The 72089-nt window shown below is 37.5% G+C and overlaps 1 long non-coding RNA gene across 1 annotated transcript; it reads right to left on the bottom strand.

Annotated features, from left to right (window-relative positions):
- Positions 1–743: 743 nt before the first annotated feature.
- Positions 744–53877, bottom strand: LOC141547784 (uncharacterized). The gene is made up of 4 exons (XR_012483623.1): positions 53773–53877; positions 43183–43231; positions 7881–8026; positions 744–1441 (listed from the first exon to the last, which is right to left on the bottom strand). It is a non-coding gene; the product is annotated as an uncharacterized LOC141547784 (long non-coding RNA).
- Positions 53878–72089: the final 18212 nt, after the last annotated feature.

Below are 72089 nucleotides of genomic sequence, written 5' to 3' on the forward strand. Positions count from 1 at the left end.
TGTCATAGTTCCAAATGGCTCTCTAGAATGGTTGAATCAGTTTACAACTCCACTAAAAATGCATGAGTATTCCAATTTTCCCACATCGCCAATATTTATCATTTTCCTTTTCCATTATATTAGCCAATCTGATAGGTATGATACAGTACCTCAGAGTTGTTTTAATTTGCATTTCTCTAATCAATAGTGATTTAGAGTATTTTTTTCATATGACTATAGATAGCTTTAGTTTCTTCATTAGAAAACTGCCTGTTCATATCTACTGACCATTTATCAATTGGGTAATAATTTGTATGCTTATAAAATTGATTCAGTTCCCTATTTATTTTAGAATTTGGAGGAACAGATCTTAATACTTTTTAGTCATGGCTCTGTTCTTAACCCTAATTAGCTTTCATTTTTTTTTCATCATTTAGTTTCATCAATTCCTTTGTTCATGACTTAATTTTTAAAATGTAATTTATTATTAATTTTTCAGATTTATTTAAAGGTTTTTTTTGAGTTCTGAATTCTCTTCCCACTTCTGCCCCTCTTCCACACATTGAGAAAGGCAAAATATGATATCAATTATACACGTGAAATCTTGCAAAACATTTTTCCATATTAGCCACGTTGCCAAAAAAAAAAAAAAAAAAAAAGCAAGAAAATGAAAGAAAGTGAAATAATTATGTTTCAAATTGCACTCAGACTTCCTTAGTTCTGTTCACAACTGATTAGATGAAATCTGGGTTTTTCCAAATATCAACTCCACCTCTTACATTTTCATAGATTTCTTTTAAAATGTACTATAAGCTCTAAGAGTAGTTATATAAGAGACATTCCAAAAGTAGATTGAGCAAGATTGAGCCTATTTATATGACCTCTTTATAGGGATAACACTCATTCAGATCTATAAACTCCAATATCTTTGTTAAAAAGAATCACATTTCTGATAGCCACATGTGCACTCATATAGACAGAACTATGTCACCAATGCCTGAGCACAGCAGCTGCTGAGCAATTCCAAAAGATGTGTTTTGTCCCTATGCTCTTTGGGAGAATCCCAAAATCTCTTCTCCGTGTGTTTTAAACTCTTCTTTTGGACTCTTCTTGACACATCTGTGTACAAAACTTACACATCCTAAGGCAGGTTGTAGACCAGATCCTCTGTGCATGGGTCCCAAGATAATTGACAAACCCTATCTCTGCCCTCTCCCCCTACTGATAAGAATTGCTCACGGGGCCATCTTTCTGAATTTTCTGGTTGTGCAGACATGTGTTTGCCTTCATGACAAATGCATGTTCCATTATTAATTTAGATTAAGAGAGGTGCTGCAGCTGTTGTTTATCACTTTGCAAGACCTCAAGAGCTTCCATTAGATACATGCCGCCACAGTGTAGGAATACTGCTGCACACCATCCAGGACTTCAATTCTCCTCAGTTGAGTTTCCTTCATGGGAACTGTAGAAATAGATGGAGAGATGGATAGTTAAGAAGTGTAGGTTATGTCAAAACTTTGGCCAGGAGATTTTAGACCAGAGGTTCTTTTTCTGGAGGTGGAGGATGGCTATAGTATATGGATAATTAGATGGGAAGAAAAATTACACCTTTAATTCAATATAATTGTTTTCCTTCATAATCTTATGTATTATATTTTATAAATTTAAAAACACTATTCTGGGAAGAGATTCTTAGATTTTGCCAGACTGGCAAAGGAGGTTATGACACAGAAAAAGAGTAGAATCTTGTTTTAGAACCCCCCCAATTGTGATTCTTTTTAAAATCATAGAATTTTGGAACTAGAAACTGCTTTATAGGTTATTTAGTCTAATTCACTCATTTTATGGGTAAGAAAACTCAAGTACTGAAAAGAGGAATAATTTTTCTAAGATCATACAACTAGTTGAAGGCAAAGCTGGACTAGAACACAGACATTTTAACTTTTAAACTAATGGACAGATAGGATACTACACCAAGTGAGGATTTGTTATGAGTCAAAATGACACTGTGGTATGATTTTATGGAAGATGTTAACTGAAAAATTCCTTTCATAATAGACATGGCTTAATTCTATAAACTCTGTCCTCAGTTCTGTCCATCCATCCATCCATCTATTCATCAAACATAGTCTAATGTTTTAACTGAATCCTGGATCTCTTTTAAAAACCATAGAAAGAATTTGCAATGTGCTTCCAATCCTGCCTAAAAAATACCAATTTAACCAATTAAATTCTAAATTGCCACTGACAATCCATCTCAGCCCTTTCTAGTTCCTGGATGTGGTGAGCCCTGGACACTCTCTTCCCAGGAGAGCAACAGGCATTAAATCACAGCTACTGGTCTGACATGTGGAAGATGTTACTGTTCCAAGTTGTTTAGAAATATGGGGATGGATTTAACTTCCAACCTAGTCAGCTTAAAAAGTATCATGTACTTAACTGCAGGCTCCAGGATGTCTAATCTCAAAAAGGTTAAGAAAAAAAGAATAAGGCATATGGGGGGGATGGCCAACAGCAAAATCAAAAGGAAACAGTGTATTTTCTAAAGCATCTCTTTCCCTTTCTCCTCTCTTTATGCTCTTTACAATAACTCTCTCCATTTTCCATCCAACAACTCCCCTTCACATGCACAAACACAACCCCTCCCCAATATGCACCTCACTCAGGCAAGAGTGTTCACACACTACTCTGACCTTCTTCTGCTCCAGGCAAAGTTTATAAGTTTTGATTTATCTTGATATCCCCCACAGCAGGTAGTCTATACTAAGTAATATGTAAATATTTGATTCAGATGACTCTTGTCCCACAGTCAAGCTGGAAAAGACCTTGTACTTCAGTATTTTAAACATCTATTAGTTCATCAGGGAGCCTTTCACCAAGGGTCCTTTGGAGGAGGATTTTCTGGCTTTCTGTGGTCAAAAAATTCATCACCCCCTGGCCAGTCTGTTAGGGAATCTCTTCAAACAGCAGCTAGGTTGGTCCTTAAATGATGGCACACCATCAGTTGGAGAATAAGTTATAGTATATGAATGTTATGGAATATTATTGTTCTATTAAAAATGACCAACAGGATGATCTCAGAGAGACCTGGGGAGAGTTACAGGAACTGATGCTGAATGAAATGAGCAGAACCAGGAGATCATTGTTCACAGTAACAAGAAGATTATATGATGATCAATTCTGATGGATGTGATTCTTTTCAAAAGAAAAATGATTCAGGCCTTGTGATGGAGAGAGCCAGAGAGAGGACCAAGGGGACTGAGTGTGAATCACAACATATATTTTCACTCTTTTTGTTATTGTCTGCTTGCATTTTGTTTTCTTTCTCATTTTTTCCCTTTTTGATCTAATTTTTCTTGTGCAGAAAGATATTAGTGAAAATATGTATAGAAGAATTACACATGTTTAACATATTGGATTACTTGCCATCTAGAGGAGGGGATGGGGAGAAGGAAGGGAGAAAAAAATATTGGAACACGAGATTTTGCAAAGATGAGTGTTGAAAATTATGCATATGTTTTGAAAATAAAAAGCTTTAATCAAAAAATAAAGAAATTTTGACTCCTACTAAAATAGATGATAAATAAATAATAAATGATGGGCTGAGTCTGGGCTTGAAGCATTTCCAGCTGAGTAGTACTTGTGTGCTCCTCTTGTGGCTTTCAATAACTCAAGGCCAAATTGTGCTGATTTGATATGCCTTAATTATATTTATTTGGAATGAATTAGTAGGTAAGGATAGAGAAGCAAAAGGAAAAAAAGAAATGAGCATTAATAAGACATTTTAAAAGGCAAAGATAAAGAATATTCAGAAAGAGACAATTGGTAATTTTGTTGTTACTTTGTTAAATTTAATAGTTTAAAAATGGTTCTTGACAGAAGTTCATAGGTTCCTATAAAGTCTTCTTTCTTGTTCTTTGTATATTGGAATGTTTGTGTTTATTGATGATTGTTAACTTCATAATAAAAAAGAAACTTAAAAAGGATTTATATATGTAAAGCACTTTGCAGCCATAAAGTGCTAGGTAAATGCTGGCTATCATTATTGTTATTACTATTCAAAAGAACATTTCAAGGCATGATGACATATCTGAGTAGGAAGGTACCTTAGAGGTCATTGGATCCAAGATAAGGAAACTGAGACCAAGAGATGTATCCAAAGTCAAACAACTAGTTTGTAAAGGAACTAGAGATAATTTCCTATTTCCCAGCCCAGGGCTTTTTGTTCAATAAACAAATGGAAGGACAAATTGTCCCTGGTTAGTGAATTAATGTTTTTCCTCCTTCTAGGATTATTTATCATATATTTTATTTATTGATGAATGTTTTCTTGGTACTTCTTGTTGGTACTTATTCATTTCTCAATAAATATCACCCTTTCTTAAAAAAAAAAAGCAACAAAAATCATAGCAAATCAGTAAAGGCCCAAGGTACATCCATTATCTATCTCCTCTCTTCCAAAAGGAAAGAAATGTATTTCATCGTCACTTTTCTGAACTATGAGTAGGCATTGTATAAAATCTAAATTGTTTTTATCTTTTAGTGATGGTTTTCTTTTTGTTATTAAAGACATGTTATATATGGTTTCTTGGTTCTGTGTTCTTTCTTTGGCACTGGCTTTTATAAGCTTTTCCATGTTTGTCTTAATCTGCATAGTTATTATTTTTTACAATGAAATATATTATTGCATTCTTTTACCATAATTTATTTCTACCATTATCCAGTAAGTGCATACCAAATTTATTGCTATTTTTTTCACTAATATAAAAAGTGTTATCGTGAACCCTTTGATCTATATCTTTTTATCTTTCATCTTGTGCCCAATGTCAGGATTCCTGAGGCAAAGGGATGAAATATTTTAGTACCTGTTCTCTCATAAATCTAAATTGATTTCTGGAATGTCAGGACCAATTCACAGTTCCAACAACACTATATTACTGTGACTATGTACCCAAAGTCCCTCCAACTTTGTCAATCGTTATTTAATTGGTAATTAGTAATGATATTATCGAGTTATTTTAATTTACATTTATTATTACTAACAAAGCATTTTTCACACTTATTGACATTTTGCATTTGGTCTGCATAGATAAGACTGAACCCTGAATTTCTAACTTTAATATGATTTTCTCTCTGTCTCTCCTCTCTCAATGTGTCTTCTCTGTCTCTGTCTTTTTCTCCTCTCTCCCTTTTTCTCTTTCTCCTCCCCCACCTCACTTTTTCTGTCTCTCTTCATCTCTCTGTTCCTGTCTCTGTCTTTCTGTCTCTGTCTCCCCCCTCCATGTCTCTCTCTGTATCTCTCACCTTTTCTATCTTTATATCCTTTCTCTGCCTATCTGTCTCTGTCTCTCTGTCCTTCTCTGTGTGTGTCTTTCTCTGTTTCTCTGTGTCTCTTCTTCTCTGTCTCTGTCCTCTCTCAGTCTTTCCTCAGTGTGTGTGTGTGTGTGTGTGTTTCTTTCTCAGCATGGTACACTGAAAAGTGCTCTAGGCCTGAGGGGGATGGGTTTGGATCCTAATTCTACCATTTATTACTTGTGTTACTTTAGGGAAAATCCTTCTTTCTGAACCCTGGCTTACTATTCTATAAAATTGAGACACTGAGGGGCAGCTAGTTGGTGCAGTGGACAGAGCTCCTTGAAGAATATGTTACAGTTGAATGGAGGAGACAACATTCAAACAACTATGTGCAAACAAGCTATGTACAGGATAAATTGGAAGTAATCCACAAAGGGAAGACGGGCTTGGGAAAGGTTTCCTGAACAATGTGGGAGGTGTGGAGAGGCAGCCTGGTACAGGGGCTAAAGTGCAGGATTTGGAATCAGGAAGCTTAGTTTGTATTTCTCCTCAGATACTTATGTGAGCCTGGACAAGTTATTTAATCTCTGGGAGCCTCAGGACCTCGTTTGTAAAATGAAAGGACTGGACCTGATGACCTCAGTTCTAAATCTATAATCTCCCATTAGAACTCACAGTTCCCCTTCAAATGACTGAACCAAACTGAAGGTTTACATCCGCCATGATGCTAGAGCCCAAAGCTGTGCTTTGTCCTTCCTTCTCAAAGGCGACCATGATATCAGGGAGATGTTGCCATGACATGCAAGTGAATTCTATTTCAGTGAGGGAGGGCTGGGCCACGTCAGCCTTTTCTCCTCTTGAGCCATCTGGGTCCAGTGTTCAGACATACATCAGGAGGACTGGAGATGGCTCTGGATGCAGTGGGAGACCCTGGCCTTTTTAAAGACCTAAGGTCTTTAACAGTTCAGGTTTGACTGAGGCGATGAACCTTCAGTGATTAAGGATAGGTAAGATATTGCCCTCTGTGAAGTAAAATAAAAAAGAATAGCTAAGATTTGTATCATGCTTCAAAGTTTGTAAAGTGCTTCACACTTGTTCATGGTTTGGCCCCCGACTGACTCAGAATGAATGTTAATAGCGCTCCTAGATTGCTTGATCCCAGTAAAGGGTCTATGAAAGGATCAGTGTATTTCTGCTCACTGTGCTGTTCTTTTACATCGAAGAGCCTCACTAGTGTTTACCTTTTGGGTGCCTTTAGCCAAGGGTGCTAACTCTGAACAGTGAAGGTTCCCTGCAGCTTCCTGAGGAATGAATATCCCAGAATATGACCCTGCAAATTACAAAGTTCTAGGAGAATGCATAGCAGAAGCCCAAGGTCCTCCCACAACCATCCTGTGCTTTAGGAAGGTTATTTTGCAGCTATATGGAGGCTGGCTTGGCGAAGGGAGAGATTGGAATCAAGGAGTCTGACTAGATTGCTACTTAAATAATTCAGGTAATTTTCCTTTATAACATACATCTTCAATATATTCAAAAGAGTGAAGAAAGTATCTTTTAACCTAAAATCAAATTAAATAATTGATGTGAAATTGAAGTGTGCAAAATACTCACGTTTTATACTATTAAAAAACCAGGGGCAGCTAGGTGGTGCAGTGAACAGAGCACCAGCCCTGAAGTCAAGGGGACCTGAGTTCAAATCTAGCCTTAGATATTTAACACTTCCTAGCTGTGTGACCCTGGGCAAATTATTTGACCCCAAATGCCTCAGCAAAATAAGAAAAAAAAACAGAGACTGGCCATGTGGATGGAGAGAAAGGGGCAGATGTGAGAGCATTAATAAGGCTTGGCAACTTATTGGATGGAGTGGGCAGAGAAGAACATGAACCTGGGTGACTGGTTGTCTGGTGGTAGCCTTAACTTTTGGTGAAGGAAAGTGTGAATAAGAGGTGGGTTTGGGGAAGGAGAAGGATGAGATAATGAGTTCTTTTTTGGACACATTGAGTTTAAATGCCTGTGGGACATCTAGGTGGAAATACCTAGCAGCATTATTTACTCTGACGTCATGAGGGTGACCTGAACATTTCACAGACTACCCTAGTAGAACTCAAGCTCTAGCCCAATGTATTTCCTCGCTGGGAACTAGGTGGTACAGTAGATTGAGTGCTGGCCCTTCAGCCAGGAAGACCTCAGAAGCTGCTTAACTGTGTGACCCTCAAAAAGGCATATAAGTTCTGCCCACTTTAGTTTCAACAGCCAAATGGAGATCACAACAGCAGCTACCTGCCTGGGTTGTTAAGATTAAATGGGACAATATTGATCAAGATCTTGGTACATGATAGGTGTCAAACCATGCTAGAGAATCTTGCAGTGTGGATCCAGGCAAGAATTATATGTATTGTTCAAGAGTTAACCAAGTCAAGTTCAGAGGGGCTCCTTTCCAGATTAGCTGCAGAGTGATTTATTTTTTCCTCCTTAACAGCTCCTGGAGAATATCTGTTACCTCACAGAGCAGTTGGGATCTGCATGGTCTGAAGGAAAATCCAAACCGATTGTTCATAAAAACATTGACTTGAAGTATTGTTTATTTGCTGAAATGTCCCTCTTACCTTCCAGTCTAGATGGAGCATCTCCTGCAGAGGCGTATCCCACTGGTGTGTGTGTAGGAAGTGCTCAATAAATATTAACAGATGGGTAGGTAGATAAAGATATCGGGAATTGCTCTGTTGACTTCAGGAAGGGAAGTAATCTTCCTCTGAGAAAAGACAGAGGGAAGATTTTTGTATACATTTGGTTTAAAAGCTAGGTAGTACAGTGCTTAGAAGGCTGAATTAGAGTCAAGAATATCTGTGTTCAAATCTAACGTCAGACACATATTAGCTATGTGAACCTGGGCAAGTCACAACATCTGTATTTCCCCATCTATAAAGTGGGGATAACTTTACACCTCCTTCTCAGGGTTGCTGTGAAGATCAAAGATATCATGTGTGAAGTATTTTACAAACTTCAAAGCACCATAGAAATCTTAACTATTGTTATTATTGTTTTAAAAAATTTAACTCCACAGAGGACCATCAAAACCATGTCTTAATTTCTGTATCTCCCCAAAATGGGGAACCTCAATTTTCTTATCTGTAAAATAGAGATGATAATTACATCTCCCTCACAGGGCCATTGTGAGCATAAAATTAGACAATGCTTAATAATGAGTTCTCCTTTGGACACATTAAATTTGAGATGTCTAACAGTATTATTTACTCTGATGGTATGAATTTTAGCAACATTAAAGTGTTTTAAAATTTTTGTAGGCATTTATTAAACAAATAATATCAAGTGCTGACTAAATACTTAGAAATATTCTACTTGACTGAGGTCCTTCCTCCCTAAAGGTTTATAATTCTACAGAAAGTCACCTTTTCACTACCATATGCTTTGTAGGAACTACCATCTCCATGAGGACACTCTCCAGGGATACAGCACCCAGACAACTGTGCCTTCTTTAAGGGATGGTCTTCCTTTCAATCTTTTCAATTCCATGGGCATCAGAGAAGTACTCTGATTTTCTGTTATCCTTTAGTCTTTGCACCTGATCAGTCTAATCCCACTTCTCTTCCTTTAAAGGAATCTTTTAGTTAATTAATACTAAAATATAAATTTATTTATTCAAACTTTTATTTTTTTAAATGCATTAAATGTTTAAATTTTATTTTAAAAAATAATTTATTTAAAATATTTTAAACTTTTATATTCATTTACCATCTGTCCCTCTCACTACTCCCATCCTTATTAAACAACAACAGCAAAAGAAAAATCCTTCCCAAACAAATCCCTCAATATAAGCATATTTAGCCCAACAAAACAAGTTTCTACATTGACTGTACTAGAAAATATAAGTTTCTGTCTGCATTTTAAGTTCTTCACTACATTGGAGAGAGAGGATGAGTCAGTCTACCCTTTTTCCGCATCAGACATTCCTCCAAATGGATAATGTCCCTTCTCCCACGTCTGCCCCAGCACATACCAAAGACAAAAGCCACTTACTTAGCAGTAAACTCAGATAGGACCCTAGGTCTTATAGAACTTCTAAAAATGTTAAACAAAGTGGTGATTTTTGACAGGTCAGGTGCTGACTAGAAGAGAATGTAAAGCAATTCATTATTTTTTCTTAATCATGAAAACCTAGTTTTGAGAAAACTCAGGTGTCTTGTACAGATAAAGTCCTGATAAAAAGGACCCAGAGGAGAATGGTTTAATATAGATATAGAAGGCTATTTCTTCTCTAAGGCAAAAATAGAGTCGATTTGGGCTGGGTGGTCTAGGTTCACCCTAAAATAAGCCCAACATCTATGAGATGAGTAGAAGTGGCTTCGAGTCTGGTATGTGCTGATGAAAACATGGTACAGGGTTCAGGGTACAGGAGGTGAATGTTTGGAGAATGAAAGATACTTTCTGGCCCCTCAGGGCTTTGCTGGGAGTGATATCCCTTAGATCAGTGACTGACCTATCTCTTCAGTGATTCTTTGGGTGTGGCATCTCTCAGGGATTCAGACTGTCCAGCTCAGGTCCGTGGTGGATAGTGTGGTCTTATGTGTAGGTGACAGGTGATTGCTAGTGTTACTTGGTATGAGATTGTTTGTGTGGTGGTTCATAGGGCTCTGATTAGGGCATATTTTTAGTTGGATGCTGATCTTGATCCAGATCAGGGGGAACCTAGAAGTTAGACTGGAAGGAGTTTTGAAGGTCATCTCACTTCATGGAGATTGCATGCTTTGCCCAAAGCCATATGGGGAGTAAGCTATCCAAATTTCCTAACAGGTTAAGTTAGGAGTGAATGATTATGTAGGAATAATGACAGAGAATATCTTTTCCATCTATTTTTTTCCAATTCAGTGCTTTTTGAGTGGCTTAAATAAAGCAAAGACCCTCAGATTTAGAGTATTTAGAAATCGATGATTTTCATATTCTATTTATGGTAACAACAGATCTCACATTCCTGCTCCCCCTCAAGGCCACCTAACTGGCTTCCCTGACTCAGGTCTCTTTCCTCTCCAGTCCATCCTTCACCCATCTACCAAAGTAATCTCCAACAGCATAGCATTGGCCACACGAGTGGTACCCACTCACTGTTTTGCTTAAGAATCTTCAAAGGTTCCCTAATGCCTAAAATAAAAAAAATGCTTCAGCTGGCATTCAAAGCACCATACAATTTAGTTCCCATCTGCGTACTAATTTGGGCTCCTTTACTCACTCTACGTTCCAGTCAAAAGGGCTTGGTGGTTGTTCTCCAAACTCCATCTTCCATTTTTCTGCACCTCTGCAGTTGCCTCTCCCTCCCCAGAAGCAGCTCCCTTCTCTTGTCTGCCTCCTAGAATCTTTGATTTCTTTCAAGGATCATTTTTCACAAGCCTGTCCTAGGTTGCTGGGGCAGTAATGAGCAGAATACTTTGTATACAGTAGGTACTTATTAAATATCCGTAGCATGGAATTATCAGAACCCTTCAGCACTATTTCCTGAGGTTAACACAGGACAGTTTTCAAGAAGTCTGTTTCTTATCTTCTGACAGCTTTTAGACCATGTCTTTTAACACACGAGTCGAGTAAATTAGCATTCTCTTGATAATCAGAGAAAGTCACATTTTAGTGCTGAATAACTCTTCATCCATCTTTAGTCCAAGCCCCTTGTCCAAGCCTTGACATTTAGACTCTCAAAATGCCTCGAAAGCCATCCTGGGTTGGGGGGGGGGGAGGAGAGAAACCACACCATTTATACTTGCATTTTAAAGACTTCCTTTCAGAAGGTGAACTTCTGGACTCTTTTGATTGGGACCTGCCTATAAATGCTTACAATCTTTCAGGTGAATGCAGAGAAAAAGAATAAAACCTAGACTTAATAAAGGAAGCTTTCAAAGATTGCCCTGGGCCAGAATTTTTTACCTATGGAATTTTGGTTTCCCTGTCTCCTCCTGTAAAATGTTATCTAGTTTCATCTCAAGTACAAAAAAAATTTTCTTTTCACTCACAATTAAGGATTAGATCCTTCTTTGGTGGTGTTTGGGAGAGTGACCCTAAAAAGTCCCCAACCAAACTGAAGCTATGAGAGAGATACCATCCCAGTTAGGATTGGAGATATAAATTCCATCGTTGTCTAAAATGCTAACTATTTACCCGCTTCCTCATTCCTGGTAGGCCAGGGTCTCCCCTTGCATCTGGAGCCATCTCCCCTCATCCTGACCTATGTCTTGCCCCCGGATCCAGATGGCTCTGGAAAGAATGACAATGACCTTGAGCAGTTCTGCCTCACTTAAATCCAATTCACTTTTGAGTCAAGTCCTCACCCTCCTGATGTCACATTCACAAGAATGAAGGGCCCACAACAACAACCAACCACTATAAGAATAGTTTTTTCCTTGTAGGGTTTCCTAAGGGTGTCAGTGAATGTTCTATTCTCTCCCTTGCCACTAACTCACAGGATCACCTTGCGTGGTTCATTCGCCTCCTCAGGGCCTCAGTTGCTTCCTGCAACTGGACAACATGGTCTTAGCTATAATCCCATCTGTGTTTGAAATTTGTTTATTCTGTGACTTGACTACAGACTTGCTCATCTCACTTCATGATAACTCTCTAAGGTCTTGATATAAACCACTGGGCAGGAAAAGCATCACTCCCTTCATCCTCAAAAAAAATCTCTATGGAGACTGAAGTCTAGATCTTCAGCCCCACAGGGCCCAGTTCAAGACTAGAGCTTCCAAAAGACTCCACAGAATCTGGGAGGTTAAATGCTTCCACATAGAACCTACACAAGAGAAAATAGAACCAAAGGAAACACTTTGAGAGATTTCTGAGTCACATCCTTGGGAGGAAAGTCCTACCAAAATATTAGCATAGCAAAAAGCAGAGCCCGATGCTTCTGAGCTGGATAAACTCACTGGAGAATTATGAAACAATTTGGCTGGGGAGAAAGGAAGTAGTGTTCACCAGATTGCCTTCCATGTGAAATGCAGGAAATTATCCATCAGGTGGGAGGGAATTACTGTGATTCCACCCAGATGAGACTCTCAGGAAGCTGCAGGGTTCTTGGTAAAATAAAATAAAATGAAGGTGGAAGGACATCTGAGAAACCTGTTCATTCCACAGGTTCCCAGATCTAGAAATATTTTTCATCTTTCCATCCTAGGACTCTGCACTTCATTTCTTAAATTCCTGGTGAATGAACACAGAGGGAAGAGAGGCAGGAGCAATCGATCTGGGTGAAAGGCACAATGTGTAATTGCCTGGATGACTTCAGTATGACCAGTGCTAGATAAACATAGAGCTTTATCAGTCAGAGATGAAAGCCACCTCACCAGCTCCGGGATTTCTCCCTGAAAAGCAGACAGATACAGACGCAGTATCTTATCAGGTGGTTTTAGAATTCAAAAAGGGGCATATAAAGTCTCAGACTAACAACAGCCTCAAGACATGATGTGCAAGTCCAGTTTGGTAAAACTGAACTCTTTTAAAGAAATAGGAATCAAGCAGAGAAGAGATGACATTAAAAGAAAGCAAAAGCTACTATTCCAGTTTCTAAAACAGAGCTGAACCTGGTCTCACCCTCTCGATTTAGCAGCAAAAATGCTGTTTCTTTTAAACTCACTAATTTTTCAGAGCTGTATTAGCTCTCCTCAAGCAAAAAGCAAAAGCAGGTACACATACACACACACACACACACACACACACACAATTAATTAGATAGAAGTCACATAGCCCTAAGGAAGCTGCAATGCTAGGTCATATTGATACTGCCATAAAAAATTTGTACTGAGTTCCAAGAATCAGGCATCAGAGTTAGGATGGAAAGATTCTCCTTTCCTCATGAAGGAAGAGAAGAAAAGGAAGGGAAAGACTTCCTTGCTTTTGTAAGATTAAAATAGATTCATTTTTTTTATCTTCATGGAGAAATATCATATGTCAAGAGTAAATGATATTTTTAAAAACCAAAAAGATAAATAAGATGCTTAGTGCAAATCTAGAAAAAGAGATTATTATTAGAAAAACCCAGCTTGATTTCATCATAAACAGGATAAAACTTTATTTCTTTTTTTGAATGGTTTGCTAAATTGGTATAAAGGGAGCGTAATAGATATTTTAGCAAAACATTTAGCAAAGTCTCATGTTAGCGTGATAAATGTGGAAATATGTTTAGAAGAACTGTATATATTTAACCTATGTAGGATTACTTGCTGTTTAGGAGAGAGAGGTTGGTGGGGAGAGAGGGAGAAAAATATGGAACACAAGGTTTTGCAAGGGTGAATGTTGAAAACTATCTTTTCATGTATTTTGAAAATGAAAAAGCTATTATTAAAAAAGCCACCAAAGTCTAATACTATAGAAAAGATAGGCACATAAGATAAACAAAGTAGCACAACAAAAGGAGAAATAAAATCATTGATCTTTGGAGATGATATGATGATTTACTTAGGAACTCTAGAAGTTAAATGAAAAATTAATTGAAAAAATTAATAACATTAGTATAGTAACAGTTGGTTTAAAACCCACAAAATCACCAACCATTTTATGTAATAGCAACAAGACCCAGCAAGAAGAGATATGAAAAGAAATTCTATTCAAAATAACTAAGTAATATATAAAATATTTGACAGTACACTTGCCAAGATATATAAAGAAATTATATCACTATAAAACATTCTTTATAGAAATAAGAGTTAAATGATTTAAAAGATTCTATTTATGGTTGGACCATGTTAATATAATAAAAATAGTAATAGTACCCAAATCAATTTACATTTTCTGTGCCAAATCAAACTACTAAGGAATTATTTTATTTAACTAGAAAAAATATTAACGAAGCTTATCTGGAAGAATAAAAGGTAAAGAGTTTCAAGGGAAATGCCAAAAAAAGAGGGAAGAAAGGGGACCAGGCATGATAATGATAGTATTACAAGGGAAATTTGAAAGATTTCAGTTTAAAGCAACAAAAAGCAAAGATTTAATCATAATGATTTAGCCAGTCTAATCGGACAAAAAAAAATTAAGCTTTACAAATATGGAGGAAGGCTAAGTGGGGTTGATTGAATCCTTGGGTAACTATTATTAAACCTAGTTGACTAGAAGTGGAAAATGCTACAATTTTTTTTATATCATTTTGTGCGATGGTATAGATAGCAGTGAATGAGGTTGTAGTATCAATAAATTTCAACAAATACCATTACAGGTTAAAAAATAGAAGTTGATCAATGAAAGAGATTAAGTACACAAGACTGGTAACTGAATATAGAGAACTAGTATTTGATAAACCCATGGTAAACACTCACTGGCAAAAACTGCTGGTTTCCTATCTTTTGGGGAAGACTTATATAAACTGATTCCAAGTAAAATGAACAAACCAAGGTGCACCATTTATGTTATTATTCAGTCCACTTCAGTCTTGTCCAACTCTTTGTGACCTCATATGGATTTTCTTCACAAAGACACTGGAGTGTTTTGCTAATTCCTTCTCCAGCTCATTTTACAGATGAGGAAACTGAGATTAATGAGTGATTTGCCCAAGGTTACATAGCTAGTTAATGTCTGAGGCCAGATTTGGACTCAGGAAGATGAATCTTCCTGATTCCAAACTCAATGCTCTATTTTCTGCATTACTTAGCTGTCTGTGAACAATTTACACAATGATTATAATAACCTAAAGGAAAAAATAGATCATTTAAAGGCTACATAAACACCATGACCAATTCTGATTGCAAAAAAATGAGTGATGAAACATGTTTCCCCTCTTTTGGCAGAAAGGAGATGAACAAGAAATAAAGAAGGAGGCAATGTTTTCAAACAGGGCCAATGGATAGATTTTTGCTTGATAATATTTATTAGAAGGGAAGGCTATTTTTACTTTGAGCTGTGTTGTGGAGGATAGTGGTTAGGTAGTGATAATAATGTAAAAATTTTTTGAAAGATTATCAATGAAACATTTTAAAACACACAGAAAAGAAGAGGAACAAAAGCAAAGGGGACAGAATATTTTGGTATAATCATGTTATATTTAACATAGACTTTTTAAAAAGCTGTAGGGCAATAGATATTCATGGTTTTACATGCATTCCTCTTTTTCAGTTCTTATTTATGATATAAATGCTCATAATTGTTAAATTTGTGATTTTAAGAAAAAGAAAATTTTTATTTTTTTATTTTAAAAGCTTTTAATTTTTACAACATATGCATAGTTTTCAATATTCACCCTTGTAAAACCTTGTGTTCCAAATTTCTCTCCCTCTCTTCACTCCACTCCCTCCCTTAGATGGTATATGTTAAACCTGCAGTTCTTCTATATATATTTCCACAAATATCATGCTGCACAAGAAATATCATATCAAAAAGGAAAAAAAATAAGAAAGAAAACAAAAAGCAAACAAACTATAACAAAACAAGTGAAACACTATTTTGTGATCCACACTCAGTTCCCACAGTCCTCTCTCTGGGTGTAGATAACTTTCTCCATCACAAAATCATTGAAACTAGACAACCACCTCACTGTAGAAAAGAGCCATCATAATTGATCATTATATAATCTTGTTGCTGTGTACAATGTTCTCTTCATCCTACTCACAAAGAAGATGTTACATATTTTTGTTTGTTGTGTTGGTGAGGCAAATGGGATTAAGTGACTTGCCCAGGGTCACACCGCTAGAAAGTGTTAAGTATCTGAGGATGGATTTAAACTCAGGTCCTCCTGATTCTAAGGTCAATGCTCTATCTGCTGCATCATCAAGCTAAGAAATTTTTTTTTCCTGAGACAATTGGGTTTAAGTGACTTGTCCAGGGTCACACAGCTAGGTAGTTTTAAGTGTCTGAAGCCAGATTTGAACTCTGGTCCTCCTGATTTCAGTGCTGGTGCTCTAACCACTGCACCAAGAAAAATTTTTAAAGAGTAGTTTTAAAGAGTATGATTGAATAGCCAAAACCAAAGAATAGTCTTTATTCAATGTGAAGTAAGTCTGCAGTGGAGTGTAGCCTGTGTTATTAACAATTTTTAGCACTTACTTGGATAAAGGTATGGATAGAATGTTTATCCAATTTTTAGGGATCATAAATCTGATAGAGCCAACACCCTGTATAATAGTGTTAGAATATATGAAAATCTTGATGGACTAAAAATCTTTTTTGGATTAAAGATACAGTTTAATAGGGAACAATCTAACATTTTATGTTTAACATTTATGTGTCCAAAAATTCAACTTCACAATTACAAAATAGGGAAGAGAAGTTAGAAATTTCTCTGAAAAAAATTCTGGGGGTCACAGTAGACTGTAAATTCAGAATCAAGAGCATGGCATGGTTTTCAGGATGGCTAATGCAATCTTAGTTTGCTTGAAGAGAATCATGGCCCAGGCAGGTAATATTCTAGCCTTGTCAGGTGAATATCTGGAGTGATGTAGGTGCCACATTTTAGGAAGGATGTTGACAGGTTGGAAACACTCCAGAGGAAGACCACCAGATTGCTGTTGGACCTTGATTTCCTGCCATATGAAGAATATTTGAAAGAATTAGAGAAGAGAAGACTAAATATCTCCAAACATGATGGACTTTCATTTGGACCAGGAATTAAATTTGTTTTTCTTGGTCTCAGAGGGCAGAACTTAGAACAATGTGTAGCATTTTAAAAGAGGCAGGGATTAGGTTTGGGAAAAATTTAGAGCCACTTCAAAGCAGAAGGGCCTGCCTCAGGTAAACTACCTCTCATTTAAGGACTTCCAGGAAAAGCTGAATATAGTCTTGTCTATTCAGGCTTGAGTTGTTTTAAGCAGGCCCTGAGATACCTTTTTTTTTTTTTTTTTCCCCTGAGATACCATTTTTTTCCTCCCTGAGATACCTTTCAAAGCTGAGATTCTATGCTCTCTTTTAAAAATTTTCTCAAGTAGAATGAAAGCAAAAAAGAACTAGAGAAGAACAGTATCTCACTGGAAGATTTAAAGTTGAAAGGGATTTTAGAAATCATTTCATCTAAGCCGGACTCATTTTTCAAGATGAGGAAACTGAGACCCAGATGTGAACAGCGACTCCCACAATCCCACCAAGATAGTACATAGTAAAATTAAGATATGAAAAGAATCTTCTGGTTCCAAATCCAGCTTGTTCTTTCTACCACCCCAAATGCCTCTGGAAAAACAATGCTTACAACTACGGAATGCTGGCAATCTGGGGTTGTTATTTTAGTAGAGGATATGAAGGTTCCCAAGGACTGAGGTCATCTCCTCACCCCCAGCCCTGCCTCCACACCACGACAATACTATCTATCTGCCTGCTCAAATATCCAAGTGTCTATGGGTAGGTCTGTTACCTGATAGACATTTATCTGGTTACTTCACAGCTCCTTCCTTTCACCAAGGCATCTGGCAACAGCACCACTATGGAGGCTTTGTTCCTTAAATTATTTGGACTGGATGTCTCTAAAGCTCTGAGCTGAAAAAAGAACTTTTTTTTTTTTTTTTCATGGAAAATTTCCCAGAGAATTAAATGGGATTGAGTGGTGTTTAAGCCATATGCCGAATGAATTCATTATCTCTTCTTCATTGAACTCATTATCTCTGTGCTGGTGGAAATTTCTAGAAACTGATTTCTATGAAGCCTGCTGGGAAAGACATGTGCTCTGCATATGGTGGAGAACAGAAAGGGTATCTCACTTACAGTGGAATACTCCTTCCAATATGCTAATCACCAACACAAAAACTTGACATTTATCCTTTTCAGGAAAGCTTATTAACTGTGTGACCTTGGGCAATCATTTAACCTTTTGGAATTACGTTTTTCTTGCTTTTATAAGTGAGGATGAATCGAAAGGACTTCTAAGCATCCTTCCAACTCTGAAATTGTGAGCTTACACAAATATAGATTTTGACAAATAAATATTCCATTATATCCATTTACCATAATTTGTTCAGCAATTCCCAGTTGATGGGCACCTATTTTCATAAATTTACAAACAGTTATACTATAATATAATTTTATACATAATAAAATTTATCATTAAATAATATATCTTTATCATATATAATATATTATTAAATTAATATATTATAAAGTATATCATAATATAAATATATATTAAATATTAAATATATATTACATGCATACATATAGTTAAAATACTGGCAAATATACTAAGTCAGTTTCAAATTCTGTCATCTACACAGCACTCAATTCAATGATGAGAGTAAATGATACTCAAGGATGGTTTTGACCATCAGTTGACCAAAAAAGGTTGAAAACAAAAACAAAATGGTGAAGATATGCTTTGGATAAAGCAAACATTGTTATAGTTTAAGAAATCCATTCCTGTGGATTTGGTGTGAGAATACCCCCCAGTGCTACCATGCATGCCATACATAACTCATAGCTTTAAAGAGCTTCCTAGAATACAGAGCTGTTAAGCAAAATGCCAAGGATCCTACAGACATATCTTCCTGCCCCTAGGGATGGCCATCCATTTATCACGCCTTGCTTCCACACTTATTCTGACAGTATTTCTGACTTTCACAATTTCTGGGGATGCTTCTGTGATTAATACCTGAATTAAGTAATATAATAATTAGTGTACAGCATAAGTCATTAAAAATTTGATTCAAAGAGTCTTTTATTCTTCTGATCCAAAATAGTAAACTAAGATTCTGTGATGTCCCAAAGGTGATGCTTTTCGTGTCCCTAGAATAAGGAGAAGGGAAGAGTTCTAAACAAGTAGATTAAAATGCCTCTATTTGAGTCAGATCACAGAGATCTCAAAGATAAAAGAACCTCATCTCATCTAAGCAGTTCATGAATAGGACTCCTCTCTACATTATCCCATTATCTCAATGATGGGGAATGTACCATCAACTGCAGTTGGCCATTCTGCTTTTGGATATGTCTTTCTATCAAGCCTAAGTTCTTACTACTGCTCCCGATTTTATCATCTGTAACTAAGAATATGTCTATTCATTTTCAGTCTTCAATCTTAAATCATCAGCCTATGACAGAAACAAAGCAGGTCAAGAATGGGGAGGGGACAGCCAGGATCCAAGGGTCTAAGTTACTTGTTATGGTCCAAGGATCTGAATTACCTGTTATAATCCAAGAGCCTAGATTATCTGCTATGCTGTTAAGAGCAGGAGAGTTCAGAGTATGTCTTAGATCAGGTAGGATATTGGACTCGGCGCACGTGGAGCTCATAACTGTCTTTCAGGAACTCCTGGAAGACCCTGATAAGCTTAGTTCTTTGAGGAGACTTTTCCATAATTACCATTGATGTAGGCCTTTAAGATTTGCAAAGAGTTTTTACACATCTCATTTCATGATTCTCACAAAAACCCAGATGAGAAGACTGAAGTTAAAAGAGCTTAATTGACTTGCCCAGAATCACACAACTAACATGTATTTGAGGCACAATTAGCAGTATTCCTACATCCAAGTCCAGTACCTTCTTCATTATATGCCCAGCTTCTCCCTAATATTTAAAGTTTTATACATTTCAAACACTTTGACCTAACCATATTCAACAGTGAATCCAAAGGCAACTAAAGGTGCTGGGCATAGAGTGAGGAAGAGCTGAAATCAAATCTGACTTTAGACAATTTTTAGCTCTATGACCTTGGACAAGCCATTTGAGCTTCGGTGGAAATAATGAGAGCAGTTGGGAAGAACAAATGATAAAACATTTGTTAAAATCATAGCACCTGGCATGTGGTAAACAGTGTATAAATATTAGCTATAATCGTCATCATTATTATTATTATAAAATTACATTTCAAAATCAGAAATAAATATGGATTGCTCACTATCTGGGAATTGGCTGTTCTTGTTTGTCTCTAGGTTCATGATCACAGGTGGCATAAATTAGGAGGTACAAAGCAAAATAAATGAAAGTTAGGAAGAAAGATACACTTGAGGAAAAAACTCTGCATGAATACCGACATCACTGGTGGTCTGAGAATTCCAAAGTGGCAATCATTAAGGATCTTCCAATGCAATCTCAGGAACTTGCTAGCTAGGAAAGCCTGGACTGAGCATAAACCTCTCTGAATTTCAATTTCCCAATATGTAAAAAGCATGAGACACTTGTTGCAAATATCTGACAGAGTCACTGTGAGGATCAATTGGTAAAATGTATATGAAATCTATTTTTAAATCTTTAAATGCTATAGAAAGGCCCATTTTTATCATAAGCAAACTTCCTTGAGAATTAGTCAAATATGCATATGTACTGTCAAAAAAAGTTATAATTATAAAATAAAATAAAAATTAAATTAAAAAATTTATTGAAAAAAAAAAAAGAGAATTAGTCAAATAATTGTTTTGCTTCCAAGAAAAGAGAACTGTTAAAGGCAAACTTTATCCATCACCATTTTTCTCTCTTTTAATAATGAAAGATTTATCTCCCAATTTAATCAACATCAGCCTTCTTCAGTCAGTTCAATGAAATACAATGGACCTGGACCTGATCTTGTAAGCATAATGGCTTCTCACCAGATGCTGATGGATATTTCAGTATCTTGAATTTCACCTTTAATGCACTCATTTTATCATCTAGAAAGCTTCCTTGTTGTTGCCAAGGAAAAATTGCAGCCTCTTCCTCTGCTTGGCTGAATGAAAAGTTATAAAAGAAAAATGACCTATCAACAAGACTAAAATATCTTTTTAACTTAAAAAAAAGCTTCTGAGTGCCTTGTTGGGTTGGATGTCTGAAAAAGGACAATACTTCTCCCAAGTGAAATGGAAATGCTGTCAAAGTAGAGATGTCAAAGACCACTTTTGAAGCTACTTTTTTACTAGGGGCTCAATAACAGTCACAGTCCTGGGTAGAATTGTGAAGGAAGGAGAATTTATCCTAGGCTTCCCCGTTTTGCTCTCTTTTGCCTTATTTGCCCCCCCCCTTTGCCTTATTTGAAGCCTTTCTTCTCCTGTCTCCTAACTAAATTCCCAAAGTCCTCTTGCTTCTTGTAGAGCCAAAATGTGATGTTCTGTTCTCTAAATTGTAATCGTTCTCTGGAAGCAGATCTCTTGGGGAGCTTCTGGAGGCAGCCTTAGTTTCAGTTCAGTTCAATAATCCCAAAATGCAGCCAGGAGTTAAAATCCAGATCCTTTATTGTCTCTTCCCAAATCTTATCTCTTTCACTTGGGGCTCGGCTAGTTTTCTGGAGGCCTTCCTTTCTGCTTGGTTCCCGAGAGCTCTTGTCTGAATGTCTCCAGCCAGCACAAAAGTTGAAGTGAGAATGAATCTTGACTCCTCTTCCCAGAGAGTGGGCTTGTGGATTTCTGACCTCTGACTTGTGAATCTCCAGGAAGTCAATCCTACTTGTGAATCTCCCATAGTCCTCTACAAAGTCCTCTACCTCTCTTCTAACTTCTTACAATTATTTCATTCACCCTAAGGTATAAATATCTGATAATATCCTAAAAAGTTTCCCCCTTTTATTTTGAACAAATATTGGATTAACTGAGATAAAGATCTCACCAATGAAATTCCAGGCATCAACCAATTGTTTGGGAAGCAGTTAAAAGTGGGGAATGGGTCTTCAAGCCCCTGAAATTATATACACCAAATCGGGGCCAACTCCATGGAGGGATAGCTCTGCTCTAAAACACTGTATTCTCAAAAACCAGGAGTTATTTATAGGATCCTGGATGCAGAAGCAGCGAGATGGCACAGTGGATAAAGAACTAGGCTTAGAATCAGAAAGACTCATCTTCCTGAATTCAAATTTGATCTGACACAAGCTGTGTGACACTGGATAGATCATTTAACCTTGTTTGCCTCAATTTCCTCATCTGTCAAATAAGCTAGAGAAGGAAATGGAGAACCACGCCAGTTTCTTTGCCAAGAAAAACCTCCAAAAGGGATCATGAAGAGTTGGACATGACCGAAAAAAAAAAAAAAAAACAAACAAACAATTAAACAACAACAAATGGATGCAGACAGAAGGGAGCTTTAGGGTTTTTTTCTTCCCCTACTCATCATTAAAACCATTTACAAATTAAAAATTAGATTTTCCCCCCATGGAACTGTCAGAACTGCATCAACACAAGAATTTTGCTTTCTACCACACAATGGTTCTCTAGTATGCTGATTTTCTTCTCCAACCTTTCCCTCCAACCTTGGCAGGGGGTGGGGAGGAGGAGGAATTGAGGGAGTAGCAGTGCAACAGCTTAGCTTAATGTTATTATGCAACCAGATAATACATCCCAGCACTTGAGGAAGTTTGACAAAATGGAATACGTGTTTAGATTTCTAAACCCTGAGACAACTCAGAGCAAAGAGGATCTGGCAAGAATTTTCCAGATGTACTACAAATGGTTTTACTCTTTGGGTACAGTAGGGATACAGCTGTTGCTGGACTAGTTATTTACAGAGCGAGTGAAAGAGATGTCAGGGGAATTAAAACACTTGGGGCCAAGTTCTCCCCCTCTTTCCTTCAGTGCAAGGAAAACAGACTACAGTGTTCTTGATGATGGTCAGCTTCAAGAAGTATCTAAGAAGAACACAGACCATAGGTCTCTGCTGAGACAATTCTGTGAGAGAGAACATGCAAGGGTATAGACTGGGGAGCATCAGAATATGGAGGGAAATGTGAGATAAGACAAAAGACTCCTACTAGTGTGGAGTGGAACCTAGCATTTCTGCCATATGGCAAGTCACATATTTTACACAGCAGTCCTTACTCAGTCAAGGGCCTCCCTGTTGTACCATACTTCTGGTCACACAGACATTTAGAGCTATATACTTCACTCTCCTATAAACCATGTCCAGGGAGGCAGAAAAACACGGTAATGTGGGTAATGGAGGGGGGAAGGGGAAGAGGGAATACTGGCCAATGAGAGCCCAGCCTTTATGAGCATATAAGGCATACTTGGCAGATTTTATCCTCACCTGGGCTCCAGAGAATGTGCAGGTATTCTGTGATTAGTCCACCACGTGGCGAAAGAATAGAATTTTTATTGGCTACTGAGCAAAAGGTTCTCTAATAGGGCCAAAGATAACTCTATTTTTTCCGGCTACCATAAATCCAGCTCATTAGTGTGAGTATGAAGCAGGATAAGGAACCCTCAAGGTTACTATGGCAACTGCTTTAAGTATAAGCCCCTTCTCCCCAGGGACTGAGATAGTATATGCCTTAATAGTACACCTTTACCCATATCATTGATAAAAAAAAAAAAAGAAAAGAAAAAGAAAAAAAAATTAAATGGCATAGGGCCAATCACAAATCTCTAGGGTATTCCATTGGATACCTGCTGCTATGTGGACATGAAATCTTTTTTTTATTATTATTAAAGCTTTTTATTTTCAAAATATACACATAGTTTTCAACATTCATCCCTGAAAAATCTTGTATCAAATTTTGTTCTCCCTCCTTTCTTTTTTGTTCTCATCCCTCCCCTAGACAATAAGTAATTTAATATATACCGAACTATGCAATTGTCCTATACATATTTCCATAATTATCTTGCTACATGAGAAAAATCAGATCAAAAAGAAAAAAAAAATGAGAAAGAAAACAAAAAACAAGTAAACAACCAAAAAGGGAACATACTCTGTTATAATCTACACTCAGTACCCAGAGTCCTCTCACTGGGTGCAGCTGGCTCTCTCCAACACCAGCCATTGGATCTGGCCTGAATCACCTTGCTGTTGAAAAGAGCCACAGGACATGACATCTTTAATGACTATTCTTTGGATCTGGACATCCAATCAGTTCTGAACCCATAATTAGGTACATTTAACCCCTGACCAAAAGCCCATCATTACTATTTCTTATACCACAGCCTAAAAAGAGAAGCCCTATTCTTTGATACCATCTCCTTCATCATTATATATTTATAACAGAGTACAATGCAGACTATTAGAGAGGACCTACCTCTCATGTTACTCCCAGATTCTACATTCATTGGCTTATTTGCTTACAAGAAATTCTTCATTTCTCTTTTATCCAACCATGTCAACAAAACACTTAGACTCCATTTACTAAAAACAAAGGCAATATGGTTAAAATAACAAATATGGTACAATAAATACACACACACATACACACAAACACAATAGCAGTGAATACTCTCCAAACCAGTGACATGTAACAACATGAGAACAAGAATCATAAGAGGCTATCGCTTTAAGATTTGTAAAGTGTTTTATATATGTTATCTCATTTGATCTTCACCAGAAGGCTAGACAGTGAGTACTATTTTGTTATTGTTCAGTTATTTCAGTCACGTCTGACTCTTCATGACCCCATTTGGGGTTTTCTTGGCAAGAATATCAGTGTGGTTTGCCATTTCCCTCTCCAGAGTAAATATTATTACTATCCCCATTTTCCAGATGAGGAAACTGAAGCTCGAGAGAGGTTAAGTCATTTGCCTTGGGTCACATAATTAATAGACATTTGCAGCAGGGTTCCTGTCTCCAAGCCTAACACTCTACCTACCACATCACTTAACTGCTAATTTGTAGTGACAGAGGGACCCATTATGAGTGATTGAACTTAACGGACTAAATAAGCCACCTTTCACCTCTCGAGTCCAATCCGTCCCAGCCCTGTGACCCAGAAGGGTCAATCAAGAGGAAATATAAATATGGGGATGGTAACTTGCCAGAGTCAGTCTTTATGATGGGGAAGCCACAGCTGTATGATTCAGGAACTTTGCTCTGGCGTGAAAGATGGGCTCCACCCAAGGGCTCTCTACAAGAGTCCAAACTGTTCTCAGGAGCAGCCTTTGAAGGAATTGATGGAAGGACTGGGGATTCACTCATCATTCGGAATTGAAATAAGACTGTCTGAGCTGTTCTGTGCCCCTCACTCACCAGACCAGTGGGCTCTTAGGACATGGCAGCCAGCATCTCTCTCTCCCCTTCAATCCTCAAGCAAAACAGAGTTCCTACTGAGGGCTGTGTCACTACTGGGGAGTGCCCCACTAAAACCGAGCCAGAAATCGTCGCTCCAAAATTCCAGCACTACTTCCAATAAGTGTGTCTTTTCCATGACTGTGACATCTTGTTCACTACTCTAGTGCTAATATTGAGCTTCTCGTGCCATTTTGTTACAGGTCCTTTCCTCTCCTTGTAGATGTGAAAGTCATTACAAGAAAAACACTCCTTACTTTAGGAAAAATGCACTGATGCCTTCTGTTTTTATAACATCACAATTTATGAATCTAGTCCTAGCATTGAACTCTCCCTTATAACAAAGAAAAACAGTTAAGCAAAAATAACTGATAAGGATACCTATATGATAGCAAATGCAACATTCTATCCTGTTATTACTTTCCCACCTTTGTGCCATGAGGAGGGAAATAGATGACATTATTTCTTTTCTGGGCTCCAGGTTGGTTATTATAATTACTCAGAGTTTGGCTTTTCCTTAGTGTTCTTTCCATAAGTCTTCCCATGTTTCCCCATACTTATTTTTGTAATCTCCCAGAGCATTGATGCATAGAGTTCACTCATAATAGAACTCTCTAAATATTTGCTAATTAGTAGATGAATTTTATAGCTACAAATGAGAAAGAACTCAGTTCCCTAGGACTGCATTTTCAGTGCATATGATTGCATATTCAGTGCAGCCATCGCATAACTCATTAATGTTACATTAAAACATTATCTTCTTATTATGTTTAACAATTAAAACATGAATGTTACAAAGTCAATGTAGCTCATCAAGTAAGTTACACAGTTATTACATGTTTTGATACTCGCCGGACAGGCTAGGACTTTTGCCAAGGTTGGGTTGCCCTGTCTAATCTCCCCTTCTTGTTCAATGTTTCTAAACAGTGCTCAGTGATCATCATCAGAAGTAATAGGTTCTTTGTTATAGGTCCTTTGTTCTGCACTTGAGTAGAACCCCTTAATTCATAGTGACAGAGGGACCCATTGTAAGTGATTGAATTTAATGGGCTAGTGAGCAAGCCAAAAAAAATAAGTGGCTCACCCAGGGATAATGCAGAAAATAACTGGTAAACTGGAAGTTACCCTGAAGGTAAATAAATACTTTGGTATGGGTCACTTTCACAGCCTTGCTACTCAGCTGGAAATGACAACTAGGTGGTAGCTTACCCAAGTTGCAATGGAATCAATCAATAAAAGGTAGAATATGAATTCCATTTCCACAGAATGGATCAGATGAGGGAGCAGGGAAGAGACAGCATTAAGTTACTTCTTGGGATAAAATTTAAGAATCCTAGACTATTCCAAACAAAATCACAGTCATCCTATACAAGGACACCGGATGGGTCTTAATAATACACCACTCTGATCCCATTTTCACCCACTCACTCATAAACCTTCAATGGCTCCCATCCCCTACTAAATAAAATGCAAATGCCTTGACCTGAAATTGAAGATTCTCCACAAGATGGCACTTTATAGCCTCCCATAAATTTCTAACACATTCTATGTACCCTAGCCAATTAGAACTACTTTCAATTTCCTAACTAAGCCATATTCTTTATTTTGGTTCATGGAGTTCCCATCACTCTTCTGCCATCTTTACTTTGATATTTCACTGGAGGACCCATAATTTCATCCATGTGGATAACTTGGTGCAGCTCACACTATATCCAAGCCCTATCATCTTTTATAAGGCTGTTCTATGCTTTCTCATAAATTCTCCAGCAGAGACAATATGACCAATGTACTACAATCCTTCTTTTATATTCTTTTAACATATTAAACATTTTAATCACTTCTAGCATGCAAATCATATTTCTAATGGTGTGACTTTATATCTTCATTCTGTCTTTCCATTAGAGAAGAAATATAAAGCCCCATTATTAGCAACAATGACTTGCATGCTAGACGTGCTAATAATAATTTAGTTTTTCTTTTTTCTTTTTTCCATCCATACCACTACTAGGTCTATTTCCAAAGATGATTGAGGAAATTATAGCAGCTGTTTTTGTAGTAGCAAAGAACTGGAAAATTCAGGGATGACCACACATTGGGGAATAGCTGAACAAATTGTAGCAAATGATTGTGATGGAATACTACTGGGCTATAAAAAATACTGAGCTACTAAAAAATGATGAGCTCAATGATTTTTAGGAAAACATGGAAAGAATTACATGAAATGATGAAGATTGAAATAAGCAGAACCACGGGAATATTCTATACAATAATCACAATATTATTTTGAGAATGAATTTGACCAAATGAGTTGTTTTGACTATTATAAATATCCAAATTAACTATGAAGGACATACAAAGAAAGATGCTATTTTCATCCAGAAAAAGAACTTATAAATAAAAGTGTTTATGGGACAATTATATGTGTGTGTATGTGTATACATATATACATACGTATTTATGCCTAATAGTAGTCATCTCTAGGACATATAGGATGGGGAAGAAAAAAAAGAAAAAATAAATTTACATGATACCTTTATTGTATATTTAAAAGTAATAGCAAGTTATACATTGTAGATTTGCAGTTTCATGTGCAGTCACTTTTTTTTATAATACTATGCTATGAAAATGCTCACTTTATTCCACAAATTAAAAATAAAATAATCTTTTTAAAAAGATCTAATAAAGTTATTTACATTGAAGAATAAATGATTGCTAATATTTTTAAAGCACATTATCAAGATCACTGACAAAAAAAGAAGGTGGATTGGTCATGTTGCAAGAATCAGGCAAACTAAGTGATATAATGGTACCTCTGAAATGTTAAAATAATATAAATATCATGGCATGGCTTAATATCTTCCCTCTATTTTTCCATTGATGGCAGAAAGTGAAGAATAATTTTAAAAACCTCTTGAGGAGGGTGAAAGAGGACAGTTTAAAAGCTGGCTTTAAGCTTAACATAAAAAGCAGTAACAACAACAAAGATCTTGGCATCTAGTACCATCGCTTCCTGGCAAATAAAGGGAAAAGAAATGAAAAAAGTGTCAGATTTTAATATTCTTGAACTCAAAGACTTCTACAGTGAGAGCAGCCATGAAATTAAAAGACTTGCTCTTTGGAAGGAAACAGCAAATCTGGATAGCATACTAAAAAGCAGAGACATCACCTTGCTGACAAAGGTCTACATGATCAAAACTATGGCTTTTCCTGTAGCACTGTAAAGTTGTGAGAGAGGGAATATAAGGAAAGCTGACTGCCACAGAATTGATGGTTTTAGGTTGTGATGCTGGCGACTTTTGAGAATATCTTGGATAGTAAAGCAATCAGATCAATATTTAAAGGAATTAATTCAGGCTATTAACTAGAAAGTCAAATGTTGAAGCTGAAATCCTTTGGCCACATAATGAGAAGAATGGACTCATTGGAAAAGCCCTTGATGTTGGGAGAAATTAAAGGAAAAAGGGTAAGGGAATAGCAGAGGATGAGATGGATAGAAGGTGTTATGGAAACAATGAACATGAACTTGGACAGACCGAGAAATAGAGAAGAACGGAAGATCTTAGAATAGTCCATGGGGTCACAAAAAGTTGAATGTGACTGAATGACTGAACAACATCTTTCTATTGCTTTCTCATTGATTTCTCAGTCACCTATAAATTTTATACTTTAGAGAAAGCAAAGGTCATTGATTTACAGACACTGTTGATAAAAATGTATTTTTGCATTAGAGAGCTGTTTGGATTTTGGAAAGTTTTGTGAATTTCTCAAATGTAGTCCAATCTCCTCTCCTCTCCTTAATCAGGTACAGGCTCAGTTTATCATCCATTTGTAATTTGTAATTGTCCATTTGAGATAAGCGTACCAATGGAATAACTCAATGGGCTTTCCATTCAATTGTCTGTTGCAACTTTGGTTCTTCCAGACTGAATTACTAGATCAGACCATTTTGAGCAGTCATAAATCTCATTGAGGAGGCCCTCCAGTATCCTGGGGCTTGATGTAATTAATGCAGAATCATCTGCAAATACGAACATCTGGAGGACTCACTATTGATAGGGAAGCCCTCTTCATTTTGAGCTCCATTTAGGACATCATTTACAACAATGACAAACACGTTTTTGTGAACATGTGCCTTCCCTTTTTATATTATGTCACCTGCTGAGTGAGTCATTGGCTTCCTGTATATATATGAGGTATCTTGGAAAAGGAATTCATACTTTCAGGATACATGGGTGCCATTTTAATAGATGACTGAGACAACTCTCAGGAAGTGATGTCCAGATATACTGGAAGTAAGAAGCTCCCTTTTCATTCATTCTGTCAGAGCCTCTTTAAGCACCAGCCTAACATAACCCTCTCACCTTTTTTTCATGAAGTAAAATCAATGGACTCAAAATGAGATGAACAACTATAGTCCCAACATCAGAATGAGGCACTTGCTCTTAGGAATTCCTTGGTTACTGTCTTGACCATTTGATTGAGCTTATTCATGCCTCCAACATCAGCTATGACATCTTTGGCAATCTCTTTTCTCTTTCTTCAATCAGACCTCCCTCCCGTTTCTGGGGAATGCTTGCTTTTAAAGCCTCTCTACAGATTCTAGAATTTGTTTTTAGAGGAGGGAGGCATGTATGCACACATGCGCGCACACACACACACAGCTTCCTATATTTCTTTTTTGCCTCAATCTCTCATGCTTCTGGCTATAATTAACCCTTTGGGATAGTCAACCTATCTATGAAGAAGAAAGGAATTTACTGCCAAAGAAGAACTAGAGGACATTATGAAATGTAAAATGGATAATCTTGATTATATTAAATTTTAAAGCTTTTGTGCAAACCAAACCAATGTGGCCAAGATTAGAAAGGAAGCAGAAAACTGGAAAAAAAATTTATGTGCAAAGTTTCTAATAATGGCTTCATTTCTAAAATATATAGAAAAATCCCCCAATTGATAAATGGTCAAAGGATGTGAACAGATAATTTTCAGATGAAGAAATTAAAGCCATTTTGATGATATGAAAAAATGCTCTAAATCACTATTGATTAGAGAAATGCAAATTAAGACAACTCTGAGGTACTACCTCATACCCCTCAGACTGGCTAAAATGACACGAAAATATAATGATAAATGTCAGAGAGGATGTGGGAAACCTGGGACATTAATACATTGTTGGTGAAGTTGTGAACTGATTCAAGCAATTAGAGGGACAGTGATTTGAGTGCTGAATATACAGTCAGGAAGATATGAGTTTAAATCTAGTCTCAGCTGATTTCAGAAAAGCCTGGAAAGACTTACATGAATTGATGCTAAGTGAAATGAGTAGAACCAAGAGAACATTGTACAAATTATGTGATGTGGCTCTTTTAACAATGAGGTGATTCAGGCCAATTCCAGTAGACTTGTGATGGAGAGAGCCATCTGCACCCAGAGAGAACATTATGGGGACTGAACATAGATCACAATGTAGTATTTTCATCTTTTGTTTTCATTGTTGTTGGGTTTTTTTTCCTCTTTTCTTCTTTCTCATTTTTCTCCTTTTGAGCTGATTTTTCTTGTGCAGCATGATGTGGAATGTGGAAATATGTTTAGAAGGACTACACATATTTAACCTGTATTGGATTACTTCCTGTCTAGGGGAGGAAGGAGGGAAAAAATTTTGAACACAAGGTTTTGCATGTTGAAAACTATCTTTGCATATATTTTGAAAATTATTATTATTATTATTTTTAAATCATATAATTAACCCCTTGGATACTGGATTCCCTTTGGATAATAACACATTCATCTATTCTATAAATCCATGATTCCTCATGATAGGTTTTCCCAAAGATCTCTACTGTCTTTGTCATTTCAAAATAATTGTATTCCATAACATTATGACCTGCATGCTTATACGAAGGGAGGAATGGTACAGTGGAAGGAATGGAGCCATAGAAATGTATCTTAATGGTATACTTAGAGAACCCCAAAGACTCTGCTAAAAAGCTATTAGAAATAATTCAGAATTTTAGCAAAGTTGCAGGATACAAAATAGATCCACATAAATCCTCAGCATTTTTATACATTACCAACACAATCCAACAGCAAGAGATACAAAGAGAAATTCCATTCAAAATAACAGTCGATAGTATAAAATATTTGGGAATATATCTACCAAAGGAAAATCAGGAATTATATGAGCAAAAATACGAAACACTTGCCACAAAAATAAAGTCAGATTTAAATAATTGGAAAGACATTCAATGCTCTTGGATAGGCGAGCGAATATAATTAAGATGACAATACTCCCTAAACTAATCTATTTATTTAGTGCTATACCAATCAGACTCCCAAGAAACTATTTTAATGACCTAAAAAAAATAACAACAGAATTCATATGGAACAACAAAAGGTCGAAAATTTCAAGGGAAGTAATGAAAAAAAATTAAATGAAGGTGATCTAGCTGTACCTGATCTAGAACTATATTATAAAGCAACAGTCACCAAAACCATTTGGTATTGGCTAAGAAACAGACTAGTTGATCAATGGCATAGGTTAGGTTCACAGGGCAAGACAGTGAATAAAAATAGCAATCTAGTGTTTGACAAAGCCAAAGATCCCAACTTTTGGGATAAGAATTCATTATTTGACAAAAAGTGCTGGGAAAACTGGAAATTAGTATGGGAGAAACAAGGCATGGACCCACATTTAACACCACATACTAAGATAAGATCAAAATGGGTCCAAGATTTAGGCATAAAGAGCGAAATCATAAATAAATTGGAAGAACATGGGATGGTTTACCTCTCAGACTTGTGGAGGAGGAAGGAGTTTGTGTCCAAGGGAGAACTAGAGACCATTATTGATCACAAAATAGAAAATTTTGATTACACCAAATTAAAAAGTTTCTGCACAAACAAAACTAATGCAAACAAGATTAGAAGGGAAGTAACAAATTGGGAAAACATTTTTACAGTTAAAGGTTCTGATAAAGGCCTCATCTTCAAAATATACAGAGAATTGACTTTAATTTATAAGAAATCAAGCCATTCTCCAATTGTTAAATGGTCAAAGGATATGAACAGACAATTTTCAGAGGATGAAATTAAAACTATTTCCATTCATATGAAAGAGTGTTCCAAATCACTATTGATCAGAGAAATGCAAATTAAGACAACTCTGAGATATCATTACACACCTGTCAGATTGGCTAAGATGACAGGAACAAATAACAATGAAGGTTGGAGGGGCTGTGGGAAAACTGGGACACTGATGCATTGTTGGTGGAGTTGTGAAAGAATCCAACCATTCTGGAGAGCAATCTGGAATTATGCCCAAAAAGTTATCAAAATGTGCATAACCTTTGACCCAGCAGTGCTACTACTGGCCTTATATCCCAAGGAAATACTAAAAAAGGGAAAGGGACCTGTATGTGCCAAAATGTTTGTGGCAGCCTTTTTCATAGTGGCTAGAAGCTGGAAAATGAATGGATGTTCATAAATTGGAGAATGTTTGGGTAAATTATGGTATATGAAGCCTATGGAATATTATTGTTCTGTAAGAAATGACCAACAGGAGGAATACAGAGAGGCTTGGAGAGACTTACATGAACTGATGCTGAGTGAAACAAACAGAACTAGGAGATCATTATACATTTCAACCATGATACTGTATGAAGATGTATTCTGATGGAAGTGGATATCTTCAACATAGAGAAGAGCTAATCCAATTCCAATTGATCAATGATGGACAGAATCAGCTACACCCAGAAAAGGAACACTAGGAAATGAGTGTAAACTATGAGCACTGTTTTTTTGTTTTGTTTTGTTTTGTTTTTCTTCCCAGATTATTTTTACCTTCCAAATACAATTCTTCCTTTGCAACAACAACATCAAAATTCGGTTTTGCACATATATATTGTACCTAGGATATATTATAAAATATTTAATATGTGTGGGAATGCCTGCCATCTAGGGGAGGAGGTGGAGGGAAGGAGGGGAAAAATTCAGAACAGAAGGGAGTACAAGGGATAATGTTGTAAAAAAAAATTACCTATGTTTATGTACGGTCAAAGAAAATGTTATAATTATAAAAATTAATAAAAAAGAAATGTATCTCATTTCTTGGAAAGGACTACAAACCAAAAGAATCTTAAAACTCCTTATGTTGTACGTCCACTGTTTGTATCATGAGAAACTTTTAAACATAACAATGACATGCTCATTCCACAAATATTTACTGTTGCTTACTATGTATCATATATCATGAAAAGCACTATGCAAAACACAAAGATGTACAGGAATGATCTTACTCTCAAGAAACTTACAAACTGGTAGAGAAGATGACGTATGTATGTGTACCTGAAATAAAAGGCCATTTATAATAAGTATCTGTAAGTGGTGACAACCAGGTGTTATAAAAGCAAGCTTCCAAATATAAGAAGATTATAACTTGATATTCAATGACTTCATTGTAAAAAGTTACCATAGGAAAAAAATTTTAAAAGATGGAAAAGATGGTTCAGAATTAATGAATGAAAAAAGCCAAAGGCTTATAAGTTACTCAAAAGCTATTACTGTTAGTGTATCTTTAAGAGCCAAATAATATGTTGCAAAGAAGTCAATTTGACCAACAGTTTAGAGTTTTAGTTGCATTCTACAGAGTGCTTCTCCCTATGAAGTCAGAGAAAAACTGCACATGCATCTAATTTTCATATATAAAGAAATTGTCAGAAAATACAGAGAACTGAGGAGAAACTTCCATCTTGTTGACTTATTTTTATGAAGATAAATTCATAAATTTATAAAGACAATTTTGTGAATACTCTATGAGGAACTGCCCATTTATAATACATTCTGAAAAAGATGTTAAACCTTTAATGGCTTAAAAAAAAAAAGACAAAATGAAAAAGGACTAAATAAATTATTTCCTGAGAAAATGAATTTACTTTTGAAAATAAGTATGAAGAGGATTTTAGGGAAACTATAATCAGTTTTTTAATAAATTGAACACAATGCATTTGCCTGCAGACATGGTCATCTGCCATGACAGTGATCATTTCAAATAACTCTAGCTGTGATCTTCCACCTCCTCTTCCTCCAGATCCTATCAGTTGCCAAAATCTATTGGTTTTCCTTTCATAAAATTTCATATATTCCTCCTTCTCTCCTCTGACACTACTATATCTTAGACTCTTATTACCTTATACCCCCCCCAATTTTTCCTCCTTTTAGCTATCAGTGATCTGCTACTCATACATATAATCTCCTGATTCCAAACATTTTCATTGGTCTAGTATTCTCTCCTTCCTTATCTAACTTGTTTATAATACGATATTATATTCAAGTCACCTACCCATTTTGAATTTATTGGGACATATGGCACAAAATATGGATGTAAGCCTAATTTTTGCCAGACTGCTTTCCACTTTTCCCAGGTGTTCTTATTGAACAGGCCATACTTGCTTAAGTAATTTATATTTTTACAGCTTACTGAACATCAGGATGCTATTTCATTTTTTTCCTGATTTTTCCTTATCTAGGTTGTTTCAATGATCTCTTCAATTTTTAAACCAATATAAGATGGTTTTGATGACTTCTACTTTGTGTAGTATGTGACCTGTAAATGCTAGTGCTCTTTCATTCCTCTCCTTTTCATTATTTATTTTGATATTCTAGAACTTCTGTTTCTCCAAATGAATTTTGTTTTTATTTTATCGAGTTCTGCAAGATATTATTTTGATAATTTGATTAGTATAGCATAACAAGTGTAAATTAACTTTGCCAGTGTTGTTATTTTTATTATATCAGCTCAGTTCAGTCATAAGAACTGAATGTTTCTCCAGCTATTTAAGATCTTTATTTTTTCAAGGCATATTTTGAAATTAATTCTATATTGTTCTTTGGTAGATTAGTTCCCCAGTATTTTATGTTCTTTGTAGTTAGTTTGAATGGGATTTCCTTTTATATTATTGTCTCTTGGATTTTATTATTATGAGAATCCCATAAGAGAGTTTTATAATGCTTGACCTCTTCCCCACAGAGATAGATTGCAAACCCTTGGGACCAAAATACTTGTAACCACATGGCTAGCTTTCTTTTGATGAGCTTTTTGTACCTTAGCTTGACTGGTCAAACCAATGTCAGTCTGACACCAGGTCTTTATTTGTTTGCATTCTCAACTTGGAAAGACCTCCCAGAGCTTGTGGTACAGATGTAGTCTTTGAAACCCTAGCGTCCACTTTCCACCAAGATGAGGCACTGGAATCAGACTTGGACAAAAAGCCTTCTAAAAATATGGAAGGGTGAATGGATCCAACCATTTTGAAGAACAATATGGAATTATGCCCCCAAATTTATTAAACTCCCTTTGACCCCATAACACCACTACTAGGTTTGTTTCCCACAATGATCAGGGAAAAAGGAGAAGAACCTAAAATGTTTATAGCAGCTCTCTTTGTGGTGGCAAAAAACTGGAAATCATGAGGATGCCATCAATTGGGGAATGGCTGAACAAGTTGTGCTATGTGATTGTGATGGAATACTATTGTGCTATTAAAAATGAGTTCAATAATCTTATAAAAACATGGACAGACTTGAACAAAATAATAAAGAGTGAAATAGGCAGAACCAAGATAACATACACAGTGATAGGAATATTGTTTTAAGAACTTACATGACTAAGTCATTTTGATTATTAGAAATACCTAAATTAGCTATCCAGGACATATGAGAAATGGTGCTATTTGCATGAAGAGAAAGAGCTAATAAATAGAAGTATGTATTAAAAAGTTTTATATATTCAGATACTTAAATATGTAATAATTTTTATACAGATATGTGTGTATACACACAGAGATTTGCATCTATTGGTAGTTAGGGCTGAACTGGAGGGAGGGGAGAAAAAAATTTAAAAAGAAATTTAAATGATAACATATGACATCATTTTTTGTTCTATGTGTGTGTGTGTGTGAATCAGAGTTAAATACCTTGCCCAGGACCACACATCTAGTAAATATCTGGGATTGGATTGGATTTTGGGTTCTCATGACTCCAGGACTGGTATTCTATTCACTCTGTCACTTAGCCGCTCTCTATCTAGTTATCAAAGAAATAATTTATATATAACTAATTATAAATAATAAAGCCCACAATCAACTCAGTATGAATTCTCTGTTAGGGAGGGAAGCCCTTCCATCCTTCTCTAGTTGACATGCACATTTGAGATCATTCTTCTTCCTTCAAACTCTTCATCAGCATAAGCCTTGGAGGAGATTAGACTTCCTGAATCCCTTAGGCATTTCTGAAGGAGCATTAAATACTGGGCTTGTCTTAGTGTAGATGAAAAGAACTTGGGAGAATCAGAGCAGGAAACTTAACCAGACATTTTAAACAGTTTGCCTTTCCTTCAGGCTGATTGCCTTAACTTGTCACATTTACCTTAAGACTTCTCACAAACTATTTCATTCCAGTATTTTCATTGCTTGATGACAACCCAGTTTTCTATTTGACTTTTACATGAATGCTCCAAGTTGTGATCTGAAGGATGAATTTTCTTCCCATTATTTCCCCCTTGATCTTGAAATACACCCAATCTACCCAGTGCATATAAACAAGGTCCTATTATGTCATTTTGGGATGTTATATTCTGAACTGATGATTGCATTGAATAACCTGGAAGGATTCTGGGGATGGGGCCAAAGTGAATGGGATACACAGTGGGTTTAAGATGTGGAAGGTAGAGGAACACTATTTTCCTTGTGATGTCTATTCAACAGCATTTTCTGTGATAGGTGAGATGCCCATTGGGCTAAAACTTTTGAAATATATGCCTTTATAATTGAATCAATTAAAAAAAGGTTCCTTGTGGTTTTCAATAATCTTTTCCTCTCTATATTTCAGCATATAAATATGATTTGTCTATCAGTGGATCTAAAAACAAAATTACATATAATAAAACAAATAATTTAAATGTGTTTAATTCTCAGAAAACAAATAATGATCAGCTTATAAAAGAGTTCTTATACTAGAATCTCAAAGGTGAAGGATTTGAAATTAAGAACTATTAGGATGCTAAAGTATTCTTTTAATAAATATATTCTGTTTTCCAATATGTACATACACACACACACCCCCTTAATTTTTTTTTTTTTGCTGAGGCAATTGGGGTTAAGTGACTTGCCCAAGGTCACACAGCTGGGAAATGTTAAGTGTCTGAGGCCAAATTTGAACTCAGATCCTCCTGACTTCAGGGCTGGTGCTCTATCCACTGCGCCACCTAACTGCCCCCTAAAATATTTTTTAATAAATTTGAAGAGCTGATTTGATGAAACATTTAAAAACTTATTTCAATGATACTGCTGAGCAAAATTTTGAGTAGACAAAGTTTGTCTTCTTGCTCTCCTACTTCCTATTTCTATGTCATTATCTGTTCCTAGATTTCCTCTCCTCTCATGCACTGATATAGCCCAGAATCTCCCACCATAACACAGTGTATATGGACCTTTTTCTCCTCCAACCTCCCTTTTAAAATTTAGTCTCCTCCTTAACTTCATTGCCCCTTTTCACTTTCACATATACATCCATGCAATGGCCAAGTTCTATCAATCAATGAGTGCAGTATTTCAAAATATAAAGGGACCAGAGTTCATTTACTCAAACCCATATCCGAGGGAGAATCCCCAACACTACAGCAATAAATATAAATAAGGCAGAACTCATTGGAGCAGCCCATTCTCTTCTGGATAGCTTTAATTATTAGGAATTTTTTTTTTACATAGAGTCCATTGGAGCTGAACAAGATAGGGATGGGGCAGGACCTCTGTTGTTGATACAAGAAACTCTGGGATAAGGAGAGATTTTTTTTTCAATTGTAAAGGCACATATTATATCAAAAGTTTCCATCCAACATCTCACCTGCCACAGAAAATGCTGTTGAAGAGACATTGCAAGGAAAATGGTGCTCCTTACCTGGGGTCAAACAGCCATTGTATGTCAGGGACTGGACTTCAACCTAGATTTTCCTTGCTCCCAGCCTGTCTCTCTAACCACTAACTCCATGCCATCCATTATGGCACAATTTTTCATATCCTTGAAAAGTCATTGCCAACTTCTTTTTGTATACTATGCCTGGATTCTACGATTGCTTTCTTAGTCACACTGATGTTTCATACTGAGCTTACAAATCTGTTAAAAACTGCAATTCTTTTTCAGATGAACTAACTGCTTCATCTGTGATGTAGTCTTTCATTTAAAAATAATCCATCTCATTACAACGTAGTATTTTCACCTCTCAGAATGGCTGGGATGACAGGAAAAGATAATAATGAATGTTGGAACGGATATGGGAAAACACTAATGCATTGATGGTGGAGTTGTGAACTGATTCAACCATTCTGGAGAACAATATGGAACTATGCCCAAAAGGCTATAAATCCAGCAGTATTTCTACTGGGCCTGTATCCAAAAGATATCATAAAAAAGGGAAAGGGATCCACATGTGTAAAAATGTTTGTGGAAGCTCTTTTTGTAGTTGGCAAGAAACTGGAAACTGAGTGAATGCTCCTCAATTAGAGAATGGCTGAATAAGTTATGGTATATGAATGTTATGAAACAATATTCTTCCATAAGAAACAATCAGCAGGATGATTTCAGAGAGGTCTGGAGAGACTTACATGAACTGATACTGAATGAGGTGAGTAGAACGAAGAAAACATTGTACACGGCAACAGCAAGATTAATGATGATCAACTCTGACGGATGAGGCTTTTTTCCCACTAGTGAGGTGATTCAGGCCAAGTCCAATGATGTTGTGATGGAGAGAGCCATTTGCCCCCAGAAAGAGGACTGTGGGAACTGAGTGTGGACTACAACATAGCATTTTCACTTTTTGTTGTTGTTTGCTTGCTTTTTGTTTTCTTTCTCAATGTTTTCCTTTCTGATCTGATTTTTCTTATGCAACATGATAATTGTGGAAATATGTAGAGAAGAACTACCTATGTTTAATATATTAAATTACTTGCCATATAGGGGAGGGAATAGGGAAAAAGGAAGGAAAATAATCTGGAACATAAGGTTTTGCAAAGGTGAATGTTGAAAATTATCTCTGCATATGTTTTGAAATAAACAGCTTTAATAAAAAAAAAAGGGCAGCTGAATAACTAATCAGATTATCATTATTAATCAATCAAACTTAATGAAAAAAGTTAGCATTTTGGAGGGCTGAGGAAAGTAGTTTCTATTTAATTTATTCTTGATCCAGATTTCTGTAATTGCTAGCTAGCTTTCTGGGGAACTCCTCAGGTGAAAATTCCCTCCACCAGAGCAAACAGCAATTCTTCTGTAATTCAGATTCTTTAGGCATTGCATGGAAGTGCTGAGAAGTTAAAGGATTTGTTCAGGGAGAAACAACCAGAATGGGGGGAGGCAAACTTAAGAGATTCTCAAGCTACTACATTAGCTTCAACTTGAAAGCTGAAAGAAAAATCATTATAGTTCACTCAACTTTCTGATCTCTACCAATAATGCAAATAGTATACACCAAGTTTTTTTCCAACAGAATGACATTTGTCAATTCCAGAGAAAACCTACATTGCCCCAATAATTCTACTGTAGAGAATTCTCGTAATTTGATCACCAAGGCCCTTACAGTGGGCCCTGTCCATAGTCATGTGGAAAAAACTTTGTGGGGTAACCCTATTACCTAGTAGATTTCATTGCACTGAGATTTTACCTGAAGTTATTTTTTTTTGGGGGGGGGCTTACTTCATCTGTCAACAGCTGTAGGAAACAGAGAAAGAAATGAGAGCTGTATCAATGAAAATCAAACAAAGCTGATTTTGCACTAGCCCTTGCCAGAAAGGAAATGAAAGCTTTCAGGATGGCCTCATTTAGTGTAAAATGGTTTTAAAAGGAGGTCTAGGTTTAATGGAGCATCTGGTATAAGTTCACTTACTAAAAAAAGGGTAAATATCCATTTTTCTCTCTTCTCTAGAACATCAAAGCTCTTTTTTTTTGCCCCAGATAATATACCAAATACCAGACTGAAGTTTTTTTGTTCTCCTCCAAGAATTTTTTAACCAAAAGTTTCCATTATAAGACTAGAGAAAGGCGATTTAAAAAAAAAAAAAAAGTTGATGTAATTCTGAAGTGGTATCATTGTTCTAAGTCAGTTTCCTTACCAACTGTGACCCTTTTAGATGAATCACATAAAATCAGATCTTAGAGATCCAATACTTCACCAATAAAGAGAATAAGATCCAGAGATAGTTAAGCACCTAGCTTAAAAACAGCCAATTAGTGACAGACCGAGAAGACAGTCTTCTGCCTTCCAGTTCAAGGTTCTGTCCACTCTATCATATTTTGCTTACAAATTGATGGCTACAATTGGTATAAAACAATGGAAACCATTCCGAAATTTGCTAATTTCTGAATTAGAGGAATGAATGTCTTCCATATTCATGTATTTCTAAGACAATTGAGTCAGAGCTGAAAGAGACTTTACAAGCAGAAACCTAAATTCTTTAATATTTAAGTGCATTTAGGAGTCTGGTCAAGCCCTCACTTTATTGAGGAAACTGGAGTCCAGAGGGTCAAGTCACCTAGAGAATGCATGATGGAGATAGATTTCAGGCCTAGGTCCTGTGAATCTTGAGCTGATTTTCCTTTGGAGTCGTCTATTCATGCCCTGTAGTCAGGCAAGAAGCTCCTACAGATGTGCTGGACTGTACAGCCCACTGTCCTGAGCTTTTCCACAATCCTTGTGCCCTCTTCCAGTTTAAGAGTGTGGAGGCTGCTGGCCAGGAAGACCATAGGAGCTTCTATGTGGTGATGCTAGCCCAAAAATGTGATCTCCAGAATGGGACTGGGATGGAGGAAGGCTCCACCAGTTCAGAAGCTGAGGGACCCCCATCTTCTAACCTATTGGGTCCCTTACCCACTATGCCACCTGCTTGCTCCTCTTGAAAAAATGTTTTTCTGAGAAGTGGTCCCACCAGAACTGCTAAAAAAAAGTCCATGAGATGAAAAAGGTTCAGAACCCTCTGGACGGGATGGCCTAAAAGTCTCTCTGAACTTTATCAATAAAACTATCTTCACTTTAAGCACTGGGAGTTTCAGAAATGTTGTTGAGGGAATTCCTACACTGGCAGAGAGGATGGATCAAAATATCACTAAGGTGCTTTCTAACTCAAAGATTCAATGATTCCTGGGAAACAGGCAAGGTAGAATAGAAAATTCCTTCCAAGATAGATTTGACAGGATTAATTGCTCAATTTTTATATTTTAACTCACAAGGGTTTTCTCTATATTCTTCAATTTAAGAAAATCTCCCCTTTCCTGTAGCATATAAACCACAGAACACTCACACACACAAAGAGAGAGACAGACAGACAGAAACAGAGACAGAAAGACAGAGAGAGACAGAGTCAGAGAGAGTTATAAGGTAGCTGTAAGTCTTCTCTTCTATGTCTTAGATTCCTTAGCTCCTGTCAAGGTCTAGCTCAGGGCTACCTACACAAGGATTTTCCTGAATATTTCATCTCCCTTGACTCAATACTCTCTCCCACCCCCAGAAATTACTTTGGTTTTTTATATATATACATACACACATTTTTTTCCAGTTACATATAAAGCATTTTTTACATTTGTTTTTAAAACTCCCAGGTTGAGTTCCAGATTCTCTCCCTCTCTCTTTCTGCCTTCTTCTCCCTCTCATTGAGAAGGAACATGTGAAGTTATACAAAATACTGAAATTACTTTGTTTTCACTTTACTTCTACTTAGTTATTACCTATTTTCCTCAATGCCTTGAAATGTATTCTCTTTGTGTTCCCAGTACCTAACAAGGTGTCTGTCTTAAACATAGCAAATGCTAAAGAAATGCTTCCTATTTCACAGATGACAAAAACTAAGATTCAAAAATTTTGGATGATGTTTTTCTCTTTTACCAAGTGACTTATAGAGAATGAGAGATCTAAAATATGTAAGGATCCCTAAATAATTGTCTAAAACTCTCAGAAATCAAATTCAAGCAAATGTCAGACTCATGCAACTGAGCTTACAAAACATATTTGAGGACATGTGCGTCAGAAAATTGTCAATATCTTTAAGGAAAAACCAAGGTTATCTTGGATTTACAGGTTTCACAAATATTTATGCTAGGTGCTAAGAAAATAGTGTTTCCCCTGCTTAGAATGGACTTAGGTCTTTACTCTGCAAATAAACATTACAGTAACATTCTAAACAGATTTATTAGTGCTATCATTGGAAACCAAATATTTATGTAAGTTGCATGGGTTGAAAAGGTACTCTAAGGAGACTTTTAAACACAGCTTTATAAATGTTTAAGGTAATATCCTGTTTCTTTGGAGCCATCCCACCTTTCTGTATCATCTTATTTATAATTTAAAAAGACAACATGTACAAAATGATTCATTATTTCCTGCCACATAGAAATTACATTTCGATCTTCTTATCATAACTGTTCCAAAGAGAATGACTACAAGGCCATCCTTCTACACCGAAGCACGTGGAGAGAAGTCCCTAAAAGTGCTACTGGAGAAGGGGGGGGGAAGATTTGAGTCTACTGGCAGAATCAACTAAGAAAGGAGCAACTCTGAGGTCACAGAATGAGGCTACATGGAGAGGTGATGGAGATCAATTTTGTTCTCCAAATGTAGAGCTTTATTACCATTGGGACCAAGAGCAGGGCTGGAGGTGAGGGATTATTTGCACAGCTGGCTATGGCACTGTTTAACAACATTCAGAAATGAATAGCCGGCCAAGAACACCCTTCGTGCTCAATGAAAGATATTTCAGACTCTGGATGGAAAGGATCCCCAAAGAGTCACCTATCAGCACACTAATTATCCCCCCAAGAATTTTCACTGAACCTGTGAACATTTTCCAGTGACTTGATTTTGAATAAGGACCATGGAATATATTTTCCATTTAATTAAACTTTATAATTGCCCACCACCTGATTTTTTAAGGCCTAGATCTGGAGGGTTTTTTTGGTCTCCAGGCCAGCTGGCACTGCTGCCTTATTGCTACAAAAAATGTGGAAGAAAAATAACTTACCTGCTTATGAGTTGTCCTGGCCAAAACAGGAAAAGAAGGCAAGTGGACCCTGTGGAGGAAAATAAACTTAGGATAATAACTTACATTTAATAATCTATTAATAATGATAATATGGATTTAATTTTTTAAGATTGGCAGTGCCTTTGTCACTACAACCCAGTAAAACAGGTATTGTAAGGATTACTATTCTCCTCTTTTTAGATCAAACTCAGAAGGAAGGAGCAGAAAGGAAGTAACATATCTTCTGCATCTTGTTTGGATGTGTAGTTGCTGACTCCCCACCTTTGTGCCATGAAACTGAGTCTTAAAAGAACCAAACTGTACAGTGAACCTTCCCTATTTTCCCCACATACACATAATAATATGTCCCCTTATCAAGTATGCAGAGAAAGAATATGCTGCTTTTTAAATCCAGGAAGTAAGGGTTTATGTCTTAGTCTCTTAGAATTGTGGGGCTCCCTGGAGTGGTCGGTGAAGGAAATGTGATTTCTGGAACCAGGTCAAATGTGGAATCATGGCAGTCAGAAGTCCCTGAAATTATCCGATATTTAGCTCTATTTTTCCTTTCTTTTTCTACAATGCATCCTCCCTGAGGATATGTCTTACAGTGGTTGGAACAGGGGGTGCTGACATCAAGAAGACCTGGATTCAAGTCTCACCTCTAGCACGATATTGGCTGTGTGAGCCTGGACAACTCATTTAAGCTGTTCTAGGCTACTCTAGAGAACTAAACTCTGGAGATGGAAGGAATTTCCTCACGGGAACTTACATTTCTATTTCCAATCCTCTTTACATTATTGGGAATGGGTTTCTACTTTTCTGTCCACATTTTTTCACGAACTGTCATGTTTGTAAAATGATCTGTGACTATGGAATAGAGCATAGCTGACAGTAACCAAGATTAAACCATCATAAATGAAAACTAATGGAGCACCTACTATGTGCTTTGTTGTCATTCAGTGATTTAGGTTGTGTCTGATTCTTTGTGACCCCATTTGGGGTATTCTTGGTCAGGATAATGGAGTGGTGTGCCATTTCCTTCTTCAGATCATTTTCCAGATGAGGAAAACTGAGGCAAACAGGGTTAAGTGACTTGCTCAGGGTCACATAGCTAATAAGTGTCTAAAGGTGAGTTTGAACTCGGGAAGATGAGTCTTCTTGATTCCAAGCCCAGGGCGCTCTCTATCCACTGTGTCATCTAGCTGCCTCATTACATACTAAGGGTCTACAATAAAAAGGCAAGGTGGCTACTCTTCATTTACTCTAAATAAACAGGTCAAGAGCTTTAATAAGTACTTGCCTAACTAAGCATATTTCCAACTGACCCAGTCGGTTCAGACATGTAGTATGCTCCAGGTCCTTGTGGATAAGAGATGCAAAAGAAATTCAGAAATATGATCCCAAAGAGGAAAGAAAAATCATGGTGACCATCCTTTCACCCCTTCATTTCATAACCCACAAATTTTCATCAGACTAAGCCTTTTCAGACAATGAGGAACTGTGTGAGCTGCAGTGCTTTTCATCCGTGACTTTCACTGGTGATTTCTGAGGGCTCCAGAACATCAAAGCAGAGAACTAGCTTGATATGTGAGGCATAAGCATAACAAATTGTTTCACTGACGCTATGATTACCGATTGGTTGAAACAGATGACTGAGATGCTAGATCGATAGGGCAGCCTGTCCCTGAAAGAAACTTCTGGCAAAGAAGTCATTCCTGGGAAGAATTTTTAAAAGGGGCTCCCAGACATTCATCCATGAGCATTTATTAGGTGCCTGCTGCATACACAGCATCCATCACACTCTGGGGTTAAAGAGGACACAAAGTCCATATCCAAGTCAGGGAGCAATCACCTGCTTTTGTGCATCGTGAAGAACGATCTTTGTGTTCAAAGAGGGGAGAGGGGTGATGTAATGACTGGAAATGATATGAGGATTCTGGCGCATTTTGCCATTATCCGTTACAGAAGATGCATGTGTACAAGCCTGCAAGGGCTCAAAATGCAATCCAGACTCTGCAGCTGGTTTTGAATGATCTCAGCTGGACTGCTTGCGCAGTGGGAGGGGGAGCCGAATTCTTGTAGCCTGGCTGTCCCTAGCCCTGGACCTAGTGGAAATGCTGCTGCCAGACCCAGACAGAGCACCATCTCGCCCAGATTCAAAGGTAATCCCGGGGTCTCCCAGACAGCTATCCATTTTTTACTGCATCCAAGCACTTGGTTGATGGTGCATCCTTTGAAGTTCACTTACCACTGAGAAAGAGTTCCCTGATGCAGAACATGTGGCTATCAGGGAAAGGGGGGGGATTAGGACAGGGGCTATAGCTAGATGACCCAGTGTTGGGGTGCTAGGGCTGGAGTCAGGAAGACCTATCTTTATGTGTTCAAATCCAGCCTTAAACATTTACTAGCTGTGTGGCCATGGGCAGCTCACTTAACCTTCTTTGCCTCAGTTTCCTCATCTGTAAAATGAGCTGGAAAAGGAAATGGCAAACTACTCCAGTATCTCTGTCAAGAAAACCCCAAATATGGGGCAGCTAGATAGTGTAGTGGGTAGATCACCAGTCCTGAAGTCAAGAGGGCCTGAGTTCAAATCTGGCCTCAGACACTTAACACTTCCTAGCCGTGTGACCCTGGGCAAGTCACTCAACCCCAATTGCCTCAGCAAAAAGCAAAAAATAAAATAAAAATAAAATGTGGTCACAAAGAAACACAACTGAAAAATGAGTAAACAACAGCAATAGCTACATTCTCCCAAGCTTCAGAAGCGTTTAGGGGCTTTATGATAGATGACTAGGCTGGGTGGGCATCTTCAAATAACCAACAGGTGACTGGCTACTCATATTCAATTATTAGCCATTCATAGCTGGGTTTCCACTGGGGCAGCATCTCTTAGAGAATCCCACATCTTTGTTGGATGGGAAGGGGTTAGAAACTAGAGTGCAGAAAAAACAGAGAAGGAGAAAAGGACTGACATCTACATGGTACATTGGAGTCTTCAAAAGATGCCTTTAACACATTCTTTAAGCTCCACACCCATCTTGTGAGATAGTATCATCCCCATTTCACAGAAAAGAAAACTGATTCTCATAAATGATTTGTCCACATCTAGGATGTGTTTCAGGAAGGCCTAGAATCTGATTCTTGTTGACTCCCAGTCCTACATGCTATCATTTCTTCTACTATACTCAGTAGCCTTATCTCCCCTAGTCCTGCTATTTCAATCAACAGGCTTCTATTAAGCATTTACTATGTGCCAGAATCATGACTAAATATTGGCAATATCCATAAAGGCAAAAACAATTTCTACCTTGAAGGAGCTTATATTCAAATCAGAAAGCCAATTTTAGATAATTAGACACAGACATTCGATATGTTGCTAGTTGGCCCTGTTGTTTCGAAATGAAGAACTTGAGAAGAGTAGAAAGTAGAACTCTTAAGGTATGTTAGCAAATCAGAATAACAGAATTTTATTGGGAGGGGGTCTTAGGGCTTCTGTAGTTCAACCCATTTTATTGATGAAGAAACTGAGAGTTAGTTGTAAAAATTGTGGAGTCTCTTACAATCTGTGTGGTTTAGAGTTACCCTGAAAGAAATGGCTAACCACTTCAGTAACTCTGCCAAGAAAACCCCAAATGGGATCATGAAGAGTTGAATACAATTGAAAATGACAATAATGGCTATACTCCCTCCAAAATTATGTAACCTTTCAATGACACAGAATCCAGGCCTCCTAATTCTTCTCAGTTCAAGAAGTAGGGTAGTAAGTAACAGAATCCTATAGTTAGCTTCTAAACCTTTCATTTATCATCATCATCATCATCATTGCATTTACATAATATTTAAAGGCTTGCAAAGTACTTTACAAATATTTTTTCATTTTATCTTCATGATGGCCCTAGTTGGTAGGTACAGTTACTATCCCTATTTTACAGATGAGGAAACAGACTCCGAGGGAGTTTAAGTGCTGCTCAGTACTCATACAGCTAGAAAATATCTGAAAGCTAGATTTGAACTTCCATCTTCCTATCTTTGAATCCAGCACTCTATCCACTGTGCCACTGATCTGTTTCTTAATTCATTAGGTCAAAAGAATCTCCCATTTTACTATTCCTTGAAGATACATCTTTTTTTTTCCTGACACCAAATAGAAGGATGTCATTTCTCTTTTCTCAATCAACTTAATATGCTTGAAGAAAATTCCCAGTGGGCGTGGTCACCCTTTCTGAGATCTATAAAAAGCTAGCTTCCCTCTTGGACTTGGACTATATCTGAAATAGAGAATTAAAAAAGCAACATTTGACAATTAACATGTAGATAGTGTTTTAAAGTTTACAAAGAAACTTTTCATCCTCCTCATAACATTTTTGAACTATTTGCAATTATTGTCCCCATTTTACAGATGAAGAAAATGAGTTTCAGAGAGATTGAGTGATGTGCCCAAAGGTCACATAGTTAGCAAATGTAAAATGTGGAATTAGCAGCCAGGTTTGTCCTGATTCCAAGTGACAATTACTCTTTCCACTATATCACGCAGTCTTATCTTTGAGCAAAACTTCTATTTAAATTAAACATAAAACTGAAGATCACTACACAACAATTAATTTTTTTTAACTTCTTAAAACATTGCCAAGAAAGAGAGCAGGAGAAGCATTTTAAATTTTTTTTTATTGCTAACAAAGTAAAGCTGATACTCTGACTTTCTTGGAAATAGATTTCTTTTCTTTTTTATTGGAAATATATTTCTTAAAGGTAAAAGAATCAGGCTAGAGAATCTCTTAGAAACCAGCCAACCAGATTATCTTAGAAACACATACATACATACATATACATATAAATATAAATATATATATATATATATATATATAAGTTTGTTCTGCAGAGAAAGGATCTCTATTTCCATCCCTTGCCTTACTCAAGAGTTGTTCAAGAGTTCTAAGGGTTCTCTAAAAACAGGGTACCATAGGATTGTTTTCAGATACAGTTTCCTGACCCAGTAAGAAAAGGAAGAGAGATCATTACTACTCACTGTGGTCATTAACCCTATCTGACAAACTCAGTTCAGGACCATTCTGCAATATAACCCAATTAAAAATATGACTGGGCATTAAAATATAGGATTACCCCCTTTTAATAATATGAAACCAGGTTTTAACAATCTGAAATAGAATTTAGACAAATGGGATTCAGCATCCTCCCATCCTTCACTTAGTCACCAAATAATAGATCTTTGAGTCAAAAGGAGCAGCAAAAGATACCATCGGTCTCTGCTCAGGAAGGTAAGATGTAATTATCCAGAATTTATAGATAATACAGAGAGGCCCAGACAGGATAAGAGAGCTGGCTAAGGTCACACAGTAAAAAGTGGATCTGTTGCCACTTTTTAAACACCTATTATTCTAGAAGGACAGAAAACAAATGTCAAGGATCCCCTCCTTGACCAAGTCCTCAAGTTTAACAGTCCAGCAGAATCTTTTGACATCTGTGTGGCTCTTAGAATGCCTGCAATAAAAATAATTTCATCTGATCCTCAAAGCAAGCAGAGTTGAGGGACAGGTAAGAGCTATTATTGCTCCCATTTTACAAATGAGGAAACTGAGGTTAAGTGACTTGCCCAGGATCATACAGCCAATGTCTAAGACCAGTTTTGAACTTCAGGGCTTCCTGACTTCAAACCTAGTGCTCTCTACTGAGACACTTGGCAGCTCCAAGGAATTACATTGCTTTTAAATAACTCATTGCACTTGTCTGACCCTTCTTCCTTAGTCACACTTTCTGGTTCGCCATCCACACAATGCCCTCTGAGTGAGAGTCCTTCAGGGCCTGTCCTCCCGGGTGCACTGACCTTCTTTCATAATACTTCCCTCTTGGAGATCTCATCAGATCCTCTGGGCTTAACTGGGATGACTCAGATTTACATGGAAAGCTCCAGTCTCCTAAGCTCCTGTCCTACATTATCAACTGTCCATTGGACCTTTCAAACTGGATGTACCAGAGACATCTCAAACTATAAAGGTCAAAACGCCCTCAAAATAAAAATAGATCCAAAACTTATTCTTTTTGCCCAAAATTCTCTACTCAACTTCCTTGTTTCTATAGAAGGCACTACCATTTTCCCATTCTCCTGAGGGTTACAGACTTTTCTTTATCCTTATTCCTCACTCCTTCTTCCTCCAATCAATTTCCAAATCTTGTTTCTACATCTCTCCCAGCTTATCTCTTCTCTCTGCTCACACAATTGTTGTCTAGACTATAGCAATGTCCTCCTCATTGGATTTCCTGTCTAAACTCTCCCCAGCTTCAATCCATCCAACAAAGCCGCCAAAATGGTTTTTCCTTAAGTACAGATCTAACCATTTTACTCTCCTACTCAATAAACTTTCCAAATAAAACTCCTTTTTGTCTTGTAAACTCTTCACAACTTTATACTTCTCTATTTTTTATAGGCTGATTACTCTTCTGCTCCATGCCCTACAGTTGAGACAAGATAGTTTTCTCTGTCTAGAATGGCCCTCTTCACTTCATTGAAAACTGACATCTTTCAATTTATCATCTTCTCTAGGAAGCTCGTCTTGATCCTTATCCCCCATCCCTACTCCCTATTACTGCCCTTCCTCTTCCTTTGTTTTTAATTACTTGTATTTATTATTCACTCACTTCTCTGTGTACATGATGCTTACATTCCGAGAATCTAAGTTCCTTAATAATAGGATTTCTCTCTCTCTCTCTCTCTCTCTCTCTCTTTCCTTCTCTCTCTTTCCTTCTCTCTCTTTCCTTCTCTCTTTCCTTCTCTCTCTCTCTCTCTCCTTCTTTCTTCCTACCATCTATCTTCCTTCTTCCTTCCCTCCTTTCCTCTTTCCTTCCTTCCTTTTTTCTTTCTTTTCTCTTCCTTATGTTCTTTCTCTTCCTTTCTTTTTTCTTTCTTTCCAGCTCTGTATCCCTGTCTCTCTCTATCTCTGTGTCTCAATTTCTCTTTTCTCTGTGTCTCTTTCTCTATATCAGAATCCTTAGAGACCAGCATAGTGCCCAGCACTGAGCAGGCACTTACTAAGTGCTTGTTGACTGACTGTACACTTGACCCTACTCGACAGAACATGCAGTGCCTGGCTCCATACTCATCCTGATTCTGATTGTGCTAACCTTCCTGGCCGGTTCCTGGGAGCAGCTGGGAGAGCTCAGCATACACTAGGTATCTACCAGAGGCTGGATGCAGCTGGGCACAAGAAAGCTGCCAACATCCTGTCTAGACCATCACAGAAGAAGATCTCGGAATTATGAAGGAGTTCAGAGACCATCTAAATCAACTGTGACCTGAACAAGAATACTGCCCCTGCTCCCACATACAACAAGAAGCCATATAGCCTTTGCTTTCTATCTCTCATCCCTGTCTTTTTCTGTCTGTTTCCGTCTCTCTCTCTGTTTGTTTCTCTGTTCTCTGTGTCTCTCTGCCTCTTTTTCTTCTCTCTGTCTCTCTCTCTGAATCTCTGTCTCTCTCTATCTCTCTATGTGTGTCTGTGTATCTATTTCTTTGTTCCTGTCTGTATCTCTGGCTCTCTGTGTCTCTGTGTCTACGTCTGTGTCTGAGTCTCTGTCTCTCAGTCTCTCTCTTTCTCCTTTTTTTCCCTCTCTCTTTCTGTCTCTCTCTTTCCCTGTCTCTGTCTCTCTATCTCTGTATCTCCATCTGTCTCTCTATCTCTGTATCTCCATCTGTCTCTCTGTCTCTCTTTCCCTCCCTCCCCATTTCCCTTCTTTCTCTCCCTCCCTCTCCCCCCCCTTACAAAGAGAAGGAAATCCCTATCCCTTAAGCAACTGGCCCTGTTTGGCAGGTCTTCCTTACATGAATATAAATCTTCCTACATAATTTCTAATTCTGCCCTCCAAGATCATACAAAACTATCATCTTCATGTGATTATCCTTGAATACTTGAAGACAATTATCAGGTCTTTTCTAAGTTGTCTCCCCATGAGGTTAAACGGTTCCTTCAACTGATCCTCACACAGCCTGGTCCTTAGGCCCTCCACTAGCCTAGGGGCAGCTGAATGGCATGATGGATAGAGCGCCAAGTCTGAGATCTGAGTTAATCTGGCCTCAGATGCTTTTCAGCTGTGTTATCTTGTGCAACTCACTAGGTTTCTGTTTGCCTCAGTGTCCTCATCAGTAAAATAGAGATGGTAATAGCCCCTACGTTCCAGGGCTGTTATGAGAATCAAAGGAGATAATAACAATGATAAGGTGCTTAGCACAATGTGCGGCATGTAGTAAGCACTAATGTTAGTTGTCATCATCATCATCCTTATTCTTATCCTAAGTGTCATCCTCTAGACATCTTCCAGCTTATCCAGGTCTTCCCTAAAAGGCTGCATCCAACACTAAACACAGTATTCCTGTATTTCACAATACACTAAGCACAGGAAGTACTGATCACAGAGGTCTGACCAGGACAGTAGAGCAGAGCTGTCAGATCTCTAGTTTTTTATGATACATCTCTTCATGTAACCTAAGATTGTATTAACCTTCTAGGCTATTGACTCTTATTGAGTTAGAAGTCCACTGAAACTCCCAGATCTTTTTTTTTTTTTTTAAGAAATATTTAAGACTAAATACAAAATAAGAAAAAACAAAATAGGAAAAGAAAGACAGAAATTTTTTTTAAAGATTATCATGTGCCCAGCAGAACATCAGGGAACATTGGATATATGTAACAATAAAATTTCATTTCAAGAAAGCATATATAATAATGAGAGACATTATATTCATGACTATTTAGTCTTTGCTTCCTTGTAGGTACTTTTACTTTGTTCTTTTTCTCCCCGCTTTTCATTCCACACTCCCCCAAGCAGGCTGGAGTTAAGCACAGATGCATTTATATATACATATCTATATATTCACGCCCATATATATCTATGTATATACACCTACATGAATATATATACACATGCATCTAAAACAATATTAATATGGTTAAGACATGCTATAGATCTCTCTTGATCGAATCTTTAAGTTTGATTTTGTCTGAGATCAATGATTACTAGCCTTACTTTTTGTTTCTAATAAATTCTACTCCTAATCCTTGTTATTATGTTTGTGTATATCTCTTATTTCCCATCCCTGCTAATTCTTCTTTATTAATTATTTTCCTCATTAATTTGTACACTTTGTCCCACTACCATAAATCTACACTCTTCTATACCCCACCTTATCTTATTCCCTCCCCCTTATTTCTTTATGGATTTTGCAGGGTGCTCTACCCTTCATGGTATGTATACACACACACACACACACATATGTATGTATTGTTCCCTATTTAACCCATTCTCAATGTGAGTAGGTTTTCAGAACCACACTCCTCCATCTAACACCTCTGTGTCAGTTTTTCCTCTGCACCTCATTCATATAGCATAATTACTAGTTTTACCTTTTCCTAGACAAACTTGCTTTTTAGAGTCAGATCATACTCACCTCTGCCCCAATCTTTCTTTTGATATTCTCAGTTACTGATGTCAGCCTTAGATATATGGTTTATATTTCCACATCCAAAATATAAACAATTTGTCCTTGTTGAGTCCCTTGAAATTATTCTTTGACGTTAATACTTATATGTTAAATTTTCTATTGAATTCAGGTTTGGTAGAGACAAAATCTTGAAAATCTGCAGATTCATTGAATGTCCATTTTTTTGTTCAATATTAAATTTAGTTTGATTAAATATATTTTTGGCAACAGGTCTAGTTCTTTAATTGTCAATATAGGATATTCCAGAATTTGCAGTCTTTTATTATAGCTGCTTGATAAATCCAGTATAATGCTAATTTGGCTCCAGGATATTTGAATTTTTTTTGTTGTTGGTTGGTTGGTTGTTGCAAATTTTTCTCTTTAATCTGGAGGATTTGAAATTTAGCAGTAATGTTCTCATGCTGTTTTCCCTAGATCTTTTTGAGGTAGTGATGGGTGGATTTTTTCTATTTCTACTTTCCCCTTATGCTCTGTCATTTCAGGACAGTTTTCTTTGATTATTCGTTATTACGTCAAGGTTCTGGTTTTGGTCATAGCTTTCAGGTAGTTCAATTATTTTATATACTTTTCTCGATCTGTTCTCCAGATCCATTGTTTTTCTTATGTTTGACATTCTCTTTTATTTTTTCATTTTTTATATTTTGTTTCATTATTTCTTGGTCTTTTATAGCTTCCCTAGCTTCCCTTTGCCCAATTCTAATTTTTTAAAATTATTTTCTTTTTAAGACTCTGTACCTCCTTTCCAGGTTGTTTAATTTTTCTTCCAAAATCTTGTTTTTCTTGGATTTAAAAAAAAAATTTTCCTCAGTGTCTCTTATTTGATTTTTAAAGTCTTTTTTGAGTTCTATCAATTCTTTCTGGGCAGCAGCCATTTAACATTACTCCTTGGAATAGAGGAGGTTTTTTTTTTACTTCAGTGTCTTACTCTGAAGAGGAAACCTGGTCTTTGCTATTCCCATAATAAGTTTCCATGGCTATATTCTTTCTTCTTTGCCTATTCAGTTTTGAAAATGAGAAATATTACGGAAGCACCTCTAATCGTGGGGTGGAGGGTGTGGCCCCCTGGCTTTACTTCTCACCTGGAACCCGCAGCCAGCAGCGTCCCGGCCCCTGCGTCCGCCCTCCCGGTGTGCTGGTTCCTTCTCGCTCAGGGCGGAGTTTCTGAGGCACAGCTGGGCCCGGAGTTCCTGATCAGGTGAAGTTCCCTCACTCGGCCCGGGCTCAGACCTCCCCCCTCCCCACTCTCCACGTGCTCCCGGAGTTACCTGTGGTTCTAAATCAGGCTCCAACCAAGCCCCGCTCTCCCCCACGTGGTGCTAGTGTGGAAAGAGCCCAGAGCTGTTTGCACTTCACACCGGCTGATCCCCAGCCTGGGGTCTTTCTTTGGGTCCCCTCTCGGGTTCTCCCGGGAGGACCCCCAGCTCTGCCCCAAGTCTTCCTGATTTTTCACCAGTCTATGTTCGCCCTGAGGCACAAATTTGTTCTGTTTGTGGGGGAAATCTGGAGAGCTTGGAATTTTCTGACCCACCCTATCATCTTCCCAGAATCCTCTGGCCCCAATACTTTTTTTTTTTTTTTAAGAACTATCCCAATTTTGTTATATCCATTTGACTTTTTTTTAACCCAAGTGTAATAATTATCCTTATTAAATTTAATACTATTCATTAACTCGTATCAAAATCTTTTTGAATTCTTACTTTTCTATCAAGTGTGTTCTTTCTCTACTTTAGGTCAACTGGAAAAAAATGTGGCTATATTTAAGTTATAGATAAAGAAAATAATTAATTGCTCCAGACCAAGAGGGTCTGGAATGGAACATAAATGGAAGGGATTCACCACTGAAGACCTCCTTCCAAGATGACAGTGAATATTCGTGATTATGCCTTGAGTTTGCCATTCAACCCATGCTGACTTTACTTATGTTATGGTCTAGCCCACCTCTCTCCATGAATTCACATAAATAGTACAAGGGAGTCTGGTCAATTCTTCCCTTTTCTGATGAGAATCAGATCCCGAATAGATTTTCCCTTTGATGATTTCTCTTCCATCATCACCATTCACCTTTGAAAGAAGAAAAGTTTCTCAAGAGAGAAACAGTCGAATTTAATTCAGTAAGAGAGGTATAGTTAATGGGGTGCTGGGATTGTAATCAATTAAGTTTTCAACAACATCTAGCCCACACTAACTTTTACACACACACACACACACACACACACACACACCCAATGTCCCAAGAGTCTTAAGTTGAAAAGCTTAAAACTGTACTAAGACTTTTTGGATACTGTGTATAGATACATATATACACACACATATCTACAAACACACAAGATACACTTGAATACACAGCTCTTCTTTGTAACACATTGTATACTTCTGCAGAAAGTCCATTGACACAGCTCAGGGTGCATAGGATTTCCCAAGACATGCGATTCCCTGAAGAATGTGCATCCTTAGCAAGGCTGCAGGGTCACATAGCAGTTTAGGTTTTCCTTTAGAGAACTGATGATGTTACTAGATAAAGAGAGGTGGATTGATGGAGAAAAAAAGAGAAACACAGAGAGAAAGAGACGGAGAGAAAGAGGGAGGGAGGGAGACAGAAAGAAAGACAGAGAGAGAGACACAGAGAGAGAGAGAGAGAAGAGAGAGAGAGAGAGAGAGAGAGAGAGAGAGAGAGAGAGACAGAAAGAAAGACAAAGAGACACAGAGAGAGAGAGAGAAAGAGAGAGAGAGAGAGAGAGAAATATTAAGAAATATATGCATTTCTCTAAACTAAAAACCATTTTCAGACTTCCCTGTTTAAAAGTACAATCAGTTCTGTTTATAACTTATTTTGAAAATGCCAATTTGTTCCAATGTTATTGATATATCAGGAAATAATTTACTCAAACTTCCTGTTTCTTTGAACGGTTTTCATTCCCTAAAAATACTGAGAGAATATAAAAAACTATCCCACTTCACAATAATTTACAAACTGCAACCCTTCTAACTCTTTCATAAGCAAATCTCAGGTCTTTGTCAAGGTAGAATATCATAGTTATTATATATTTTCTGGTACAGTAGGAGTTGGGGGCAGTGGAGGACCAGTTTGTCCCACAACTTAACCTTTTTCATGACCCCCCCCGCACCCAATCACCTCAACACTGGAATTTTGTCCTATCCAACCTATTTAAGACTTTACCAGCCCACAAGGGGCAAGTGGAGTACAGACTCAGCTTTTGAGTGTACCCCAACCCCATTTCTGCATTAAGCCAAGTAGTTTTTATTATGTGATTTTCATATTTAAGAATGAATTGTAGAAGATCAAGAATAGAGGACCTTCAGTTCCAGTGATCTTGTGATGAAGGGAGTCATTTGCATCCAGAGAGAGGATTATGGGAACTGAATGTGGATCACAACATAGTATTTTCACTTTTTTTTTTTTTTTATTGTCGTTGGCTTACATTTTGTCTTCTTTCTTTTTTTTTTTCTTTTTTGATCTTTTTCTTGTGCATCAAGATAATTGTATAAATATGTATGCATATATTGGACTTAACATATATTTTAACATGTTTAACATGTATTGGATTACTTACCATCTAGGGGAGAGAGTGGGGGGAAGAATGAGGAAATTTGGAACACAAGGTCTTGCAAGAGTCAATGTTGAAAAATTATCCCTGCTTGTTTCAAAAATAAAAAGCTTTAATAAAAAGAATAAAAAAGAATAGTGGGCCTTTCCTAAAGAAATGGATTAAGAGTGATAACCCAAATGTAACTCTTATCTATTAAGATCAGTGCCTCCCTGGCATGCTAAAGCAGATAAAGAATAGTGAAATCTTTTGCATTCAAGGTTAAGATAATTAATGATTGTGGAGAAGAAACCTTTTTCCAATTCTTTAGGGGACTGGTCCAGGAAGGAACCCAGTAGTGACTGTGCAGTAACTATTCAGGAATGTTAACCTCAAACTGTATTTTAACATATTATACTCTTTTCCTTGTTCAAGATTCCTATAAATGTTTCCTCAAATTATCTTGGAATAGAAAAGCACATTGGAGGGCATGGGCAACGGTGCCAGTTTGGATAACTTTCTCTAGGTTAGAAATTCTTAGAAATTAGGTCAATGATGAATTAAATAAAAAAGGTTTTCTGGAAAATTATGTCTAATTCAGAATTGAGTAATTATATTTTCTTTGTCAAAGAGCTATCTGTCCCTTCTACTTCAATAACTCAAAGCTTCTGAAAAGTGAACAGGTTCCAATGAACAAACAACAGAAAAAAACTGTGTTGTGCAGAAAATGGTAAAAATTAGTAGAGGAAGTATTTGTGTATGGGGTGGGGAGGTAGGAAATAAAGTAGGTTCTGAAGAGTGTTTAAAGGATTGGCAGACAGGAGATAGTGGAAGAGAACTGATTAAACCCTAACAGAAAGGTAGGAATGAACCCCAATACAGAGCCATTTGCCATTAGGTGAGCACTTAATGAAATCTATCCCCATAATAAAAAAACAAAACAAAACAAAACAAAACAAAACAAAACAAAACAAAACAAAACAAAAACTCATGTGTCATATTACTAGGAAGTCACTCTTTAAAGGAGAATGAACTTAGAAATAGAGTCAGAAGGCACTTAAGGGCTATATTCACTCACTAGATATATCTATGATGCAGGAGTCATTTAATTAGTAATCCTAAATCAGGAGCAGCTAGATGGCACAGAGGGCAGAGCAGTGAGCCTGGAGTCAGAAAGATCTGAGTACAAATACAGATTTCAATAGTTACTAGCTATGTGACTTAACTTAGCAAGTCATTTAACTCTGCCTCAGTTTCCTCATCTATAAAATGAGCTGGAGAAGGAAATGGCAAACCACTTTAATATCTCTGCCAAAAAAAAACCCCAAACGGGGTTATAAAGGATCAGAAATAATAATTCCCTCCCTTCCTCTCTCTCTCTCTCTCTCTCTCTCTCTCTTTCTCTCTCTCTCTCTCTCTCTCTCTCTCTCTCTCTCTCTCTCTCTCTCTCTCTCTCTCTCTCTCTCTCTCTCTCTCTCTCTCTCTCTGTGTCTCTCTCTCTGTCTCTTTCTCTGTCTCTCATTCTATGTGTATCTTCTTGTTTCTCTGTTTCTCTCACTCTCGTGTGTGTGTGTGTGTGTGTGTGTGTGGTGTGTGTGTGTGCTCTATCTCAATTCTTACAATAATAACTATAAGGTTACTTCCTAAATGGAACTCAATTTTTTGGAAACTAGAGGCCAATGTTATAGTTTTTACCACCACCACCGGCACCACAACAGTTCTTTGTTGCAATGGAAGTTTCTTTTGGCAAGAGACAGTAGTCACTAAGAAATAACAATTATGTTTCAAGTAAAAAAATAAATAAATAAATAAAATAAAAAATAAAAAAAGTTAAAAAAAAAAAAAAACTCTGAGGGACCTAGAAATGGCACAGCAAGTCAGATAGAGAATGGTCAGTTGCTTTTGCTGCATAAAGATATAAATGGCTCACAAGGAAAAATTAACCAACAAAGATAAAGATGTCTCAGATATATGAGAAATTGAAATCTTACATTAGAAGTCAATGTGTCTTAAAAGCCAAAATCATGGTCTGCAAATGGAAAAGAGAGCTAAGATATGCCCACTCTGAAAATTCAGTCTTTAATAAAGGGTAAATGAAGTGACCTACTTGCTATTATTCTTTCAAATTGTGAGTGTTTAATAGATTCAATAAAAAGATGACAAAAATAATTTGTTTGAAATCTGAAAGCCTGGGTTCAAATCTCAATTCTCTTACTATTGGGTCAACCTTTAGCAAGTTATCTTACCACGCTGGGCTTCAGTTTCCTCATCAGTAGAATGAGAGAGGTTGAAAAAGATGATCTCAAAGGTCTAGCTTAAAGACTGTGATTCTACAAAACAGAACAGACTTTTTCAACAAGCAGTTATTTTGTCAAGTGAGATTTGCTACTCTGCCACCAAATTCAAGGATCCATAATTCATTTTTATGGATACTTCTTCTAGTGACAGGGATCCTGAGTCCTTTTATGCATTGGTAAATGGTCTTTAAGAGTTACTGTGGCTAAAAAATTTATCAGTCTGAGGTCAACCGGGTCTTAGCTTATCCAAGGCTGGCTCTAGGGCAGCAGTCAGTCCATCAATGGAGCTATATTTAAATACAGTATTTGAATAAAAACTCAGGAGTGCCACCACTTAATGAGGCAACAAAGAGGAACTCTAATGGATTCTGAGTATGTGTGTGTGTGTGTATGTGTGTGTGTGTGTGTGTGCATATCTCTTTCTCTCTCTCAACTCTCACAATAATAACCATAAGGTTACATAAGATCACTAGGAGCCCATATATTTTTGGAAACTGGAGCCAAATATTACACCACAATAGTTACAGTTTTCTTATAAATTAGCTCTTTTGAAGGTAATAGAAAGATATGAATGGGGAAAGGAGAAAAGAAAAGAGAAGAGAGAAGAGGGGAGAAAAGGGAAGAGAAGAAAGAAAGTGAAAAGGAAAGGTGAGGAGAGGAGGGGAGGAAAGGGGAGGGGACAGGAGGGAATCTCATGCTATTCAGTATTTTTGGAGGTATGTGGGAAAACAACACATGCATTATTTTTCATTATACTCAGTGAATTCTTTTTAAAAATTTTTGACGGAGGGGCAGCTAGGTGGTGAAGTGGATAGAGTACCAGCCCTGAAGTCAGGAGAACCTGATTTCAAGTCTGGCATCAGACACTTAACACTTCCTAGCTGTGTGACCCTGGGTAAGTCACTTAACCCCAATTGCCTCAGCAAGAAAAAAAAAATTCTTGAGGATTGCTTTTTCAATACTGAAAGGATCCTCTGATTCCATGGATGGAGCCACTCCTACTGACACAGTTCCAAAATTTAATAGAAAATCTTTAAATAGAAAGTCTTTCTGAGAAGCTGTGGTCAAAACAAATTGACCATCTGGTACCTGAAAGTGCCTCTCAGAGTTTATCTGAGGTGGTCCATCACTAGCCACATTCTTGAAGCCTTTCCAGCTCTGTAGGAACAGTCAGAGCTTGTGCTTCAAGAGCACAGGGTCACCTCCATGATATGGTGTGGAAGGAAGCAAAATAGGGCTTTAGTAGAGGAAATAGACTTTTCAAATATTTTAATTGTTTATATAAATCATTGCTTGGGGATGGGGGAAGTACAGATTTTTAAGAGGATCTAAACCCCAGTAATGTCGACATGCAATCATAAACACATTAAAGTTTCAAGATAAATCTCCATAAAAGGAGCTTTCTTAGCTAAGTTGCCTTTAAAAGGAAATTCCCCAAATATCTAAATTTACTTATCCAACAAATTTTTGTTAAATACCTACTTTATATAAATCTCTGTCACAATTAAAAAACAAAAACTCAAATTTATGGTTGACACTATCCTTATCGGTCCTTTTAACTGTGTGTATGTGTGTGTGTGTGTGTGTGTGTGTGTGTGTGTGTGTGTGTGTGTGTGACCAGCAGAGCTGACTCCAAAAGAAAATGATAGTGGTACATCTCAGCTCTCTGTCAAAAAGGAAGTTTTAGACAGAGGATCTTTGTTACACGAAATCTCTTGGCTACCAGTCAATCAATTAATCAATAAACATTTATTAAGCACTTACTTTGTTCCAGGCACTGTGTGAAATATTGGGAATACAAAAAGAGCATCCCCCCTAAAAAAAAGTCCTTCACAACAGAGTCTGCCCTTAAGGAGCTTAAAATCAGTGGGGGACACTTAACACCGTACACCAAGATAAGGTCAAAATGGGTTCATGATCTAGACATAAAGAATGAGATTATAAATAGATTACAGGAACATAGGATAGTTTACCTCTCAGACTTGTGGAAGAGGAAGGAATTTATGACCAAAGAAGAACTAGAGATCCTTATTGATCACAAAATAGAAAATTTTGATTATATCAAATTGAAAAGTTTTTATACAAACAAAACTAATGCAGACAAGATTAGAAGGGAAGCAATAAACTGGGAAAACATTTTTACAGTCAAAGGTTCTGATAAAGGCCTCATTTCCAAAATATATGGAGAATTGACTCTAATTTATAAGAAATCAAGCCATTCTCCAATTGATAAATGGTCAAAGGATATGAACAGACAATTCTCAGATGAAGAAATTGAAACTATTTCTAGCCATATGAAAAGATGATCCACTATCTTCGACATAGAGAAGATCTAATTCAGCTCCAGTTGATCAATGATGGACAGAATCAGCTACACCCAGAGAAGGAATACTGGGAATTGAGTGTGAACTGTTTGCATTATTGTCTTTCTACCTAGGTTACTTTTACCTTGTGAATCCAATTCTTACCTTGCAACAGGAAATTCGGTTTTACACACATATATTGTATCTAAAATATACTGTAACACATTTAACATATATGGGATTGCCTGTCATCTAGAGGAGGGGATAGAGGGAGGGAGGGGAAACTTCAGAAAAGAAGTGAGTACAAGGGATAATGCTGTAAAAAAAAATTATTCATGCATATGTACTGTCAAAAAATTATTATAATTATAAAATTAAAGAAAAAAGAAAAGATGATCCAAGTCATTATTAATCAGAGAAATGCAAATTAAGACAACTCTGAGATACCACTACACACCTGTCAGATTGGCTAGAATGACAGGGAAAAATAATGTGAACTGTTGGAGGGGATGTGGGAAACCTGGGACACTGATACATTGTTGGTGGAATTGTGAATACATCCAGCCATACTGGAGAATGATTTGGAACTGTGCTCAAAAAGTTATCAAACTGTTCATAACCTTTGATCCAGCAGTGCTACTACTGGACTTATATCCCAAAGAGATCTTAAAGCAGGGAAAGGGACCTGTATGTGCAAGAATGTTTGTGGCAGCCCTTTTTGTAGTGGGCAGAAACTGGAAACTGAGTGGATGCCCATCAATTGAAGCATGATTGAATAAATTATGGTATATGAATGTTATGGAATATTATTGCTCTGTAAGAAATGACCAACAGGATGATTTCAGAAAGTCCTGGAGAGACTTACAGGAACTGCTGCTGAGTGAAACAACAATACTATATGATGATCAATTCTGATGGATGTGGCCATTTTCAACAATGAGATGAACCAAATCAGTTCCAACAGAGCAGTAATGAACTGAACCAGTTACACCCAGGGAAAGAACTCTGGGAGATGACTATGAACCACTACATAGAATTCCCAATCCCTCTATTTTTGTCCACCTGCATTTTGGATTTCCTTCACAGGCTAATTATACACTATTTCAAAGTCTGATTCTTTTTGTACAGCAAAATAACTGTATGGACATGTATACATATATCCTATTTAATTTATATTTTAACACATGTAACATGTATTGGTCAACCTGTCATCTGGGGGAGGGGGTGGGGGGAAGGAGGGGAAAAATTGGAACAAAAGGCTTGGCAATTGTCAGTGCTGTAAAATTACCAATGTGTATATCTTAAAAATAAAAAGCTATAATAATAAAAAATAAAATCAGTGGGGAAATAACATAATAATAAATATATACAAATAAGCTACATACAAGATAAATAGGAAATAATGAACAAAGGGAAGGCACTAGAATTCCTTGGGAAAAACATCCTGTAGAAAGTAGAATTTTAGTTGAGACTTGAAGCTAGAGAAGATAATAGGTGGAGAAGAGGAAGGAGAGAATTCTAGCTACGGGACGGCCAGAGAAAATGCCCAAAGTTTCATGTGCCTCTGGTTGCTTGGATCCTGCACCTGCCATTGTCTGCCCTGTACATTTGGCTTGCTCTCCAGGTCTTGTTTTGACTTATTCTTGGTTTCTGTTCCTGCTACTTCCTGGTTTGGGCATTCCCCAGCTTTCTTTGCAATCACTAGATATCCAGATTTCCAAAATTCATGCCACTTGCCTGAGATCAATTTAATTAAAATATAGTGAGCACTCATTGCAGACTCAGAACAGTGTTTGGCACATTGTAGGCTCATAATAAATGCCCACTGATTTACTGGTTGACTCCATACTGCACATAGTGCTCCTTTGTACCGGATCTCCTGTAAGCAGTCTTGGCCAGGTATGTCAGTAATTAGAAAAACCCACAGATGCTCAAGGACATCTGAGCCCCTTTGCAATATTTAAGGATTGTTGACGGTATAAAAATTAGACTAACTATTCCCTGGTTGCCTTTAAGTAGAGGGACTGTAGGATCAGACCCGGAGAAGTCTTTACAGCAGGAAGGGTGTGACTACTCTTTTTTTAAGAAGCTTTTTTATTTTTAAAACATATGCATAGATAGGCTCAACATCCACCCCAGCAAAACTCTATGTCCCAATTTTTTCCCTCCTTTCTGCCCCTTCTCTCCCCGTAGATAGCAAGCAATCCAATATATGTCAAACATGCATAATTCCTCAAAACAGATTTCCACCATTATCTCACTGCATAAGAAAAGCCATATCAAAAAGGGGAAAAATGAGAAAGAAAACAAAATGCAACAAACAACAACAAAAAAAGTGAAGATGCTATGCTGTGATCCACACTCAATCCCCAGATTCTCCCTCTGGATACAGATGGCTTTCTCCATCACAAGACCATCGATACCAGCCTGAATGACCTCATTGTTGAGTCGCATCCACCAGAATCGATCATCATATAATCTTGTTCTTGCTGTGACTATACTTTTTGAATCCACTCTAGGAATCTCTCCTAGTGCTGCTTCTGCCAAGGGGGGGGGGGGGGGGGGGATGCAACAGACAAATGCTAGACCTAATGTCAAGAATACTAGTTTAAATTGAGTCCCAGACACTTAGTTGCATGACACTGGGCAAGTCACTTAATATTTGTTTTCCTTGTTTTCCTCAACTGTAAAATGGGAATAATAATGTTACGAGGATCAGATGAGGCATTTGTAAAGTGCTTAGCATAGTGTCTGGCACATAGTGGATACCCTGTAAAGTGCTAATTTCCCTTCTTTCTCTTCCTCCTCACACTGAGGAGTGAGCAGCTGTGTTGTTACAAAGTGAATGGTAGCCATACCCATTCTTCCCTCATTTGGGGGTGGTTTGGGCATAATAAATTGTCTGGGATGACCAGACCATCCAAATCCATCCCAACTTCCATTTATGTCATTCTGAGATTCTACCCCATTATTCTAAAGTTTGTGTGCCCCAGATGTAACAGCTGGGGGCTAGAAGTCTTAAGTTTGTCTTCTGGCCATTCTTATTCTGGAATAAATGTCTACCAAATGTTGTGTTAGCATTAAGAACAATTGCCATATGTGCTGTTGCTGTGTGTCATTTCCTTGTGTCTGCTGTTATTCAGTCATTTTTCAGCCTTGTCTGATTCTTCATGACCTCGTTTTGGGTTTTCTTGGCAGAGATGATAGAGCTGTTAGCCATTTCCTTCTCCAGCTTATTTTGCAAATATGGAAACTGAGGCAACAAGATGGAGTGACCTGCCTAGGGTCATGTAGCTTGTAAGTGTGTGAGGCTGGTTTTGAACTCAGGTCTTCCTGACTCCAAGCCTAGCAGTTTATTTACTTTGTCCCATGTCTACCTTTCCCGGTGTCTATTAACCAGTTAATAAAAGGTCTGTCCCATTCTAAAGATTGAAAAAGCAGGTTAGGAGTCAGTCAGAGAAAGTTGGATTAGGGATTGATCCCATCAGTCTTGCCACCACCTACTACTAGTCAATTAATAAACATTTATTAAACATTAAAATATGCTAACCACTGTGTCAAACTCTGAGGATACAAAGGCAAAAGGTAACTCCTGATCTTAAGGAGCTCATAGAACAACAAGCAAGAAACTTCTGGCAAACAAGATATGCAAAATAAATTGGAGATAAGAGAAGGGAGGTATTAGAATCCCAAGGGCTTGGGAAAGGCTTCCTGTAAAAGGTGGGACTTATAGAAAGCACCCTAGGGAATATACTCTTGGGGGGTGGGGAGGACAGCTAGGTAATGCAGTGGATAGAGCACCAGCCCTGAAGTCAGGAGGACCTGAGTTCACATATGACCTCAGAAATAATTTTATACTTCCTGGCTGTGTGACTCTGGGCAAGTCACTAAACCCCAATTGCCTCAGCAAAAAAGAAAAAAAAAAAAAAAAAAAAAAGGAATATACTCTTGGGAAAATAACTCCACAATCCTCCATTTTCCTCAACTAACACTTAAGCACTTTCTTCTATATAGTAAGCACTTAATAAGCCTTTGTTCTTGAAATTATAAAGACAGGAGGCTACATTAAATGAGCTCCAAGGTCCATTTCTAATAAAATATTCTTATGTCATTTGATGCTATAAATCCCTGAGATTTGAGCCAAGGGTCAATGAATAACTTTTTCATTATAGACAGCAGCAAACATTTGGGAATGAATTAACCAGTACAAATTGATGTTGCTATTGGACCTGTGTCATATGAGATAATATTTGTAAAAAGCTTGTTAGCACAGTGCCTAGCATTTAATAAGTGCTTATTCCTTTCCTCACCTCCTCCATGTGTCGCTCAGCCAAAGTCTTCCCAACATGTTTAGGAGTTCTCCAGAAAAAATCCTCTAGGCTGATAATCCGTGAACTCGCTCCAATTCCATGCTGCATTCTTTAAACTTTGTCTCCAGTTTCATTGCCCATCTACCAAGACACTACAGTAGTATTGGAATATATGGAGGAAACAAGGGGGAGGCTCCAATTAACTCAACCAAGACACCTCCCATGAAGTCTGGCTCATCGGAGATGAACAGGTGCACTGATGTCATTGAAAGACCTCACTTTGGACGCCAAAATAATTCTTGATCAGTCCCCAAGCATTGGGATTGTGTCAAAGATGGTTGGTGATGGAAGCAGGAAAAGCCACATCTTCACAGTCTTGGTAATCTATGCAGAAAGATCCCATCTCCCCTAGATGTGAATGCTGTGTTTTGACCCTTGACAGCTCTCTCTCTTCCTCAGTGAGGGATGGAAGACATTTCTCTCCTTCCCTTTACTCAGTGGTCATAGCAGTGCAAATGCCTAGTAACGACAACATGTGCTTGCCTAAGTCAGCCTTAATCTGGACTTCAAGTCCCAGAGTGCCTTCTGTTTGGTATTTCTTTCTCTGAGCACAGGTGATAAAGAGTAATCCTGAGGGACAGACATTTCCAGCCTTCAGCAACTATCTTGTGAGTTGAAAAGGTAATGGGTTCTTGAGTGAATGTCAACTTCTTGGCAAGTATTCCTGCAACAATAACTTTTCACTATATATGTCAAAACAAGGACTATGTTGGGAAGCACCAGTCTAGACAGTTACAGCCTTGGACTACTGGGAAATTATTGATCACAGGACAGATCACTTATGTCTAAATCTTAGGTTGATCTGATTCAAAATCTTGGGAAGCCCTTCGGCTATTTCCCAAATAGAAATGGGGTTAAAAGTAGATGTTTAGTCTAGTGTGTATTTGAGAATCCTTCTTGTACTTGCTTCTCGAAGGGATCATCAAGAAGGAAAAACAAAGTTTTCATTCTTTGAATTCAGTAGTCTGTAGGGATGGACACATTAACTGAGTCAATTGAATTGCATTTATTCTATGTGTGAAACAGTTTATCTGCATGTTGATTTCTCCATTAGAGTCTACACTTCTTGTGGAAGTCTGGTTTCTTACCTTTCTTGGAATCTCCAGTTGTTAGCATGGGACTGGCATATAGTAAAAGCTTAATAAATGCTTGTTGACTGGGCTACAATACTTTCTTTTTTTTCTGTGAGGCAATTGGGGTTAAGTGACTTGCTCAGGGTCACACAGCTAGGAAGTGCTAAGTGTCTGAGCTAGAATTGAACTCAGGTCCTCCTGACTTCAGGGCTGGCGTTCTATCCACTGCACCACTTAGCTGCCTCTGGGCTACTTTAACAAATTTCACTTTTGCTGTGTTCCATAATGCCGTCCCTGATAGACCACCTACCCAAGTTTAGCTTTTCAATGTCCTCTGAGATACTATGTTCAGCACATCTTACTCCTTGACCTTCTCGCAACATAGTCTCTGGCTAGGAAGGAACTGCTCATTGGTGAGTTCAGGCGAGGGTGCTGGAGACGACTTATATTTCTTTACTGGAATTTCTGCATCCTTCCTTCTGAGTCACTCTCCTTTGTGCATTTGTCTCCATTAAACTGGCAGGGAATTTTGGAGCCAAATTTGTTGTAAGAGCTCACGAGAGAGCTGCGTACCTGACCTCATTCTAAAGTCTGACCCCCTTGTGACTGAGGCAAAGTGTTAAGTCATAAACAGGAAGAAGAGTACACATTACTTGGCACAAGTAGTAGGAAACATCAGATACCATTTTCGTCACTGAACCTGGAACACATCTTTCTGTTTCTTGACGAGTGAATCCCAGGCCACTTTTAAGACTCTGCTCAGTAGTTTGGGGCTATTCAAGCAGTAGAGTCTAAGAGGGTTATAAGAAAATTTCAGAACTGGGAGCACTTTTCTTTCTTTCTTCTTTCTTCTTCTTCTTCTTCTTCTTCTTCTTCTTCTTCTTCTTCTTCTTCTTCTTCTTCTTCTTCTTCTTCTTCTTCTTCCTTCTTCTTCTTCTTCTTCTTCTTCTTCTTCTTCTTCTTCTTCCTTCTTCTTCTTCTTCTTCTTCTTCTTCTTCTTCTTCTTCTTCTTCTTCCTTCTTCTTCTTCTTCTTCTTCTTCTTCTTCTTCTTCTTCTTCTTCTTCTTCTTCTTCTTCTTCTTCTTCCTCCTCTTCTTCTTCTTCCTCCTCCTCCTCCTCCTCCTCCTTCTTCTTTTTTTTTTCTGAGGCTGGGGTTAAGTGACTTGCCCAGAGTCACACCGCTAGGAAGTTTTAAGTGTCTAAGGTCAAATTTGAACTCAGATCCTCCTAATTTCAGGGCTGGTGCTCTCTATTCACTGTGCCACCTAGCTGCCTCCCCTTACTTTCTCAAAAAAGGAGAATGATTAAATTCCTCTTCTGTATTTCTGAGTATTTCCCTGTTGACCAAGAGAAAGGTACATATATATTCTTGTATGTTCGTATTTAACATTCATGCTCATACATCATCCCATGGGTCATTGTCACTTCCACTAATAAAAGACTTTTTTCTTTTTAAGCACTGAGGATGAATCCAAACAAGGGATGTAAAAACCTTCATGACCCTCTGGCATTGCTAATGTGTCTCTGATAAGACATAACTTTCTTATCTGGTTTTGTATTGTCCATTTGATGCTTCCCTGATTCTTTGACCTTTAAACAGCTAAGTAAAGAGCGAGAGAATCAGAAATGGTAGACAGAAAGAAGACCCTTTACACACCTGGCAGGTTCCTCAAAGGGAAACTTGTACAATCAGGGGGACCCTATAGAAGAACCATTGTTCTTCCAGTGAACCATGTGCATTAGGAAATGAGAATGGCAAGTGTTGTTGTTCAGAGGTGTCCAACTCTTCTTGACCCCATTTGAGGTTTTCATGGCAGAAGTTTGCTTGGAGTGGTTTGCCATGTCCTTCCCTGTTCATTTTGCAGATGAACAAACTGAGGCAAATAGGTTTAAGTGACTTGCTCAGAGTCACACAGATAGTAAGCTAGTAAGGCTCTGAGGCTGGATTTGAACTCAGAAAGATGAGCTTTCCTGACTCCAAGCTCTATATAAATTGTGCCACCTAGGGGCTTTTCCAACAGTGTGGCAATAAAGAGTTCCTGGCAGTTAACGAGCAACAGTAGTGATGAAATGATTAATGAGTTCCCAGAAGTCTCCTGAACCCCATGGGATAAAGCTCCTGGACCATTCCAAATTCTTGGACAAGGTGGGAGCCAGAACCAAAGGACAGAGTCATATAATAAGGAGGAATAAAGTGAGACTTTGACCTTCATTAATACAATGAGTTATATGAACTGGACAGGTCCAAGACAGGGTAAACAAATTCTCTATTAAGCCAGCATTCTTTCTCCTTTTGGGGGAGTGGAAGAACCATATCAATATTTGAGAGGGATGGATTGATTGTCACCTAGAAACTCTAAGTTTCTTCCCTTTGGGTAAGGGCTCAGCCAGAATAGACCTATATAGGTCTCTGAGAGTTGGGACTTAGAGGGAGGGACCTAGAGTTGTCTAGCTTCTTTGTGAGTTCAAGTGTGAATTCTCTATTGGACTAAATGAAGCTTATCCCATATTTTATGTTTTGTTAACCAGAGTACTTGCAAGGGAGCCAAGGATATTTTTCCTTTTATGGGAAACCTTATACATGAACCTAATTTTAATGCTCCTGGTGGAAACCTTGAGTGAGGGACATCAAGATTTTAGTGAGAAGTCCCAACATTGAATTTGGCCCATGCAAACCCAGAGGTTCAGTTCTGGACTCCAGGTTATATGTAAAAAGAACCATGAAATCTAAGTGCTCCAATAATAAGGCAGGATGGAGATATTGAAAAGAAGGTTGAGGGGTAGCTAAGTAGCCCAGTGGATAGAACACTATCTCTGAAGTCTGGAGGATCTGAGTTCAAATCTGATCTCAGACACTTAACCCCTTTCTAACTGTGTGATCCTGGGCAAGTCACTTAATCCCAATTGCCTCAGGGGGGAAAAAAAAAAAAGAAGGCTGGTCTCAGATGCAAATTGTGACACTTGTTATAACTTCTCTGATTCTTATTTTCATTATCTGTAAACTGAAGGGGATAACGTTGGCACCCACTCTGGTAAAGAAAAAAAGTGCTTTGTCACCTAGAAACCCTGAGTTCTTTCCCTTTGAATAAGGGCTCATCTGGAGTAGAATTCTAGAGTGCTCCAAAAAAACATGAGTTAGTACATCCTAAGAAGAAAGAGGGGTTGTACAGAGAGATTAGTCTTCAGGCTAGAAAGTTATTCTGAAAGGGTAATTAGGTGGCGCTGTAGTGGACAGAGCATGGGCCTTGTAGACCTGAGTTCAAATCTCTCTCTGATATTTACTTGCTGTGACTTTTTACAAGTCACTTATACTTAATCCTAAATCGCCTTGCCAAAGTGAATGAACAAAAATGAAGAAACAAAAGAAGAAAGTCATTATAAAAGAATATTTTAAAGAAGGAAAATATACAATCTGCAAGAGCTTGTGGAGGGGAAGTGACTGTGCAGAAAGATATGAATGAGCAAAAGCATTCACTTTATACATGTATTTCATACTTCAAAATGGTTTGTAAGCAAGAATGCAAGAAAGCAATCAGCTATCTCCTTTGAATCAGAAGACTTTACTTCAAAGGGAGAAGCATAAGGAAAAAGAATTGGTCTCAGACTTGGAGAATTGGGGGAGATGGGAAAGAAGAAGGGTGGGGTATCCAAGAATTGGCTTCTGTAGAAAAAGAACTGCCCTGTTGTGTTAGAAAGTCTCTGTTGAAAATCACTGGTGATAAAATTGGTGAGTTTTTGCAATAGGACTTTTCTGCTTTCAAATGCTTCTAAAATGGGTTCAATTAACAGAAAAGGAAAAGCCAAGAAAATGCAGTAGAAATCAATGATTCATTTATATAGCAGTCAATGAGGGAGGAGACCTCTTTCCCCTGTGAGATACTATAGCAAAGAGGTGATAAGAACAAAGGGCTCCCATTGTCATTTTCCTTTTGGAGAGGAGACTTTTATGACAATTAGAAAGTTTTGTTTCATAATAGAAAGATAGCTAGGTGAGATCATGTGGCAAGGGGGGGAGATGATGAAGAGAAAGGGAGGTCAATGGGCAGGAAAATTTTACACTGACTTTCACCTACGGCCAATTTTCTACCCGACAGAATAAACCAATTAAAACTTTGCTGGCCCACTTATCAACAGAAATATAAACAGTGAAGGTCCCAATTAATGCGAAAGTGAATCCCCCTAAAATGGTCACACTGTATATTTCCACTGAGCTGGAACCAATTACCACATTTTCCATAATTATAATTTTGAATACTGAACATTGGAATATAAGCAAACACTTTAAAGGGATTTGTTGTTCACACTAATTGGGACCTGGTTATAGATCTTCTTTCTCTTCCTATCCAAATCTACATAGTTCAATTATGTTCAGTAATTAATGAAGTAATAGGCCCTTTTAGATCAGGGGGTTTTAGACATTTTTGTGTGTCATGACCCTTTTGGCTGTGCAGTGAAGCCTATGGCCCCCTTTTCAGATATGTTAAAAAGAAAACATGGGATTACAAAGAAACCAATTAAATTGAAATATAATTATCACAATATTTCAAACAGACCTTGGTTTAACAATGTCTTCTTTAGATAGAGCAGGAAGGGCACTTATTAGGATGTTACAGTAGGCAAGGCCTTTAAAGTTTAGTCCAGCCTTTCTCTTTTGTAGATGTAGAAACTGAGGCACAGAAGAAGAAAGGGATTTATCTAAGCCACAAAGACAGTAGCCTGTCTGGGAACAGACCCTAAGCCTCCTGACTCCAGGGCCATTACATTTTCCACAATAACCATCTTCCTCCTTTTTATTATCTAAACAAGAGTAGAACTTATGCCCTGAGCTGGCCTTCATATTTTAAAGGCAGCTGCCTACTGGTTGCTTAATCTTTCACCCCCCAGGCAACCTTTTTAAGATAAAAAATGCAGAGAAAGTACCCATCTGCATTAGTAAGAGAAGTTGCGGTGGAGATAGAGGGGAGAGAAATTGCATCAGCACAGCAACTGATAGTTATATAGGGCTCTAGAGTTCTAGAATGCTTTACAGATATTGTCTGACAATCCTCACATTAACCCTGGGAGATTGGTGCTATTGAAATCCCCATTACAGATGATCACACTGAGGCAGAAAGAGTTTAAATAATTTGGCTACGATCATGGACAAGGAAGGAGGGGAGGGAGAAAGAAAGAGACAGAGAAAGAGAAGGAAGAGGAGGAGGAGGAAGGAAGAGACAGAGGGGAGAACAATAGCAATAACAAGAAAAAGAAGGAGAAAGATAAAGAGGAGGAAGAAGAGAGACAGAGAGGGGGAAGGAAAGAGAGAGGGGGAATAACAACAATGGCAAGAAAAAGAGAAGAAGGAGAAAGAAGAAAGAGGAAGAGGAGAAGGAAAAACAGGAAGAGGAAAAGGAGAAGGAGGAAGAGGAGAAGGAGGAGGAAGAGGAGAGAGAAAGAGAGAGAGAAAGAGAGAGAGAGAAAAGAGAGAGAGAGAGAGAGAAAGAGAATTTATTGTTTACTCCATGTTCAGTCACTGAGCTAAGTGTTAGAAATACAAATAGAAAAGAGAAGAAAGACAATCCTTACTCTCAAGGACTTTCCAATGTAATAGGAAAACATATATACACATATACAGAACAGCTAGAAAGAGTGGTGGTGATGGGGTACCTGTAGGAGAAAGATGTTGTCAGTGAGCAGGCAGAGAAAAAATCCCCAAGGTAACACTTGAAATGATCAGCGAAGTGTGCATGGCTGGGTCCTGCTAAAATGACAGTCCTAATAAGAGAGTTACCAGCCAGGAGAGCAGAGGCCTTTCTTACATGCATGTTA

Source organism: Sminthopsis crassicaudata, chromosome 6 (assembly GCF_048593235.1).
Source record: "Sminthopsis crassicaudata isolate SCR6 chromosome 6, ASM4859323v1, whole genome shotgun sequence".
NCBI lineage: Eukaryota > Metazoa > Chordata > Mammalia > Dasyuromorphia > Dasyuridae > Sminthopsis > Sminthopsis crassicaudata.